This window comes from Lathyrus oleraceus, chromosome 4, assembly GCF_024323335.1.
Source record: "Lathyrus oleraceus cultivar Zhongwan6 chromosome 4, CAAS_Psat_ZW6_1.0, whole genome shotgun sequence".
NCBI classification, from domain to species: domain Eukaryota; kingdom Viridiplantae; phylum Streptophyta; class Magnoliopsida; order Fabales; family Fabaceae; genus Lathyrus; species Lathyrus oleraceus.
The window spans coordinates 444861086-444933174 of record NC_066582.1 but is presented as its reverse complement, the minus strand read 5'-3'; positions in this window follow the sequence as shown (position 1 = coordinate 444933174).

Below are 72089 nucleotides of genomic sequence, written 5' to 3'. Positions count from 1 at the left end.
TGAACCAAGCACCCTACAACACAAACAAATTAGTATACAATGATCAAATGAAACAACTCAATTATGAATCAACCTCCTTAAGGCATTAGCTTTTTAACCTGAAAAGTCAAAGTCAAGCTCAAACATAAGTAACAAGACCACTAGGCCAAGCCTAGGGTCCAAAGGAGGGAAAAATCTTAAAACAGCAAGTAAAACATGATCAAAGTCAAGATAATTCCAATAAGAAGAGATCCCAATTGGTCTCATATCCAAACTATGCACTAATTTTATTTTATGCACAAATTAAAGCAAGGTAAGCAATGTTGAGTCACATATGAACAACCAGAATGATTACATCCAAAAAAATATCAAAACAGCACAATAAATTCCACAAAAATTATATCCTAAACAGAACATGTTCAATGAGCTACATGTCAATTTTCATGCCATTTGGACAAAAGGAACTATGTCAATTAAATCAACATGTTAAGGCATGCAAAAACACAATCAAACCAAGCCACCAAATGAGTATCAACTTCAATCCATTGTAAAACAGTGAAATCAAATTAGAAATGAGTGGGACCAAAGCCAAATCAAGGTTTAATATGTTAGGAAGCACTCCATCAATTTTCACTTCCATAGGATAAGGGATGAGTATTTAACAACACATGTACATTTTGTTACACATAAAACAATCCAAAATTGCTAAACAGCAATCAAAAATCCAAATCAAATGGAAAATGGATCAATTAAATCCACAAAAAATCATGTTGAAAGTTAACATATAAAAGGTATCTCATGCAAAAAATCAGGGCCATAGGCCTAGGGGAAGCATGGAAAAATAATTCATGAACTCAGCATATCATAGTGTGACACATATTGTCACACTCAAAAAGAATTAATCATATCTAACAAACCAGAGGTCCAAAAATTACAAATCATATATCAAAATCTCCAGGAATGTGTCAAGAATCATCATATGAATTTTCAATTAATTTGGAGCTAGCATGATTATTTGGTGATTAAAATGGTAAAACACATGAATATTGCACACATGTCAAAAATCAATAAGCCAATTAAAAATTCTACCAGGCACAACTTACACTACTATGCCTAAAAAATTCTAGAGAAAAAATGGGATCTAACAAAAAAACTCCCACCTAATTTGGATTAATATTGAATTTTCTATGATTTTTTGAAGATTGTTAAATTTATTGAAATATTTATTTAATGTGTTAAACGAATTAATGAATTTAATTATGTCCGGATGGCATTTCCGTAAATACCAAAAGCTAAGCCAAAGCGCACTGTAGCTCATTTATGATGTGTCCGCGTCTGGTTGGCTGGATTAAGTGGGAAACACGTTTTTTGAAAGTGCCATGCCTGGAACGGATTAAACGCGGAAATGCTTCCAGATTTCTCACGTTCTTCGCGAGCTTCAACGTATTCATCATTGTCGGATGCGGTTACGAGATTTTCTTCACCAAACGACACGAGCCTTATACCGTTCTCTCCGTCTCTCAACGTAGATCACAGTTATGGCGACGAAAATATATAAAGATCAATGTACACGAAGATCCAATCGAAAGAAGTTTTACTACACAAACTTTAATCTCAAATATCTTGATGGTTACTCGATGAAATTGCATGGTTCAAGCATCATTACACTCTACATTCAACGCACTACAAGATGCATATAACAATTGCGTGAATTAACGAGTTCGAAATTTCACCTTCTTGGAGTGGCAGTGTGAAATCTTTGTGTGTTTTGATCCAATTCTCGAAAACAGATGGAGTATGTCGAATAGGAAGGTGATTAGTGATGATTTCGCAGCTCAACACGCCTTAGAGATGGAGAAATTTCGAATCGCCATTGAAGCTCAAGGTTTGGACAGCTGCGAATTTGCACGGTTCTTCCTCTAATTACCAAAAACAGAACTCCACAAGTACCTGCAAATGATGAATACAGCAAAAAATTGCACAAAGATTGATGGATTCTTGATGAATTGAGCAAAAAAAGTTTGTGTGAAAAGTGGAGAAAATTGAGAGAATTCTAGAATTTTTTGCTTTGATCTGAAAAAAAGTGATTATCCCCTTGAGTTTCTGTTATAATTAAGTTTATATATGATTGCCTAATCCACCCTTAATCATAATTAAGCAAGATTGGAGATTAGTGAAATATGCACTTGTAATGCAATTTGGCATTTTTGCCCTTGGATGGCTAGAAGCAATGCAACAGTGATTTATCACTTTGAACAAGTCACAAATCTCATTTAGAAGCTATTGGAATTGGTCCCATGCCAAAATTCCATGTACTTTGAGTTTTGGACCATTTTGCCCTTGCATTTTAATTAGTTCACTTCAAAAATGACCTTTTTATGTGAAGGTTTTTGGCAAAATGTGATGATGGATTATGAAAGTACATATCAAATGTGGTTTGCTCAAAGAAGAACCATCCAATTTGGACATTCCATGTGGAAGTTATGCCACTTTGAATTCGGGCATTTTCTGAAAATGATTGGACCATATCTTGCTAACCACACATGGGAATTTCAAGTTCTTGGACTTTTTGGAATGGTGAGATCAAGATCTTCAACTTTCATGTTGGACAAAATTTGATTTGAAGCTTGTATGATGATGTAATTTTGGGGAGAAAAACTTTCCATTTTGGGCAGGTGAGAATTACAGGTCATTTCCATTTTGGGAAACTTTTTGTCTGACTTCAAATCCTTCAACCTTGATCTTTGAAATACCAAATGAGACTTGTATGGACATGAATGAGGTATTTCTAACCATCTCACACCTTCCAATCCCTGATTAAATGCACAGTTGACCACAGTTGACTTTTGTTGACTTTTCTATGGTTTTGGATGACTGGGCCATGTTCTGATGAATTCCAAGCCTCTTTCAATTGAGATCTTGATTCCAAATGATATCACAAGTTATATGAACTCTTGATGAATGATCATGGTGCCCAAATTCTTCAAGAATGGCCACTATCTAGCTCAATGGCTGATTTTAACTGACAGACTGATGATTGCTTCATCTGCAAGCAACAAGGTTAGATGACAATATTTTTGTACATTTGGTTAGTAAACATATGAAAAGCAATGATATACAAATGCAATACATGCTTGGTGATCAAGAACCACACTCACAAGGTATCTCACCCACTAGGAGGGCAGCTAAGGTATGCAATGATCCTTGAGGCCATGATATGAGATGTTAGGGGCCATGAGGGATCTTAGGGCCAAAATTGGGGTCTTACAGATCCCCCTATTTAAGGTCATTCTAGACGGAGAAGTGAAGTTTAGAAATCTTCATTTCGACGCGGTAGAATGGGCTTAAATAATAGTAATGAGACAAATTTTGGTCCCTAAGAGACCTCATGATGCAGATGTATGCATGCAAAAGCAAATTCTGTGGGGAATAAGATTCACACAGAAGAAAAGACGATCCATCGGAGTAATTCACTCACCAGGAACAGAGACTCTAACAAGACTCTTATGGGGATAATAAAGGAAAAAGAATGCGTGAGCAGGAGACGACTTTGAGTTGGGGAAACAAAACTGACACAACGAGCGCGAGACACGACTCTGATTAGGATAACAGAAGTCAGACTGGAGACCTTACTGGGGAAGTAAAGGACTCAAACCGGGGATAGAAGCAATTCCAAAGGAAAACAAACCTCGTTGGAAAGACCCAAGCTGACTCGCAAAATGCATGTACTGGAAAGAATACCAATACAGCAACACAAAAATAGAAACACAGCTCCGCTGGGGAAATCTAGAAAAGACTTTCCGGGGGAAACCAAAGGATGAGATGTTACCGGTATAAGGGTAACAAACTCAGGAGGAATGAATATCTAAGACCGGTATAAGGGTGAGAGATATCAATCAACCAATCATCTGAGGAAGACCTGAAAAAGGTACATAAACTCAGGGGATCTGACTCCACAGGGGACCAAAGTCATAATAGGGAGCAGAAAGGAAGGAGTACCAGGGATACCGAAGTGTATAACAGGTGACCGACCGAAACGTGAATTGGTATATGTGCCAAAACACTCATCATCCGAAAGGAGGGCTTGAAAAAGTAAATCGAACTTATAGGATGGACATTCGAATCCACTACGGGAAAACGAATCGTACTCAAATGGGGACACAAACCCAAAGAGTGCATGAGATATAATATCCATTACCGGCAGACCGTGGATAAGAATACTCACATGAGATATATTATCTATTACCGTCAGAACGTAGATAATAAACTCGCATGGTAAGAAACACCAGGGATACCGAAGTATATAATAGGTGATCTACCGAAAACGTGGATTGATATATATGCCAAAACACACATCATCCAAAACACAAACTGGTTAAAGGATGGATATTCGATCCTACAAAGAATACGAATCTTGCTCAGTTGGGGAAAATCAACAAAGGATTCCAACTAAAGAGCGCATGAGAAATATTATTCATTACCGGCAGACCGTGAATAATATACTCGAAAGGAAGAGACACCAGAGATACCGGGGTATATAATAGGTGACTAACCAAAAAGAGAGACAATCGATACCAAGCATCCGGGTAAACGAAAGACAACTCAAAGGATAAATTGCAAGCATCCGGCAATTATCCAGCAACAAGAATATTCGACTCCGCAAAGGGAAGACGAATCTTACTCGACTAGGGAAACACAAAAGTTTCAACTGAAGAGTGCATGAGATATATTATTCATTACCGGCAGACCGTGAATAATACCCTCGCATGGAAGATTATCCACAACCGGTTACTGGGTTAATAAAGGATAAATTGACCGAAAAGAAAGGCATCGGGATACCAAAACTAGGTATATAAAGATGACCAATCAACAAGCAACAATCATTACCAAGCAAACGGGTAAGTGAAAGATGATCTGCTGGGGGTAAATTGCAAGCATCCGGCAACTGTCCGCAGGGACTGGATGGGGATGTATTGAGAATCAATCAATAATCCGGGGAACAAATCACTAGCAAACGGTGAAAAGACCCACTGGCGACTTCAAAAGGGATAACATTGCAAGCATACGGCAATGATCCAGAAGACTTACTGGGGATACAAGTGCTTACTCAAGAGCAACTACCCAGAAGAAAGGAGGAATATCAACATCGAATATTGAATGAAGATAACCACAAAGAGATTAGGGTTTATATCTACCGAATACGGGGTAGAAGACCGAAAATCTGGCTGAGGAGACAAGAGGTTAACACTACCGACTACTGGGTAGAACCAAAGACTCAGCTGGGATAAAATTGCAAGCAACCGGCAATTATCCACCTGTACCACAAGGTACAAAACTCCGATGGGAGAACAAAACCACAACATGGGATTTACAACTACCGAATACGGGGTAGAAGACCACACACTCAACTGGGGATAAAAATCACCACAGGGAGATACCAACTCTGTTAGGGATGAAACCACAACAACAGAAAATTCACCAACAGCCAGAACGAACCACAAAGGGTTACCTCTGCTAGGGTAAAAGAGGTAGGACTCACAACTACCGAATACGGGGTAGAAGCCATACTCTGGTGGGAATAATCACAAATTAGGGTTTACATCTACCGAATACGGGGTAGAAAACCAAAAACTCTACGTGGAGATAGAATAAATCACGAATCCGCACGAGAAACCAAAATGAGGTTTACAACAAACCAAAAACTCTGTTGGAGAGTAAGAAAATAGGATTTACGACTACCCACTACTAGGCAGAAAGCCAACAACTCTTGCCGAGGAATACAAGGTATATAACCACCAATTCCATCAAAAGGCAAGGAAAATCAGGACTTACAACTACCGGTATCAGGGTAGAGGCCAATCGACTCTTGCTGAGGAATAAAAGGTATATAACCACAAATCCCGCCAAGAGGAAAAGGAACAATAGGACTTACAACTACCGGTATCAGGGTAGAGGCCAGAAAACTCCGCTGGGGAACAACCCACTGGGAAGCACAAAACGGTTGACAAAACGCCAATTCGGGAATATTCTGAAAAGACAGACTGAATCAAGACACGTCCTAAGAGGATATAACTCAATAGGAACGTCCACCCCAATATATATGTTGGGAGGAAACGGAAGAGACCGTCATCCACGAGGAAGTATCTCAGTGGGGAATTGCAGAAGGAAAGACAGACTTTTGCTGCTTATGGGCTGACTCTATATGGAGAGACTACAACCCGACATCCGCTTGGGAAGATCTTTTAGAGAGATCTATGAAACCCATAGCAGGAGACAAACAAACAAGAGATATATGGCAAACTAATGCAACATGAATATCTGAATGTTTCATGAATATGCATGAATATGTGTTTTTTATGTTTGATGAATGCTGACAAAACAGACATATCTAACACAACAGCTCAGGAATCAAACGCCCGGTACTATACTTCCAGGGGAAAAACCAGCTGGAAAGCCAATCTGCGGAGATCTAACATGTTATAAAGCAAAGGTCTGCGGGTACTGCTGAGGAGCAACGGATCGGAGATATCAGGGTACACCAAATCTCTGGGTAATGAATCAGCGAAAGTCCCAATTAGGGCACAGAAAGTCACAACGGGCAGAACTGCCACCAAGACGAATCTGTCGGGAATGAGAGAGAATCTCAAAACATCTGCAGGGGATCTCAGCATCAACTGAGAAACAAAAATTCACTGCAACTCCAAACAAATCTGGGGAACAACCCCCTGCAGGAGGACAACACCATCCAAGTAGAATATAACTGCATAAGCAACTCTACTGGGGAAAACCGCCGGCTACTCACTCGGGGAACAACCCGCTGAAGGAGAAAACACCACACAAGTAGTTTCTACAATAACCACTCTACTTGGGGAGAATATGCATCTGAAGGATCATATCAGTAGATTCTGCAATATAAGCCACTCTACTGAGGGTCAAAACAATCAGGAGATCAATCCAATCTCTGGATGACAGAGCCGTCAACCAACCATACTGGGGATTGGAGGATTCAACAGGCAATATTGCCACAACAACCATTCTGCAGACAATGCTGAGGAGAGATGGATGAAAATACTGGGATATCAACCCAATCAACCACTGAGTAGGAAAATAAATCCTGCTCTGCTGAGGAGAAACAACACTCTGATAGGGAGAAATCAATAACTCTACTGGCAACTGCACCGGAGAGAGTAATAACAATTCTGCTATCGACCACGATGGGGCTATCAATGACTGCTCCACTCACGACTGCGCTGAGGGGATAGGTAAAATACGGGGATAGCAACCCACTGACTGAATCTTCCAACAATAACATCCATGCTGGAGAGAAACTGCTGCTGGAGAAAACTGAGTCTTCAACAACACTCTGCTTGCGATCATGCTGGGGACCAACCAAACCATGGATAAGAACAAAAGTCTTACCTGTTAGGAATCATACCACCCTTGGGAGAGCACTGAGACATCCTCAGGTATCCTTTCAATCTCGTGAATATTCACTTTGTTTAAAACAACAAATTTTGAAAAATTTGATTTGTTTAAAACAATGATATTTTATCAATTAAATCATGCAAAACATTTGTCGAATTGAAACAAATAAGAGTGCAAATAATTGGATAAAAAGCTCAAATTTATTTGATGGAATGGTAGCCTGCAAATGGCAAGACTCCATAGATCTGTACAAATTTGAAATCAGTGATATATATTGGAAGAGGGCTACATTGAACATAATGATCCTTTCTCTACCAATTTGAATCTCGATGTATTCGAAGCTTCAGTTGACGATGAATCGAGAATCCTCTGACGAAAAGACAGCTGGTGACTAGAAAGTCTTGTCAGGATGCAGTTACTTGCTGAATCCCTAATTTTTGCCTAGATTGCCCCAGAGTGAGGTACTCAATCTAGCGGGATGCAAATATACCTTTTTTTCAAGTCTCTAACTTTTGCCTGGATTACCCTTGCGGGTTCTCCACCGAGACGCTCATTTTTTGCCTAAGCCGCCCTTTCGGGTTTTCAACTTAGCGAGCTATTCTGTTTTTCATTTGCATATACTTTTTTTTTAGGCAAAGTATTTCTTGACTGCATCTGAATTCACAGGACGAGTGAAATCCTCCCCATCCATTGTTGTAAGCATCAAAGCACCGCCTGAAAATGCTCTCTTAACAACATATGGACCCTCGTAGTTTGGAGTCCACTTGCCCCTGGAATCGGGCGCGAAAGACAAGACTTTCTTGAGCACGAGGTCACCTTCTCGGAACACACGAGGCTTGACCTTCTTATCGAATGCTTTCTTCATTCTCTGCTGATATAACTGACCATGGCACATGGCAGTTAATCTCTTCTCTTCAATCAAATTCAGTTGGTCATAACGACTCTGAACCCATTCAGCATCAGTCAACTTGGCTTCCATCAAGACTCTCATTGATGGGATCTCCACCTCTACTGGGAGAACAACTTCCATGCCATAAACAAGAGAGAAAGGGGTTGCCCCTGTTGAAGTGCGTACAGACGTACGATATCCATGCAGAGCAAATGGCAGCATCTCATGCCAATCTTTGTACGTAACAATCATCTTCTGGATAATCTTCTTGATATTCTTATTAGCAGCTTCAACAGCCCCATTCATCTTAGGTCTGTAGGGAGAGGAATTATGGTGTGCAATCTTGAATTCAGCGCACAACTCATCCATCATCTTATTATTCAGATTAGATCCATTATCAGTAATGATCCTCTCTGGCACACCATAACGGCAAATCAACTGGTTCTTGATAAACCTCACAACCACCTGTCTGGTCACGTTCGCATACGAAGCGGCTTCAACCCATTTAGTGAAGTAATCAATTGCTACGAGAATGAACCTGTGTCCGTTGGACGCTTTCGGCTCAATCATGCCGATCATGTCGATTCCCCACATAGAGAAAGGCCATGGTGACGAAATCACATTCAGAAGTGTCGGAGGAATATGAATCTTATCCGCATAAATCTGACACTTGTGGCATTTCTTCACATATTTGCAACAGTCAGACTCCATTGTCAGCCAATAGTAGCCCGCTCTCAACATCTTCTTAGCCATGGCATGTCCATTGGAATGAGTACCAAATGAACCCTCATGGACCTCAGTCATCAACAGGTTTGCTTCGTGTCTATCCACGCATCTGAGCAAAACCATATCAAAATTTCTTTTATACAGCACTTCACCACTGAGGTAGAAACTGCCTGACAACCTTCTCAAAGTTTTCCTATCTTTCACAGATGCCCCAGGCGGGTAGACCTGGTTCTGGAGGAAATTCTTGATATCAAAATACCAAGGCTTGTCATCATTCACTTCTTCAATTGCAAATATGTGAGTTGGTCTATCCAAGCGCATCACAGCAATGTTGGGCACTTCATTCCAATATTTCACAACAATCATGGAAGCAAGCGTTGCAAGAGCATCTGCCATCCGATTATCCTCTCGAGGAATATGATGAAAGTCAACTTCTGTGAAGAAAGTTGAAATCCTTCTTGCGTAATCTCTGTATGGAATGAGACTTGGCTGATTCGTCTCCCATTCACCCTTGATCTGATTAACAACCAGGGCCGAATCACCATACACATCAAGGTATTTGATTCTCAAATCAATACATTCTTCAAGTCCCATAATACAGGCTTCATACTCCGCCATATTATTCGTGCATTTGAAAGTTAGCCTTGCTGTAAACGGAATATGAGTACCTTGAGGAGTAACAATCACTGCCCCAATTCCATTTCCATACTGATTCACAGCGCCATCAAACACCATCGTCCATCTGGAACCAGGTTCCGGACCTTCATCAAGTGTAGGCTCATCACAATCTTTCATTTTCAAATACAGAATTTCCTCATCAGGGAAGTCATACTGAACTGACTGATGATCTTCAATCGGCTGGTGCGCTAAATGGTCAGCCAGGATACTACCTTTGATAGCTTTTTGAGCTCGATACTCAATATCATACTCCGACAACAACATCTGCCAACGGGCAATCCTCCCAGTTAAAGCAGGCTTCTCGAAAATATACTTGATTGGATCCATCCTGGATATCAACCAAGTCGTATGATTTATCATGTACTGGCGCAAACGCTTAGCAGCCCAAGCTAAAGCACAGCACGTCTTCTCAAGCATAGAGTACCGAGACTCACAATCAGTAAACTTCTTACTGAGGTAGTAGATAGCAAATTCCTTCTTCCCTGATTCATCTTGTTGACCGAGTACACAACCCATCGAGTCTTCAAGAACTGTCAGATACATAATCAGAGGTCTTCCTTCCACGGGCGGAGACAAAATCGGAGGTTCGGACAGATACTCCTTGATACTATCGAAAGCTTTCTGGCAATCTTCGGTCCAATCATGAGACTGATCTTTCCGAAGGAGCTTGAATATCGGCGCACATGTGGCAGTCATGTGGGATATAAATCTGGAAATATAATTCAAGCGGCCAAGAAAACCTCGGACTTGCTTCTCAGTTTTGGGCGCAGGCATCTCTTGTATTGCTTTGACCTTTGCAGGATCAACTTCAATACCTTTCTCGCTGACAATGAAACCCAATAGCTTTCCGGAACGGACTCCAAAGGTACATTTGTTCGGATTCAGGCGGAGTCTAAACTTCCTCAAACGCTGAAAAAGCTTTAACAAATGCTCAACATGTTCAACTTCCGTTCGGGACTTAGCAATCATATCATCGACATAGACCTCTATCTCCTTGTGCATCATATCATGAAACAAGGTAGTCATAACTCGTTGATACGTGGCTCCGGCGTTCTTCAAACCAAAGGGCATCACTCGATAACAGAATGTTCCCCAAGGTGTGATGAATGTTGTCTTCTCCATATCCTCTGGTGCCATCTTAATTTGATTATATCCGGAAAATCCGTCCATAAAGGAAAAGACTTTGAATTTAGCTGTATTATCTACCAACATATCAATGTGTGGTAGAGGAAAATCATCTTTTGGACTAGCTTTATTCAAATCTCTATAATCAACGCACATACGGACTTTTCCGTCCTTCTTAGGAACAGGCACAATATTGGCCACCCATTGAGGATATACAGAAGTCACCAGAAACCCCGCATCAATTTGCTTCTGAACTTCCTCTTTGATCTTCACTGCCATATCTGGATGAGTTCTTCTGAGCTTCTGCTTCACAGGCACGCACTCAGGCTTCAAAGGCAGGAAATGTTGCACAATATCTGTATCTAAACCCGGCATGTCTTCATAGGACCAAGCGAAGATATCAGAATATTCTCGTAGCAACTCAATCAAATCTTTCTTGACAGACTCTTCAAGAAGTGCCCCAATCTTCACCATACGAACACAATCCTCAGACCCCAAGTTGACTATTTCCAAGTCTTCACGGGGCGGCTGAATGACCTTCTCTTCGTGCTCAAGGAGACGGGTAATCTCATCAGGAATTCCTTCAACATCATCTTCCTCTGCCTCGAATACAGGGGATTCAAAGTTGGGAGATGGCGTTGGATCATTATGTTCAATGGGTTTTAGAATCAACCTGCATAATGATTTTGGTTAATGAAAAACTTTTAGAATTTAAACAAGCAAACCATTATGCAGATGAAAAAGATTGCTTTTATTCTTGTTTTTATGGGTTTTTTTGTGATCATTGATTTCATGCAAAAGCGAAAAGTGAAAACAAAATGGAAAAACAAATGTTTAACAATGCATTAATTGAATGAAAACATCATTGTATATATGAGCCAACAATGTCATCACTTCTCCTTTTGGCATGGGAGAAGGGTTTTAAACAAAGTGAGCATATTTACTCTGATCTATGGATAACTGTTGGAACATCCACAGCGACCCAATTGTGGCAGACACCACCAGGAATAACGAAATTGCTCGCATCCTCTGCATCTTCTTCAATGATAGCAGCAGTTTCCTCTTCATGCTGATCATCATGGATGAATCCTCCACTCGTGAACAGACCTTGCTCATTATATGCCCCAGAACAGTAGCCAATGCCAGCCCGGGATCTATTATCTTCCAATTCAATCACCTTCCCTAATCCAGCGACTGCACCACATTCAATGGCCAGCTTTGCATCGCGGTAGGAAACGAATGAAGGAGACTTCTTCTCAATCGGTTCATCAATAGATAAAGCTTGGAACGGAGTTCCAACTTCATCCTCTGCGTCGATATATGAGAAAGAAGACAGGTGGCTAACCAGGAGAGCCTTTTCTCCCCCTACCACAACCAGTTTCTTATTTTTAACAAACTTCAGCTTCTGGTGTAGGGTGGATGTCACGGCGCCAGCCTCGTGAATCCATGGTCTGCCCAAGAGACAGCTATATGATGGGTGGATATCCATTACTTGGAAAGTAACCTGGAAATCACTTGGTCCTATCTTGATAGGGAGATCAACTTCCCTAATCACGGTCTTGCGCGACCCATCAAAAGCCTTCACAACAACCCCACTCTGCCTCATAGGAGGACCTTGATATGACAATCTGGAGAGTGTGGATTTCGGCAACACATTAAGAGATGATCCTGTGTCCACCAGCACGTTGGACATAGCATCAGATTTGCAGTTCAAAGATATGTGTAAAGCCATGTTGTGGTCTCTTCCCTCCTCAGGGAGATCCGCGTCGCTGAAACTCAAGGTGTTGCAAGCAGTGATGTTTGCAACGATACTGTCAAACTGTTCGATAGTGACGTCGTGATCAACGTACGCCAAATCCAATACCTTTTGCAGAGCCTCTCTATGGGGTTCTGAATGCAACAGCAAGGATAATATGGAGATTTTGGATGGCGTTTGTAGAAGCTGGTCTACAACGTTATACTCGCTTTTCTTGATGAGCCTCAGCATCTCATCAGATTCTTCATTCAATGTGCCACTCGGGCCAGCTGACGAAGTAGGAGTTTTTTGTATGGAGGAGGGTTTGGCGACATCAAGTGCCGGATTCTGACTGTTGACAGCAGTCCCAACTGGGCGCTCAGCAGATTCAGAAGCAACAGCCTTAGGAGGCGCAGAGAATACTCGACCACTCCGGGTCAGGCCGCTCACATCGGCGATATTGGTAACAGCAGTTGAAGGCAGAGGCACCTCTACCCCATCTTTCACGGCGACAGGATTGTACCTGAACGGCACAGCTCTATCAGATGAATACGGCACAGGGCCGGCTGGCTTAATCACAAGGGAAGGAGAAGCTTTCGGCTTGCTGCTATCGTAGCGGATAACAACAGGCTCTGGTAACTTGAACACTGGAGATATGACATTAACTTCAGGTTCGTCTTCATCGACATTGCGATTCTGCAAAATCTCAATGGTACATTCGTCTAATAACTCTTGAAGCTCCCTTCGTACCTAATTGCACCCCAAGCGGTTTACTGAACAGATACGGCACCTATCGTGGTCATGCTCCATATGGCTGTATTGACACAGCAGGCGATGTAGCTCCACCAACGATCGTCGAATATGACTCACATATTTGACTTTATATTTCCCAGAGCATCCCTGGACCATATTCACAGACTTCCCATGCGAAGGCAATGGGTTCTTGGTGACGTTTGGGCCCGAATCTTCGAAGCTCAAAATCCCACATCTCATAAGGTCCTGAACCTTAGTTTTGAGTGGATAGAAATTCTCGACATTATGGCCAGGGGCACCGGAGTGATAAATGCAGTGCTGATCCGGCTTGTACCACCACTGTGGATTTGCAGGAATAGCGGGAGGGTCCCTGGGAGTTACCAATTTCCTCTCCAACAAGGAGGGATAAAGCTCTGCGTATGACATGGGGATAGGATCGAAGCTGATCTTTTTCCGGTCATAACTCAAATTGGCCTGATTGGTTGTGCTCCCACGAGGCTGGTAAGCCTGTTGCTGTGGGCGTTGCTGTTGCTGATACTGAGGTTGCTGATACTGTTGCTGATATTGTTGAGGCTGAGCATTGTCTTTGAAGACAGGCGCAATGTGGGCCACCTGATGCTGATGACCGGCACGGCGTGCTGGTTTCCTCTGAACGGGAGGTTTCCTTGATTTATGGGACTGCACAGCATGTGCTTCCCCATCTTTCTTCTTAGCAAATGAGCCATACCTCTTGCTAGAAGAGCCTTCATCTTTGGCCAAACGTCCTTCACGGACACCCTCTTCAAGTCTCATCCCCATGTTCACCATCTCGGTGAAGTCTGAGGGAGCACTAGCCACCATTCGCTCATAATAAAATGAGCTAAGAGTTTTCAGGAAAATCTTAGTCATTTCTTTCTCCTCGAGCGGTGAAGTGATCTGAGCTGCAAGCTCTCGCCACCTCTGGGCGTACTCTTTGAAAGTTTCTTTATCCTTCTGCGACATAGACCTGAGTTAATCTCTGTCAGGCGCCATATCGACGTTGTATTTATACTGCTTGACGAAAGCCTCGCCAAGGTCGTTGAAGGATCTGATGTTGGCACTGTCCAGACTCATATACCAACGGAGCGCAGCACCAGACAAGCTGTCTTGGAAGTAGTGGATCAATAGCTGATCATTGTCGGTCTGTGTAGACATCTTCCTGGCATACATGACCAGGTGTGCAAGAGAACAGGTATTCCCTTTGTATTTTTCAAAGTCAGGAACTTTGAATTTGATTGGTATTTTTACCCCAGGAACCAAACAGAGCTCGGCAGCAGACTTGCCGAATAGATCTTTACCTCTGAGGGTCTTCAATTCCTTCCTCAGCTCTAGGAATTGATCGTTCATAGCATCCATTTTTTCATTGACGTCCGGGCCCTCAGACGGCTCGGAATGATAGATGGGGTCCTCTGCCCTTGGCATCGTATGCACGACAGGAGGAACAACAGTAATGATCGGGCTAGATGCCGGCATGTGAGCAAACGTTGGAGCTGGGATATCAGGCATGAAACCTGGAGGCATACCCCACGAGAACCCGGCTGGCATAGCATTGGGCATATAAGGAACACTGGCGGCAGGCACAGCGGAAGTAGCAACCTCAGAGATCACAGTCCTCTGGACAGGAGTTGCAGGCGGCAGAGCAGGCTGATTCTGGGCAGCAAGGAGTTGCTCCATCAGAGCGCCAAGTCTGGCGACTTCATCTCTCAGTTCACGGTTCTCTTGTTCTAGCTGATCCATTACTCTTGCAGAATTGGCTCGGGTATAATACCGGTGAGTCATCTTGTCTTCAAAATAAATGAAGAACACAGAGTTAGGACAGGGAGACCAGAAACAAGGGTACCTGCTTATGCAACATGATGCATGAAATGCTTGTGCAGATGCTTTGTTTTATTTTCAAGGAACCCTTAGGGTATTATTTGCAATATTCTGAGTATTTAAGCATTTGGAATTTCACATGGAAAATATCTCATTCAATATATTGGACCAAGAAGTACAACATTTTTGATTATTACAAAGAGAAAAGGAAAACAACATCCTATGGACCCCTATTAGCTCGGGATGCTGGAAGACAAGAAGTGCACAGCTTCTTGATCTCTCTCTCATAAGCCGCTTCCATATCTGCTTTCTCCTTAGCAAGCTGATCATACCTCCTCTTCCAGAACTTAGAGGACTGGGGAAGCAGGGAAGTCCAAGTATCATTCGGATCATCAATCACTCTATGCTCGAGAAACTCAATCAGAGCATCTTTCTCCTTAAGCTGCTGCAATAATTCCTCTCTTTCGCAGATCCAAGCACGCGAAAGATCTTCCTCTCTCAACTCCTCTACACGTTGGATAGGGAGGGGTGAAGGCCCAGCCACATCCAAAGGTGTAGGTCTCAGATGATCGTATGGCATCAGATAAGTGGCAGCTCTCTGTCTGACCCAGGAGGTATAAGGCTCCAAAGCAATACAATTCTTCGGGCCTAACTCGTTTCTACTCTTTCTGCGAATACTGCGCCAAGCGCAGACGAATCTGGCTTTCAGGCCTTGGGGATCTTTACCCTCCAGAAAGAACACACCTTCTAACAGAATGTTATTAGGTTTATCCTTTAGGGGGAACCCGAGCTGACGACGTGCAAGTATGGGATTGTAGCTGATTCCACCGCATGTACCAAGAAGAGGCACATTCGGGAACTCACCACAATAGTCAATGATCTGAATAGTATCATACACGCGATCGTACCAAGAGATATCATCATTAGTGAGAGACATGAGCCTCTGAGACCACCGTAGACATCCCTTGTTCTCCTTGAAGGCAATGGTCTGCGGCAAGTGCGAAATTAACCACTTGTACAGCAAAGGTAGACAGCAGACAATAACTCCACCACCCTTCATATTCCTCAGGTGCAGAGAGAAATAGGCGTCGCCCAACAAAGTCGGAACTGGATTAAGAACTGAGAAGATCCTAATAGCATTCATGTCCACGAACTTGTCAAAGTTGGGAAACAGCACTAATCCATAGATGAGCAATACAAACAGAGCCTCAAAGGCATCCTCACTCCTGGCCTCTCCATAGAAGGTAGCTTGAGCGACAAGGAACTCGGAAGAAAAACCCTGAATTCCACCTTTGGTAATCAGATTAGCCCTAATCAGATCTTCATCTATATGCAACAGATTAGCAATCTCTCGAGCAGATGGGATACCCTCTAGGCCACTGAACGACACTTGATCCAGAATAGGAATCCCAATGATGTGAGAGTACTCTTCCAAAGTAGGCAATAACTGGAAGTCCGGAAAGGAGAAGCAGTGATACAGCGGATCATAGAATTGAGCTAGAGTACTCATCAAACCCTCATCAACCTGAGTAGTGAGCAGAGGTAGAAGCTTCCCATAGCGAGCTTTGAAACCCAAGGGATCTAATACATAAGATGTCAGATTCCTTAACTCCTTTACATCGGGCTGTCTGAAACTGTACTTCTTTGTATGCCTTTTTGGTCTTTCCATGTCTGAAAGTTTTACAAATAAACCCTTTTAAGTTCCTTGGAAATTTTCTCTTTTTTTTTTGATGACATGAAATGTAGATGAATGCATGAATGTATGAATGCAACAATCACACTCAAGGATCAAGCAAAGCACACCAAACAAAGGTCATGGGAAAGCTCATTGTATCCCTAATATCAATCATCCATTTTGGCGAATTTAGGTTTTCACCTTATCGACACCCAAGTTCCATTGATATTAACGGTACATGAACCGGCTCAAACATCCTTAATATCAACCAGCCGCTTTGGTGGATTTTAGGTTTTACACCTGATCCGGGTTCCATTGATATTAACGGTGTCTGAACGACTCAACCATGAATCACGGGTTTGCTGAGAGTCACGAGCATGGGGTCTTGGTTAAGAACCACCCAAAGGGAGTGTACTAGGGTTTAAACCTGCCAGACATGTTCTACCAGAGGTTCCCATAATCATCGTCCCATCTCTCGGATATTATCGGAGGAACGAATACTCGTATTCCAAAAATATTCTCAAGAGAGACTATTATGAGTGTAGTATCGCGTGACAATCGCATCAGAACTGACATCTGAACGACCTCCGCACTACGTCCTAAAAATAGGCCAAGATGGGTTTGGTAAACTAAGGTCCTTGGCTTCTAAGGCACATGATCGAAAGAATAATGCCTAACCACAAATAACTTGTGTGACATTATTAATCCAACATGACCTCCACCAAGTGAATGGACTCGCAAGTCAACTGGCTAAGGAATACTCCACACCAATCGACAAGATTATGCCATTCTCCTATCCTAGAGTGCACTCGAGTTCGGGTATAGAACTCATCTCACAGAGATCACCAAAGCAAATAGCAATTGTATATCAAGCAATTCACACATTACAATCAATACAGTTATCCCAAATTGTACAAAAATATGTCAAATAACAAATAATAATATATCACACAACAATGGTGAAAAGTAGGCAATACCACCAAGGATTTGATTGCTATCCCCAGTGAAGTCGCCACTTTTCTGTAGTGGTGTATTCGTCGCTATATGATCTATTGATTAAATCATAAGCAAAGTATACAATAAACATAGAGTCGCCACCGCACTTTTATTTATCCAAAGGACTGGCTAAAAAGCGAACAAAAGCCTAAGAAGTTTTACACGTAGAAAACTAATGAAAAGATCAGAGATCGGGTAAGGGGTAAATTACGCAATGGGAAGGTGTTAGGCACCCATCACGTCCTAGGTACTCCTAGGGAACCTTTTTCACACTTGTTGTATAAGAAAAATATTTATTTGTTTTTTGACATATTGTGCAAACATGATTGGGATGATGAGAAAAGAATGTACATGTTAATTATTTTTGTGTTCGAACGGATGAACCCGTTGCCTACGTACCTTCCATCAAAGGTAAGGATCAAAACGCCGTAGTTCGGCTAAAAACTTCCAAAAGTTAGTGGATTCAATTTTAAAACACAAGCTCTAAGGTCTTACGTTACCCACGGGAGAAAACTCAACCTTAAGAAACAACAAGTCCACCATGTGGGAAAAGCTTCAACTTGCTAGAGAGGGGTTAACCCTATAATAAGCAAGGAAGACTTATAATTCAATCAACTAAGGACAACTAGGTGAGATTGACATCAACCAACTAGGGTAAATCAAACCTATAGCTAATGTATGAAAACTTAACAAGCATGGACAAAGCCACAAAATCATTTGAATGGATGAAGTTAACTGATTTGGATTATTCACAAAATATGGTCAAGGTATGATTAATGTCAATTCAAAATGAAGTATTTACAAAAATGAAGTTTGGAAAATCATGGACTTAAGGTCCAAGTTTCTAATTTGAAAAGAAGGTGAGAATGTTTGCACAACATGTATATACAAGTTTGAAAAGTCAACAATGTGAAAAGGATTTGTAAACAAAAAGTGGATGGATGGTGGAGTGTAAAACTTCCCAGAGGTTCACCTCTTGAAATCATATAGAAGATGATTCAAGTGTGTCCTTTGGAATGAGGGACAAAGCAAGTTAGTAAAATAAAAAGACGAAGTGATACCGGATGCCACTCAATGGTCTTGCTCCAATCTCACACAAAAGCGGATACCGGATACCAATAAATGGATTTACACCAATCTCCTAAAATGAAGCAATGATACCAGATGCCAATAAATGGTCTTACTCCAATCTCACAAAGCAAAACAAAACAAAACATAGAAGTCAACTGCCAATCTATCTGGACTTAGGTTAACCTCCACATATGATCATAGGAAAACAGATGCCAAGTTACATGGACTTACAATGAATCCTCACATGCAACAACAAGCTCAATCAAAGAGCAAAGAGGATATGAGTGACCAATGAATTGGTCTTACACTCTATCCCTTCCATGTCATAGGAACAAAAGCCAATCAATGTGGACTTACAATTGTCCTCAATGGGAAAACGTCAATGTCACAAGGACAAGAGAAATGATCATGCACTAATGGCAAACAAAGATGATAAATGCACCATGGCAATCAATGATAGTATATGCACAATGGCAAATCGAGTAATCATGTATAAATGAATCAAGTAATCAATCACATAAATTCAAGTAGCACACACTATAACCATTCAATGAGGCTCAAGCAAAAGGGTGAGGCATTAAAGCCAACTGTAATAGGGTTCAAGTTGCTCTTAACCTTGCCATTGAGGGGCTAAGGTGAAGCAGATGAAAGGGTATGAGGGGTGTGCCTCATCACTCTTATCTCTGGTCAGAGAGGGTATTGAATATCAGAAGGTGTGGGAGTTCAGAAAGATGGAACTCTCTCCACATTTATTGACTCGATAGATCTTGGGTTAGGATCTCAATGCTACAACCATGTAATGGGAGCAAGGAGAAGACTCACAGAATAGTGGGAGATAGGCTACATATCTCTTATATCCACCAATTGCCTCAAATGAGGACTTTTCCTGCTTGGGACAAACATAAACAATCACAAACATTGCCTCTTAAGGAGGACTTCAGATAGTTGCCTGGCTAAATAACAAGCCAGGTCTTCCAGACTACATGAAGAAGAAAGTGCTATACCTCAATGCAAATTGCTATTTAAGCAAAGCAATGCAAGTTCTTAAGAGAACTGAGCAACTAAGGGTACCTGAAATCAATCAAATATAATCAGCATCCCAACATAAACAAAACAACAACATAAGAATCAATCAACAATCAAACAATAATGTGCATAGCACCAAGTCCATGTGAACCAAGCACCCTACAACACAAACAAATTAGTATACAATGATCAAATGAAACAACTCAATTATGAATCAACCTCCTTAAGGCATTAGCTTTTTAACCTGAAAAGTCAAAGTCAAGCTCAAACATAAGTAACAAGACCACTAGGCCAAGCCTAGGGTCCAAAGGAGGGAAAAATCTTAAAACAGCAAGTAAAACATGATCAAAGTCAAGATAATTCCAATAAGAAGAGATCCCAATTGGTCTCATATCCAAACTATGCACTAATTTTATTTTATGCACAAATTAAAGCAAGGTAAGCAATGTTGAGTCACATATGAACAACCAGAATGATTACATCAAAAAAATATCAAAACAGCACAATAAATTCCACAAAAATTATATCCTAAACAGAACATGTTCAATGAGCTACATGTCAATTTTCATGCCATTTGGACAAAAGGAACTATGTCAATTAAATCAACATGTTAAGGCATGCAAAAACACAATCAAACCAAGCCACCAAATGAGTATCAACTTCAATCCATTGTAAAACAGTGAAATCAAATTAGAAATGAGTGGGACCAAAGCCAAATCAAGGTTTAATATGTTAGGAAGCACTCCATCAATTTTCACTTCCATAGGATAAGGGATGAGTATTTAACAACACATGTACATTTTGTTACACATAAAACAATCCAAAATTGCTAAACAGCAATCAAAAATCCAAATCAAATGGAAAATGGATCAATTAAATCCACAAAAAATCATGTTGAAAGTTAACATATAAAAGGTATCTCATGCAAAAAATCAGGGCCATAGGCCTAGGGGAAGCATGGAAAAATAATTCATGAACTCAGCATATCATAGTGTGACACATATTGTCACACTCAAAAAGAATTAATCATATCTAACAAACCAGAGATCCAAAAATTACAAATCATATATCAAAATCTCCAGGAATGTGTCAAGAATCATCATATGAATTTTCAATTAATTTGGAGCTAGCATGATTATTTGGTGATTAAAATGGTAAAACACATGAATATTGCACACATGTCAAAAATCAATAAGCCAATTAAAAATTCTACCAGGCACAACTTACACTACTATGCCTAAAAAATTCTAGAGAAAAAATGGGATCTAACAAAAAAACTCCCACCTAATTTGGATTAATATTGAATTTTCTATGATTTTTTGAAGATTGTTAAATTTATTGAAATATTTATTTAATGTGTTAAACGAATTAATGAATTTAATTATGTCCGGATGGCATTTCCGTAAATACCAAAAGCTAAGCCAAAGCGCACTGTAGCTCATTTATGATGTGTCCGCGTCTGGTTGGCTGGATTAAGTGGGAAACACGTTTTTTGAAAGTGCCATGCCTGGAACGGATTAAACGCGGAAATGCTTCCAGATTTCTCACGTTCTTCGCGAGCTTCAACGTATTCATCATTGTCGGATGCGGTTACGAGATTTTCTTCACCAAACGACACGAGCCTTATACCGTTCTCTCCGTCTCTCAACGTAGATCACAGTTATGGCGACGAAAATATATAAAGATCAATGTACACGAAGATCCAATCGAAAGAAGTTTTACTACACAAACTTTAATCTCAAATATCTTGATGGTTACTCGATGAAATTGCATGGTTCAAGCATCATTACACTCTACATTCAACGCACTACAAGATGCATATAACAATTGCGTGAATTAACGAGTTCGAAATTTCACCTTCTTGGAGTGGCAGTGTGAAATCTTTGTGTGTTTTGATCCAATTCTCGAAAACAGATGGAGTATGTCGAATAGGAAGGTGATTAGTGATGATTTCGCAGCTCAACACGCCTTAGAGATGGAGAAATTTCGAATCGCCATTGAAGCTCAAGGTTTGGACAACTGCGAATTTGCACGGTTCTTCCTCTAATTACCAAAAACAGAACTCCACAAGTACCTGCAAATGATGAATACAGCAAAAAAATTGCACAAAGATTGATGGATTCTTGATGAATTGAGCAAAAAAAGTTTGTGTGAAAAGTGGAGAAAATTGAGAGAATTCTAGAATTTTTTGCTTTGATCTGAAAAAAAGTGATTATCCCCTTGAGTTTCTGTTATAATTAAGTTTATATATGATTGCCTAATCCACCCTTAATCATAATTAAGCAAGATTGGAGATTAGTGAAATATGCACTTGTAATGCAATTTGGCATTTTTGCCCTTGGATGGCTAGAAGCAATGCAACAGTGATTTATCACTTTGAACAAGTCACAAATCTCATTTAGAAGCTATTGGAATTGGTCCCATGCCAAAATTCCATGTACTTTGAGTTTTTGACCATTTTGCCCTTGCATTTTAATTAGTTCACTTCAAAAATGACCTTTTTATGTGAAGGTTTTTGGCAAAATGTGATGATGGATTATGAAAGTACATATCAAATTTGGTTTGCTCAAAGAAGAACCATCCAATTTGGACATTCCATGTGGAAGTTATGCCACTTTGAATTCGGGCATTTTCTGAAAATGATTGGACCATATCTTGCTAACCACACATGGGAATTTCAAGTTCTTGGACTTTTTGGAATGGTGAGATCAAGATCTTCAACTTTCATGTTAGACAAAATTTGATTTGAAGCTTGTATGATGATGTAATTTTGGGGAGAAAAACTTTCCATTTTGGGCAGGTGAGAATTACAGGTCATTTCCATTTTGGGAAACTTTTTGTCTGACTTCAAATCCTTCAACCTTGATCTTTGAAATACCAAATGAGACTTGTATGGACATGAATGAGGTCTTTCTAACCATCTCACACCTTCCAATCCCTGATTAAATGCACAGTTGACCACAGTTGACTTTTGTTGACTTTTCTATGGTTTTGGATGACTGGGCCATGTTCTGATGAATTCCAAGCCTCTTTCAATTGAGATCTTGATTCCAAATGATATCACAAGTTATATGAACTCTTGATGAATGATCATGGTGCCCAAATTCTTCAAGAATGGCCACTATCTAGCTCAATGGCTGATTTTAACTGACAGACTGATGATTGCTTCATCTGCAAGCAACAAGGTTAGATGACAATATTTTTGTACATTTGGTTAGTAAACATATGAAAAGAAATGATATACAAATGCAATACATGCTTGGTGATCAAGAACCACACTCACAAGGTATCCCACCCACTAGGAGGGCAGCTAAGGTATGCAATGATCCTTGAGGCCATGATATGAGATGTTAGGGGCCATGAGGGATCTTAGGGCCAAAATTGGGGTCTTACAGTGAGTATTTAAGCCTAGAGTTTGATGACCATCTGAAAGAGTGTGGGATCCTATCCCAACTTACTCCTCCTGGAACACCCCAACAGAATGGTGTATCTGAGAGAAGAAATCAACCCTGTTAGACATGGTCCGATCCATGATGAGTCACGCCGATCTTCCAAACTCCTTTTGGGGACATGCACTATTGACAGCAGCTTAAACACTTAACCGTATTCCATCCAAAAAGGTTGAGAAGACACCATATGAGATTTGGAGTGGTAAGAAACTACATATGTGTTACATGAAGATTTGGGGTTGCGAAGTTTATGTGAAACGACAAATTTCAACTAAGCTTAAGCCCAAATCTGACAAATGCTTATTTGTGGGGTATCCTAAAGAAACAAGAGGGTATTACTTCTACAATCCTTCTGAGGGAAAAGTGTTTGTCGCTCGAACCGGAGTTTTCCTAGAAAAGGATTTTATTTCCAAAGGAATCAGTGGGAGGAAAGTAGAGCTTGAAGAAATTCAAGAATCACAAAGCATTGATACACCTATGGAGGAATTAGAGCAGGAAACACATGTGAGCAAAGTCCTTACCTTGAATAAAGTTTTGAATGATAGCAAATTGTGTGATCATTGACCAATTGTTGGCATGTGCATCAGTTTGCATGATTCATTTGTGTTTTTATCTCATACTAGTGTCTCATATCTATACATAAAGATCCACAGTGATACATCTATTAAAAGAACTCATAAAAACTATTTTGTATCAGTATGGATCAATACATGATCTTATGCATCGATCCATGAAATATATTGTAAACCACAAAACACTTTTGCTTCAGCATGCATCGATCCATACGAGTCATGTATCGATACATGGACAGGCAAATTGCTCTATGGATCGATCCACACGCATCTTGTATCGATACAAGCTTAGTTGAAATGCTTCATGTATCGATACATACGCGCCTTGCATCGATACATGCCTTCATTAATTCTCTAAAAATATTCAATGTTACAGTATGAATCGATACATAACATCATGCATCAATACATAAGTCTGTTTTAACCAACTAACAGCTTCTGTCCTTGTATATAAGAAATATTTTTGACAGCAGTGAAGGCAACGAATTCACAAGAGTAAAAACAGTTGAACACAAGATTAAAGCAGTGTAAGAGCAATTATTTTGGAGCACATAGAAACCTGAAAGATACTTCATCTTCTTCATCTTCTCAATCACTTTTCTTCAAGAACATCAACACATAATCATTCTTGTTCTTCGGATTAAAGGATCAACGAGATAACGTTCAGTGGTACGATCAAGGATCTAGCTGAGGTGTTCAGTGGAACGATCGAGGATCTAGCTGAGTTGAAGATTGAAGGGGGTTTCGAGGAAAAACCAATTGGTTTGTCCTTCAAGAAATGGAGTGTTCTTGAGGGTTTGTCAGTCACGTTTGCAGAACAGATTCAGCCGCAGCATTGCGTTTGGAGATCGGGGGATTTCGCAAACAGGTCGTGGAACCGGTGAATTGTTTGCAATTTCTTGCAGGAAATTCTTGATCGAGCTCAGATCAAGTGGAGGTTTCATACAAGAAGAAGTTCTTGGGATTTAGAATTCTGTCCTTGTATTGTAACCTTGTATCAACGAATTCGGCATTAATTTATAATCACAGTTCTCAATTTCATTTGAAATTGAGAGGGAGACGTACCCACACGCGAGGACGACGTGGGGAACTTCCTTACCAAATCTCTGCGTATCATATTCTCTCCTTATCTCTCTTTACGTTTTCAACAGTTTTGAAATTTCAGTTAGTGTGTTGTGGCTGTGTTCTTTGCGATACAATAGTGGCAAGAAAACTTTGTTAAATAAAGTCCACCATTGTTCATCACAAAGCGCATACACACCAACTGTTTGACAAAACTATTTGCAATATTTCTTCCATTGGAAATAGGATCTAGTAATAAGTGCATTCAATTTAATTAGTTTTTGGTGTTGATTATCTTTGTCAGTCTAATTCAAATCCAGCATTATATTCGCGTGTCCGGTTTTCCAGCAGCGGTTCAGAATAGACAGAAGTCGATTCAGGACCGAATTTTTCCGCTAAGTTTCAATAACTCTGTTAAAACTTTAAATCCGTTAATTTAAAAGAGGTGATCTATTCACCCCCCCCTCTCGATCACTAGCCACACCGTCTAACAAGTGGTATCAGAGCGCCGGTTCGCTGGTGCTCTGTGGCTGCCTGTAACAGTATGGATTCTGAACCAAAGGGGGCGTATAATAGAGCGCCTATTTTCAACGGTGAAAATTACGGCTACTGGAAAGACTGCATGCGAGTTCATATAAATTCTGTGGATAGGCTAGTATGGGCTGCCATTGAAAATGGTCCTTTTCAAATTACAATGACAAATGCGGTTGGCGCCATAGTTCCTAAACCAGAAGCTGATTGGAATGAGAAAGATGAGAAAAAGTGGTCGTGCGATTGGAAAGCTCGAAATATACTAATTTCAGCACTTGGTGTTGATGAGTATTATCAAGTATCCCATTGCACGACAGCTAAAGAAATGTGGGATGCTTTAGAAGTTGCCCATGAGGGTACTACTGAAGTAAAACAGTCCCGCATTAACATTCTAAATCAAGAGTTTGAGCTCTTTCGCATGAAACAAGGAGAAACTATCTCCGACATGCAAAAGAGATTCACTCATCTCACTAATAGGTTGAATGCACTTGGAAAACCTGTTTCCAATGAAATCGCTACTAATAAAATTCTCAGGTGTCTTAATAGGGAATGGCAACCTAAAGTAACAACAATTAAGGAAGCCAACGATCTAACAAGACTTACAATTACAACTCTGTTTGGAAAGCTGGAAGAACATCAGCAAGCATTGGAAAGTATTGAAAAATATGAGAACAAAAGTAAGAAGGAAAAGGAGAAGAAAAGAGACAAAGAGGGAGAGAAGAAGCCAATAGCTCTTGTGGCCTCTAGCTCTAAGTGTAACACCCCGATAATAATAAAATAATTATTTAAAATTGAGTTAATAATTTATTTATTAATTTAATTAAATAATTGGGAATTTTATTATTATTAATATTTTTGGATTGTTATTATTATTGGAAAATATATATATGTGGAAATAAGAGAAAGAATTCCATTTGGTAAAAAGAAAGTTTCACGTGAAAACAGAGAACGATCGTGAAAGTGGAAAAAGGGCAAGAGGCAGAGCAAGAGGAAGAAGGTTGAAGGAGAGAAAAGCTTGGAGCTCAGAGACTGCCGGATTAACTCAGGTAAGGGGGGTTTATCGTCGATTAATGGGTATTATGGGATAATATGTGATGGGTAGTGATAAGCCGTTAATTTGACCCTAATTGGGATTGTTGATGCTGAAGAAATTTGTTGGATAAATTGTATTTAGACTGTAATTGGATTTGTGTTTGGGTTAGTTGTGAAATTCCGAACGTATAGCTTTTTACGGAATCGGAATCAGAGGTCCGGAAGTCCTCCAACGGCGGAAAATGCGGAGAATTCTGCATTCTGCCTTGTGTTAGCGCAGGGACTACTGTTTTGTCTGCGTTAACCGGTTAACCCAGGGTGTTAACCGGTTAACACTGTTATAATTTGTGAAATTGGTGCTGTTTTGCCTGCGTTAACCGGTTAACCCAGGGTGTTAACCGGTTAACACTGTTAAGTTTTGGGCAGTGAGCGTGTTTTGCCTGCGTTAACCGGTTAACCCAGGGCGTTAACCGGTTAACACTGTTGCAGAGTGGAAAAATTGGCTTTTTAATGTTGTGTGCATAATTGAGAGTTGGCCTATGTTGGCGTATGATGTGATAGGGATTATTTCCCGCTGTTTTGAGCAGTATAGGTATTAGTAGAGTGTGCTAATACTGTGTTTAATTGATTGACATGATAATGATGTGTTGATACATGTGTTGATGATGTATGATGATAGGCATAATGCTATGAATGTATATATTATGCATGTATTTGTAAATGGACTGTTGTATGGCTTAGAGTGTGAGCATGTGTCCATTGTGAATTGTTGTTGATGCTGCATTGCGAGATGATTAGCGTGCATAGCATAGCCTTTGGGGCTGTAGCTAATTCCCATGGTGAGGAATTAGTGAGTGAACCATTGTGGGTTTGTTGTTGATGTTTGCATGCTAGATGATTAGTGTGCATAGTCTAGCCTTCGGGGCTGTAGCTAATTCCCATGGTGAGGAATTAGTGAGTGAGTCATTAGATCTCAAATGAGTGGGACTAGTGAGCTTAGTAGCCGTATCTGGATTTGATCGGTGAGCTTGAACTATATGTTCAAGAATAGTCGGTACCGCATGTGTGGAGTCTCATTGCATAATGTATGTAGGGCGTATAATATGAATGGATGTATTCCAATATTATACGTGTGGTTGTGTTGTTATTGAGTATGATTTGAGATTATACTTGTGTCTTATGTTGGTGTTGAATATGATGTTGAGCTGATGTGTTGTTACTGATTGCATGTTGCGATTAGGGTGATTAATGTGTTAAATTGCTTAACATGACATTATATTCTATAATGTTTATTATATTGATTGAGGAACTCACCCTTACAACTATTTTTCAGGTAACGAGAAATGAGTTGAGTAGAAGTGAATGCTTGGAGTCTAGTGTAGTCTCCTTAGTGGGTCGTGCTCTGATAGATGTAACATCGGGATGGGATGTTTTATGTTGTTGAATAATTTACATGTGAATGTTACATGTTTTACATGATTGAGGAGATCTCTATCCGCTGCGTTTTATGCAAATATTTATGTTTTGGATTAATAAAAGAGCATGACTGTTATATTGTTGAATGGTGTGAGTATTATGTGTGACACCCTTGAAGGGCATAATTACTCTGAATTGTTATATGTTTATTATTTTTAATTAAATATTTGGGGTATTTTAGAAGGGTGTTACATTAGTGGTATCAGAGCATAGTCGGTCGAGTCGAGTCGTAATTATTCTGTTTCCCCTGTACGGTATAGGTGTTGTGTAACCTATCAGTACTCATTGTTTTAGTTTGTTTGGGTTTTCAGAATAGAGATGGCTGGAAGAGGTAGAGATGATGCTGCGATTGCTGAGGCTCTGGGTATGCTAGCTGGAGTACTTGGAGGAAATCAGAATGTTATGGGAATGGGAGCTGCTCGTCAACTGAGTGAGTTCCAGAAGAACAATCCTCCAATGTTCAAGGGAGCATACGATCCAGATGGTGCTCAGAAGTGGTTGAAGGAGATAGAGAGGATCTTCCGAGTGACTGAGTGTGCCGATAACCAGAAGGTCAGGTTCGGTACGCATATGCTGTCAGAAGAAGCAGATGATTGGTGGGTTGCTACCCGCACTGAGTTAGAAACTGCTGGTAATGCTGAGATCTCTTGGGCTGTGTTCAGAGAGAGATTTCTGAGGAAGTATTTTCCAGAGGATGTCAGAGGAAAGAAAGAGATAGAGTTTTTGGAATTGAAGCAGGGTAACAAGTCTGTTACTGAGTATGCTGCTAAGTTCACAGAACTGTCGAAGTATTACACTCCCTATAATGAGGCTGCTGGAGAATTTTCGAAATGTGTGAAATTTGAGAACGGGTTACGTCCCGAGATCAAACAGGCTATTGGATATCAGAGGATCAGAGTGTTTTCTGACTTGGTTGACTGTTGCAGGATTTTTGAACAGGATTCCAAAGCCAGAGCAGAGAGCTATCAGCAAAGGGTTGATAGGAAAGGCAAGAATCAGAATGATCGTGGAAAACCGTATGCAGCTGGCAAAGGTTTTCAGAAGCAGAGTGGGATGAAGAGGCCTAGTGGGGGAGACTCTAGTGCCCCTGCTAAGTGTTATAGATGTGGTCGGGCTGGACATCGTGTCCATGAGTGCACCAGTGCTGAGATGAAGTGTTTCAAGTGTGGAAAAGGTGGTCATTTGGCTGCAGAGTGTCGGTTGAAGACTGTAACTTGTTTCAACTGTGGAGAGTTGGGTCATATCAGTCCACAGTGTCCTAAGCCGAAGAAGGAGAATCAGTCAGGAGGCAAGGTCTTTGCCTTATCGGGTTCTGAGACTTTTGCAGATGATCGTTTGATCCGAGGTACGTGTTATATTAATGGCTTTCCTCTTGTAGCTATTATTGACACCGGTGCTACTCATTCCTTTATATCTTTGGATTGTGCTGTGAAACTTAAATTAGAGATATCTGAGATGTATGGTAGTATGGTGATTGATACTCCTGCGAAGGGTTCAGTGACTACTACGTCAGTTTGTTTGAATTGTCCTTTGAGTATTTTTGGTAGAGACTTTGGGATAGACCTTGTGTGTCTTCCACTAGTGCAGATTGATGTTATCTTGGGAATGAACTGGTTGGTGTTCAACCGAGTTTCTATTAACTGTTTTGATAAGACTGTGATATTTCCTGAGATCGAAGAAGGAAAGAGTTTGTTTCTATCAGCCAGACAGGTGAATGAGGAAGTAGTAGATGGGGCGGAGTTGTTTATGCTGTTAGCGACTCTGGAGGTTAAAGATAAACTGGTGATTGGCGATCTGGCTGTGGTGTGTGATTTTCCTGATGTGTTTCCGGAAGAGGTGAATGAATTGCCGCCAGAGCGTGAAGTTGAGTTCTCGATTGATTTGGTACCTGGTACTAGACCGATATCGATGGCTCCGTATCGTATGTCTGCTGTTGAGTTAGCTGAATTGAAGAGTCAGCTGGAAGATCTGTTGGATAAGAAATTTATTCGTCCGAGTGTGTCACCGTGGGGTGCACCAGTGTTGTTGGTTAAGAAGAAAGAAGGTACCATGAGGTTGTGTGTGGACTACAGGCAATTGAATAAAGTGACGATCAAGAATCGGTATCCTTTGCCGAGGATTGATGATTTGATGGATCAGTTGGTTGGTGCGAGTGTGTTCAGCAAAATAGATTTGAGATCTGGGTATCATCAGATACGTGTGAAAACCGAGGATATTCAGAAGACTGCTTTCAGAACAAGGTATGGACATTATGAGTATTTTGTAATGCCTTTTGGTGTGACTAATGCGCCTGGAGTATTTATGGAGTATATGAATAGGATTTTCCATCCGTACCTAGACCAGTTTGTTGTGGTGTTTATTGATGACATTTTGGTGTATTCGAAATCTGAAGAAGAGCATGCTGAGCATTTGAGAGTGGTTCTAGAAGTTCTACGAGAAAAGAAGTTATTTGCTAAACTCTCTAAATGTGAATTTTGGTTAGAAGAGGTTAGTTTTCTTGGTCATGTGATTTCAAGAGGTGGTGTTGCTGTTGATCCTTCTAAGATAGAGGCGGTATCTAAGTGGGAAGCTCCTAAGTCTGTTGCTGAGATTCGAAGTTTCCTTGGTTTGGCTGGTTATTATAGGAAGTTTATTGAGGGATTTTCTAAGTTAGCGTTACCGTTGACGATGTTGACTAGAAAGGGGCAAGCGTTTGTTTGGGACTCAAAATGTGAAGAAGGTTTCCAAGAGTTAAAGAGAAGGTTGACTACTGCTCCTATTCTGATATTACCGAGTCCGTCGGAACTATTTGAGGTTTACTGTGATGCTTCATTGTTGGGTTTGGGTGGTGTGTTGATGCAGAACAAACAGGTTATAGCTTATGCTTCGAGACAATTGAGGGTTCATGAGAGGAACTATCCGACACACGATTTAGAGTTGGCAGCTGTGGTTTTTGTTCTGAAGTTATGGAGGCATTATTTGTACGGGTCAAGATTTGAGGTTTTCAGTGACCATAAAAGTTTGAAGTATTTGTTTGATCAGAAAGAGCTGAATATGAGACAGAGGAGATGGTTAGAATTTCTGAAGGATTATGACTTTGGGTTGAATTACCATCCGGGTAAAGCAAATGTAGTGGCTGATGCGCTGAGTCGGAAATCGTTACATATGTCTATGTTAATGGTTAAGGAATTGGATTTGATTGAGCAGTTTAGAGACTTGAGTTTGGTGTGTGAGAGTACTCACAATAGTGTTAAATTGGGAATGTTGAAGCTAACGAGTGGTATTCTGGATGAGATCAGAGAGGGTCAGAAATCCGATATGCTTTTGGTTGATAAGTTGACTTTAGTGAATCAAGGTCAAGGTGGTGAATTCAGAGTTGATGAGAATGGCGTTTTGAAATTTGGTAGTCGGGTGTGTATTCCGGATGTTACTGAGCTTAAGAAGAGTATCCTTGAGGAAGGACATCGTAGTGGCTTGAGTATTCATCCTGGAGCTACGAAGATGTATCATGATTTGAAAAAGTTGTTTTGGTGGCCAGGAATGAAGAAAGAAATTGCGAGTTTTGTTTATTCCTGTTTGACTTGTCAGAAGTCAAAGATTGAGCATCAGAAGCCGTCTGGGCTAATGCAACCGTTGGCTATTCCAGAGTGGAAGTGGGATAGTATCAGTATGGATTTTGTTTCTGGTTTGCCGAGGACAAATAAGAATTTTGAAGCCATTTGGGTGATTGTTGACAGGTTGACAAAATCGGCTCATTTCATTCCGATCAGAATGGATTATCCGTTAGAGAGATTGGCTGAGTTGTATATTGAGAAGATTGTAAGTTTGCATGGTATTCCATCGAGTATTGTTTCGGACAGAGATCCTAGGTTTACATCGAAGTTCTGGGAAGGTTTGCAGAGAGCTTTGGGAACTAAGCTAAGATTGAGTTCTGCATATCATCCGCAGACTGATGGTCAGACTGAGAGGACGATTCAGTCATTAGAGGATCTTTTGAGAGCTTGTGTTTTGGAAAAAGGAGGTGCTTGGGATTGTTATTTGCCTTTGATTGAGTTTACCTACAACAATAGTTTTCATTCGAGCATTGGTATGGCACCGTTTGAAGCTTTGTATGGTAGGAGATGTCGGACACCGTTATGTTGGTATGAGTCCGGTGAGAGTGCTGTGGTTGGACCGGAGATTGTTCAACAGACTACAAAAAAGATTAAGATGATTCAGGAGAAGATGAGAATTGCTCAGAGTCGTCAGAAGAGTTATCATGATAAGAGGAGGAAGTCACTTGAGTTCCAAGAGGGAGATCATGTGTTTCTTCGTGTTACTCCGATAACTGGTGTTGGTCGAGCTTTGAAGTCGAAGAAGTTGACACCTCGATTTATTGGTCCTTATCAGATTTTGGAGAGGATAGGGGAGGTAGCCTATCGTGTCGCTTTACCGCCGTCGCTTGCGAATTTGCATGAGGTTTTTCATGTGTCTCGGTTGAGGAGGTACATTCATGATCCGTCGCATGTAGTCCAAGTAGATGATGTACAGGTGAGAGATAACCTGACTGTTGAGACATCACCTATGAGGATCGAGGATCGAGAGTTGAAGCAGTTGCGGGGTAAAGAGATTGCCTTGGTGAAGGTAGCTTGGGGAGGACCAGCAGGTGGCAACGTGACTTGGGAACTGGAGAGTAAGATGAAGGAGTCTTACCCAGAGTTGTTCGCTTGAGGTATGTTTTCGAGGACGAAAACTCTTTTAGTGGGGGAGAGTTGTAACACCCCGATAATAATAAAATAATTATTTAAAATTGAGTTAATAATTTATTTATTAATTTGATTAAATAATTGGGAATTTTATTATTATTATTATTTTTGGATTATTATTATTATTGGAAAATATATATATATGTGGAAATAAGAGAAAGAATTCCATTTGGTAAAAAGAAAGTTTCACGTGAAAACAGAGAACGATCGTGAAAGTGGAAAAAGGGCAAGAGGCAGAGCAAGAGGAAGAAGGTTGAAGGAGAGAAAAGCTTGGAGCTCAGAGACTGCCGGATTAACTCAGGTAAGGGGGGTTTATCGTCGATTAATGGGTATTATGGGATAATATGTGATGGGTAGTGATAAGCCGTTAATTTGACCCTAATTGAGATTGTTGATGCTGAAGAAATTTGTTGGATAAATTGTATTTAGACTGTAATTGGATTTGTGTTTGGGTTAGTTGTGAAATTCCGAACGTATAGCTTTTTACGGAATCGGAATCGGAGGTCCGGAAGTCCTCCAACGGCGGAAAATGCGGAGAATTCTGCATTCTGCCTTGTGTTAGCGCAGGGACTACTGTTTTGTCTGCGTTAACCGGTTAACCCAGGGTGTTAACCGGTTAACACTGTTATAATTTGTGAAATTGGTGCTGTTTTGCCTGCGTTAACCGGTTAACCCAGGGTGTTAACCGGTTAACACTGTTAAGTTTTGGGCAGTGAGCGTGTTTTGCCTGCGTTAACCGGTTAACCCAGGGCGTTAACCGGTTAACACTGTTGCAGAGTGGAAAAATTGGCTTTTTAATGTTGTGTGCATAATTGAGAGTTGGCCTATGTTGGCATATGATGTGATAGGGATTATTTCCCGCTGTTTTGAGCAGTATAGGTATTAGTAGAGTGTGCTAATACTGTGTTTAATTGATTGACATGATAATGATGTGTTGATACATGTGTTGATGATGTATGATGATAGGCATAATGCTATGAATGTATATATTATGCCTGTATTTGTAAATGGACTGTTGTATGGCTTAGAGTGTGAGCATGTGTCCATTGTGAATTGTTGTTGATGCTGCATTGCGAGATGATTAGCGTGCATAGCATAGCCTTTGGGGCTGTAGCTAATTCCCATGGTGAGGAATTAGTGAGTGAACCATTGTGGGTTTGTTGTTGATGTTTGCATGCTAGATGATTAGTGTGCATAGTCTAGCCTTCGGGGCTGTAGCTAATTCCCATGGTGAGGAATTAGTGAGTGAGTCATTAGATCTCAAATGAGTGGGACTAGTGAGCTTAGTAGCCGTATCTGGATTTGATCGGTGAGCTTGAACTATATGTTCAAGAATAGTCGGTACCGCATGTGTGGAGTCTCATTGCATAATGTATGTAGGGCGTATAATATGAATGGATGTATTCCAATATTATACGTGTGGTTGTGTTGTTATTGAGTATGATTTGAGATTATACTTGTGTCTTATGTTGGTGTTGAATATGATGTTGAGCTGATGTGTTGTTACTGATTGCATGTTGCGATTAGGGTGATTAATGTGTTAAATTGCTTAACATGACATTATATTCTATAATGTTTATTATATTGATTGAGGAACTCACCCTTACAACTATTTTTCAGGTAACGAGAAATGAGTTGAGTAGAAGCGAATGCTTGGAGTCTAGTGTAGTCTCCTTAGTGGGTCGTGCTCTGATAGATGTAACATCGGGATGGGATGTTTTATGTTGTTGAATAATTTACATGTGAATGTTACATGTTTTACATGATTGAGGAGATCTCTATCCGCTGCGTTTTATGCAAATATTTATGTTTTGGATTAATAAAAGAGCATGACTGTTATATTGTTGAATGGTGTGAGTATTATGTGTGACACCCTTGAAGGGCATAATTACTCTGAATTGTTATATGTTTATTATTTTTAATTAAATATTTGGGGTATTTTAGAAGGGTGTTACACTAAGTCCTCACGAAAAGAGCAAAGTGACAATGATTCTAGTAGTGGCAAAGATTCAGATGATGAAGAAATGGGACTGTTTGTAAGGAGATATAATAGATTCATTCGAAAGAATGGAGTCAAGCATTCCGACAAAAACCTCATGAAGTTTCGAAGACAATCTACAGATACGAAACAGGAAGAGAATAAGAAGAGTAGAGGAAGAGGATCCTGTTTTAATTGTGGTAAATCTGGACATTATAAAACAGACTGTCCTATGAAATATAAGGATCAAAGAAAAGCCTCACCAAAAGGGTACAGCAAACAAAGAAGAGCTTACATTGCATGGGAAAGTGATAGTGACTCATCAAGCACACAAGGCTCAAGTGATAGTGATGAAACCGCAAATCTGTGCCTTATGGCTCACACCAAAAATTTGTCCTACCACAAGAAGAAAAGCAATGACAAAAAGGTAAAACAAGCCTATTACAATAGTTTCTCTTCTATGTCTTTTTCCGAACTGAAAATAGCTTTTGAAAAACTGCATAACGAAGTTGTAGATGCTTTTAAAAGACTATCTTCTGATAAACAAATTTTTTCATTTTTGGAAGGTAAAGTATACAAAGCTAAAAATGACTTAGAAGCTTTAAAAGCTAGTATTGCAGAAAATTCAAAAGATATTGACATTGATGGATGTAGTAAAGTTAGGTACTGTGACGCTTGTCATATTTGGCAAAAAGAGGTAAACACTCTCAAGGTCAAATTAGAAAAAGCGTTACAACCTAAGGTTACTTACGCCGTTGACTCTAGGTTGTTTAAGAAGTCGTTAAATCCACCATATGCAAAATACTCTTTCATTCCAAAGGATTTAATGAACAAGAATAAACAACCACATCATCATGGTTTATGCCATTATTGTTGTCGTGCTGGCCATACCATTGAGAAATGCAAGTTTAGGAGATTTCTTGTCCCTAAAGGTATTTATCAATGGAAGCCAAAAGGCAACCATGTTAACACTTACCCACCTGGACCCAATGAAAATTGGGTACCAACTTCTCTCTTTTGATGTTGTAGGATGAGTGCCTTGCTTCCGTAGATAGAAGATGGTTTCTTGACAGCGGCTGCTCAAGGCACATGACCGGTGACATATCGCTTTTCATAGACTTCAAAGCAAAGAAGAAGGGATATGTTACTTATGGAGACAATAACAAATGAGCTATACTCGACAAAGGTAGTGTAGGTAATCCCTCCACCACTACTATTTCTAATGTCCATCTAGTAGAGGGACTTAAACACAATTTGTTAAGCATAAGTCAATTATGTGACATGGGCTATAAAGTTTCCTTCACAAAAACTTGCTGCATAATTGAACATGCTGAACAGAACGTTGTGTTTAAGGGTGTAAGAGTAAACAACATCTATATGCTTGACCTTTTTGATGTATCTTTAACAAGTACTAAATGTCTAGTTACCTTGAATGATGATTCCTGGCTTTGGCATAGACGTTTAGCACATGTTAATTTCGATTTGCTTAATAAGGTTGTATCTAAGGATCTAGTAGTCGGTCTTCCAAAAATAAAATTTTCAAAAGACCACCTATGTGACGCGTGCCAAATGGGAAAACAAACAAGGGTCTCTTTCAAATCTAAAAATGTAATTTCAACTTCAAGACCCCTTGAGCTTCTCCATATGGATCTCTTTGGACCTTCTAGGACAAAGAGCTTAGGTGGAAATTATTATGGTTTTGTAATTGTTGACGACTACTCTAGATTTACTTGGACTATATTCCTTCATAGCAAAGATGAAACTTTTTCTGCTTTCAAGACTTTTGCAAATCTGTCCCAAAACAAAATGAATTCCAAAATAGTTACAATCCGTAGCGATCATGGTGGTGAATTTCAAAACTACCACTTTGATAAGTACTGTGACAAGTATGGTATTGAGCATAACTTTTCAGCTCCTCGAACTCCACAACAAAATGGCGTTGTGGAGTGTAAAAATCGTGTTTTAGAGGAGTTGGCAAGAACAATGCTAAATGAGGGTGGATTACCAAAATACTTTTGGACTGATGCAGTTAGCACAGCCTGTTATGTTTTAAACAGGATCCTAATCCGTCCTATTTTAAATAAAACCCCTTATGAGCTTTTGAAAGGGAGAAAGCCAAACTTGTCACATCTTCACGTATTCGGTTGTAAGTGTTTTGTTTTGAATAATGGTAAAGAAAATATTGGGAAGTTTGATGCAAAAGCAGATGAAGGTATCTTTCTTGGATACTCACAATCAAGTAAAGCATATAGAGTGTATAATAAGCGTTTACTTACTGTTGAAGAATCTGTCCATGTTTCTTTTGATGAGTCTTATCCGAAAAATGTCGAAAAAGGTATTTCTTTTGATGACGCAGGTGTATCTACAGAAGACATACTCAAGGAAGCTGCTACGGAAACTGATCAGTCTAGAACAGCTGCCCATGAGAAGGATGAAGATACTAGTCATGAAGAAGATGAGGAAGAAAGGACAGCTGAAGTGAACGACCTTCCACCAGCTTGGAAATCCTCAAAAGACCATCCTATCGACAACATCTTGGGAGACATTTCAAAGGGAGTAATGACTCGTTCTAAGATAAGTAACTTTTGTTCTCACTTCGCTTTTGTATCCCAAGTAGAACCTAAAAATGCCAAAGAGGCCTTGATTGATGAATTTTGGCTAATGGCCATGCAAGAAGAGCTTAATCAATTTAAAAGAAATGACGTTGGGAACTTGTCCCTCGTCCGCGAGATCATCATATCATAGGCACTAAATGGGTTTTTAGAAATAAACTTGATGAAAGCGGAGTGATAACTAGGAACAAGGCACGTTTAGTAGCACAAGGGTATAACCAAGAGAAGGGCATAGATTATGAGGAAACTTATGCTCCAGTTGCCCGCCTTGAAGCTATACGTCTCTTTCTTGCCTATGCGTGTTCTAATGATTTTAAGCTTTACCAAATGGACGTAAATAGTGCATTTCTAAATGGTGTCATAAATGAAGAGGTATATGTTTCACAACCTCCTGGTTTTGAGAATGATGAAAATCCAGATCATGTTTACAAATTAAAACGAGCTTTGTATGGTCTTAAACAAGCCCCTCGGGTTTGGTATGAAAGGCTTAGCAAATTTCTAATTGATCATGGATATTCAAGAGGTAAAGTGGATAATACACTCTTCATTAAACACAAAGGAAAGCACATTCTTTTAGTTCAGGTTTATGTAGACGATATAATTTTTGGTTCAACTAACATACACTTGGTCGAAGAATTTTCTAAGGTTATGCAGGGTGAATTTGAGATGAGTCTTATGGGGGAGCTGACCTACTTCCTAGGACTTCAGATAAAGCAACTTGATGAAGGTACAGCAGTATGTCAAACAAAATACTGCAGAGAACTACTCAAACGCTTTGGAATGAATGACTCAAAATCAATTGACACCCCTATGCCTACCAACGGGAACTTAGATAAAGATGGGCATGGTAAGAGTTTAGATGTCAAAAAGTTCAGAGGTATGATTGGATCTCTTCTGTATCTTTCTGCTTCTAGACCTGACATCATGTTTAGTGTTTGTATGTGTGCACGGTATCAATCAAATCCTAAGGAATCGCACCCAAAAGCGGTTAAGCCTATATTTAGATACCTTCATGGCACATCTAAATATGGGCTTTGGTACTCCAAAGTGTAAGACCCCAATTTTGTCCCTAAGATCCCTCATATCATATCATGGCCTCAAGGATCATTGCATGCCCTAGCTTCCCTCCTAGTGGGTGGGTTGTCTTGTGAGTATGGTTCTTGATCACCAAGCATGTTTTGCCTTTGTATATCATTGCTTTTCATATGCTTACTAACCAAAAGTACAAAAATATTGTCATCTAACCATGTTACTTGCAGCTGAAGCAATCAACAGTCAAACAGTCAAATCAGTCATTAAGCAATGGATGGTGGCCATTCTTGCAGAATTTGGGCACCATAATCATTCATCAAGAGTTCATATGAGTTGTGACATCATTTGGAATCAAGGTCTCAAGTGATTAGGGTTTGGAATTCATCAGAACATGGTTCAGTCAAGCAAAACCCTAGAAAAGTCAATTGTTGGTCAACTGTACATCTAATCAGTGATTTGATGGTGGGAATTGGTTTGAGAGGTCTCATTCATGTCCATATAAGCCTCATATATCATGTCAAACATCATCATGGAAGAATTTGAAGTCAAACAAGAAATTTCCAAAAATAGAAAGTTGACCTGTAATTGGAATTTGCCAAAAATGGGAAGTCTTGATCCTCAAAATTACATCATGATACAAGCTTCAAATGAATTTTTTCCCAACATGAAAGTTGAAGATCTTGTTCTCCCATTTTCAAAAAGTCCAAGAACACTCAATTCCCATGTATGGTTGGCAAGTTATGATCAAATCATTCTCAAAATTTTTTGAACTTCAAAAGGCCATATCTTCCAAACCATTTGGCCAAATTGGGTGGGTTTTTTTGCTACAAGGCACATTTGATGCCCTCTTTCCAAATCTTCCATCACAATTTACCAAAAACTCACGAATCAAAATGGCATTTTTGAAGTAGCATGAATTAATTCAAGTGAGGTGAAAAAATGAGTTTTCAAAATAACCAATTCCAACCATTTTTACTACTTGCAAATGATCAGAAAACATGTTTTGGATATGATTGAGGCCCATTTTCGCAGCTGTACACACACACCTTGCCATTTAAGTGAAAATTGATCAATTAGCAAAAACACCTCATTTACAAAATTCCAATTACCACATAAGTTAATCATGCTTAGCTTCATTAAACAACATATATATTCTCCATTTTCTGTTGGAAAACCCTAGCACACAATTCACAAACAGACCAAATTGCATTTTTCTCTCAAATCCTCATTTTTGCACATTTGAACTTTTCTTGAAAAATCTCAAAAGAGCTCGTGATTCTGAGCTTGCTTCCATCATTTGCCAACCTTTTGCAAGCACAAGAACCCAGCTGTAAAGCCTTTCAAGCAACTGTTTCAACAAGAGCTCATCCATGGCAGATCGTGTTTTGAGCTATTTCCAACATTGCTGAGCCAAATTCCCTCCTCCATTCATCTTTTGGAAGCTTGTAGTGCATCTGTTTCAGCCATTCACGACCAAACAACAACTGCAGCACAACTATTCTTCAACTTTGGTAAATTTTCGAATCTCTCTATTCACTAAACCATGCTATGCTTCTTATAGATCTCCTTTCCATGAGCATTTTAAGCTTTGAATCACTGAAAATGGTTGAGTAATCTGAAAGTTATGTTGACATGAAGGTTGATGTTCAAATATGTTTTTGTTTGTTTCTTTCATTTTAGTTTGAATTGTTGAAAATGGATGTTGGATTGTGAATGTGTGTTGCTTGCTGAGTCGAATGATGTATTTGATTTCCATTTCTGGGCAAAATAATTTTTCACGATTTTGAACAAGATGATGATGAACACTGTTGCCATAAACCCTAATTGCAAATGCCCAGAAATTTTGTCTTGAACGCGTTTGGCTGTTTGTCTTGCATGGGCACACTGTTTTATCACCATGAAACCAACCCCTGGCCAACACGTCACTAAGTGAAACGCAGAGTTTCACTTAGTGACCACCAATATTACCAAATTGCCACCGGTTCCTATTAATTTCATTTTAATCATTTTAATTCTCAATATTTATTTCATTTTTGTGACTAATCTTTGAAAAATCATATCACACTCATTTTTGATCCAAAATTCATGGGATTTTTGCAAAATGCTCTGTATGATCTCTAGTTTTTTATCATATTTTTTCCAGATTTTTGGCATGGATGGATTTTGAATGGTGCTAGGGTTTTGTTCATGTGGCCATTTTATGTATGTTTTGCCAAATCAATTGTGAAATGATGATACTTTATCCAATGCCTTTGAAATTTTTTGTGCTTAAACTAGACACATTCATGGTGATTTTGGTGTAGAGTTTGTGCATTTATCATTGCTGGTTTGTGAGTTATGATTTTTTGAATTAGGGTGTGACAATTTGTGTCACACCATTGATGTCCAACTTCATGATTTTCATTACCATGCTTCTTGAACTCAAATTGACTTGAATTTTTGCATGAATGTACTCTTGGATGTCTAGTTTACATGTGATATTTTCTGGAATTATTGATGGCATTTCCTATTTGTGTGGGATTTTCTCCCCTGTTTGATCATATGTTGACTTTTTGTGACACATCATTTCATATTGTTTGTGAAATTCTCATACTTTATTGGATGAACTTGAAATTTGACATGTGATTAGTAGACATCTTAAGATTTGTCATGGTTTTGATCCCATTCATTTCTCATATGTTGTCACTGATTTATGATTTATTGAAGTTGGTGTATGTTTGGTTGACTTCTTTGAGCATGCTTGAATTTGCTTTGACTTTCTGATTTTCATTGACCAACTTCCCTTTATCCAAATGAGCTGAAATTTGGTATGCATATCATGTTATGGTTGATGTTTGATCATGAATTATTTGATGATTTATTGAATTGTTTATGATTGGTTTTGAGTTGAGTCTTGCTGTTGACTTCTATGAGCTTCCATATGCCATGCTTTGACCTAATTTGCTTATGAAATCATGATGATGATTGATATGAACATGAAACCAATTGAGTTTGTTTCTTGATCGTTTGAACTTGATTTTGGTTGGATTTCACTTGCTGTTTTGACTTTCTCATCCCTTTTGACCCTAGGCTTGTCCTAGTGGTCTTGTTGCTCATGTTTGAGTTCATTTTTTCAGGTTAAGCAACAAATACCCAAAGAGATCATTACAAACTGATTGAGCTTGATTGTTTATCATGACTAACTTGTTTGTTTTGTAGGTTGCTTGTCTCACATGCTTTGAGTCTTGTGCATTGCACAACTTAACTGATTGTTTTGACTGTTGATTCCTATCTCATTTTGCTTTAACTTTGAGTTGCGTACTGATTCTGTTTGACTGGTTTCAGGTACCATTAGTTGCTTAGTTCTTTAAGAACTTGATTTGCTTTGCTTTAATAGCAATTTGCATTGAGGTATAATCCCTTTTCTTCATGTAGTCTGGAAGACCTGGCCTGTTACTTGGCCAGGCAACTGTCTGAAGTCCTCCTTAAGAGGCAATGCCTGTGTGTGTTTACATTTGTCCCAAGCAGGAAAAGTCCTTCAAATAAGGCAATTGGTAGAATCCAAGAGATAAGCAACCTATCTCCTACTATTCTGTGAGTCTTCTCCTTGCTCCCATCACATGGTTGTAGCATTGAGATTCAAACCCAAGATCTATAGAGTCTAATCTGTGGGGAGAGTTCCTACTTTCTGAACTCCCACACCTTCTGATATTCAAATGCTCTCCCTGACCAGGGATAAGAGCAATGAGGCACACCCCTCATATCCTTTCATCTGCTTCACCTTAGCCCCCTCAATGGCAAGGTTAAGAGCACCATTAACCCTATTCCAGTTGGCTTCAATGCCTAACCCTTTTGTGTGAGCCTGATTGTTTGGTTATAGTGTGTGCTGAATGACTTCATTGATTGATTGCTTATCATATACACATGTCTGCTTGCATGCTTTGTGCATTTATCATCATCAATTACTCATTAGTGCATGATCATTTCATTTGTCTCTGTGACATATCTTTGTTGTTTACCCATTGAGGACAATTGTAAGACCATCCATTGGCCATTGCTCCTATGATATGGAAGTGAGTATAAGACCATCTCATTGGCCACTCATCTTTTCTTTGCTTGATGCATTTGTTGTATGTGAGGATGCAATTGTAAGTCCCTGCAAGTTGGCATTTGCTTTCCTATGATCATATGTTGGATATTGGTATAAGTCCAGACAGATTGGCATCCGGTATCCAAGTTTCATTTTGTTTTAGGAGATTAGTATAAGTCCATTGAGTGGCCTCTGATATCCATTTCTGTTTTAGGAGATTGGTGTAAATCCATCTATTGGTATCCGGTATCCGCTTTTGTTTGTGAGATTGGAGTAAGACCATTGAGTGGCATCCGGTATCATTTGTTTGCTTATTTTGTTATTGCTCATTGCCTATTCCAAAGGACACACTTGAATCATCTTCTATATGATCTCAAGAGGTGAACCCTCTAAGAAGTTTTACAATCCATTCTCATCCATTCATCACCCATTATGTCCTAAACCTTTTCACACATCACTTTCAAACTTGAGATAGATATTGTGCAAGCATCTTCATGTTTTCAAATCAAAAACCTGGACCCCAAGTCCTTGACTTTTTTCAAACCCCATTTCATAACACTTCTTTTAAATCAATCTTAATCATACTTTGACTCTACTTTCATAATCACAATCAATTAACTTCACCCATTCAATTGTTTTGGCTTTGTCCATTGTTAATCTTTTCATGCATTAGCCATAGGTTTCAATTATCATTGTGGTTGATGTAAACCTCACCCTATCCTTAGTGAGTCGACTATAAGACTTCCGTACTGAAAACAGGGTTAACCCCTCTAGTACGTCGAAGCTATCCTCGCATGGTGGATGTTGGTCTTGGTCGAGTTTTCTCCCATTGATAATGAAAAGCCTCAGTGCTATTGTTTAAAATTGAACTCACAAACCTTTTGGAAATCTTTTAGCCGAACTACGGCGTTTTGATCCTTACCTTTGATGGAAGGTACGTAGGCAACGGGTTCATCCGTTCGAACACAAAAACAATAAAAATTGTACATTCTTTTCTCATCATCCCAATCATGTTCGCACAATACTTATGTCATAACAAATAACAATTTAGTACAACAAGTGTGAAAAGGTCTCCCTAGGAGTACCTAGGACGTAGTGGGTGCCTAACACCTTCCCATTGCGTAATTTACCCCTTACCCAGACTCTCTGATCTTTTTATTAGTTTTCTACATGTAAAACTTCTTAGGCTTTTGTTCGCTTTTTAGCCAGTCCTTTGGACAAATAAAAGTGCGGTGGCGACTCGAATTCATTGTATGCTTTGCTTATGGTTTAATCAATAAATCATATAGCGACGAATACACCGCTACAGAAAAGTGGCGACTCTGCTGGGGACACATCGATCCTTGGTGGTATTGCCTACTTTTCACCCTTGTTGTGCTATATTGTTATCTGTTATATGACATATTTTTGTACAATTTGGGATAACTGTATTGATTGTAATGTTTGAATTGCTTGATATACAATTGTTGTTTGCTTTGGTGATCTGTGAGATGAGTTCTATACCCGAACTCGAGTGCACTCTAGGATAGGAGAATGGCATAGTCTTGTTGACTGGTGTGGAGTATTCCTTAGCCAGTTGACTTGCGAGCCCATTCACTTGGTGGAGGTCATGTTGGACTAATAATGTCACACAAGTTATTTGTGGTTAGGCATTATTCTTTCAATCATGTTCCGCAGAAGCCAAGGACCGTAGTTTACCAAACCCATCTTGGCCTATTTCTTAGGAACGTAGTGCGGAGGTCGTTCAGATGTCAGTTCTGATGCGATTGTCACGCGATACTACACTCGTAAGAGTTTCTCTTGAGAATATTCTTGGAATACGAGTATTCGTTCCTCCGATAATATTCGAAAGATGGAACGATGATTATGGGAACCTCTGATAGAACATGTTTGGCAGGTTTAAACCCTAGTACACTCCCTTTGGGTGGTTCTTAACCGAGACTCCATGCTCGTGACTCTCAACAAACCCGTGATTCGTGGTTGAGTCGTTCAAGCAACCTTAATATCAATGGAACCCGGATCAGGTGTAAAACCTAAAATCCACCAAAGCGGCTGGTTGATATTAAGGATGTTCGAACCGGTTCATGTACCGTTAATATCAATGGAACTTGGGTGTCGATAAGGTGAAAACCTAAATCCACCAAAATGGATGATTGATATTAGGGATACAATGAGCTTTCCCATGACCTTTGTTTGGTGTGACTTGCTTGATCCTTGAGTGTGCTTGTTGCATTCATACATTCATGCATTCATCTGCACTTCATGTCATTAGAAAAAGAAAATTTTCAAGGAACTTAAAAGGGTTTATTTGCAAAATTTTCAGACATGGAAAGACCAAAAAGGCATACAAAGAAGTACAGCTTTAGACAGCCCGATGTAAAAGAGTTAAGGAATCTGACATCGTATGTATTAGATCCCTTGGGTTTCAAAGCTCGTTATGGGAAGCTTCTACCTCTGCTGACTACTCAGGTTGACGAAGGGTTGATGAGTACCTTAGCTCAGTTTTACGATCCGTTGTATCACTGCTTCTTATTTCCGGACTTCCAGCTATTGCCGACTTTGGAGGAGTATTCTCACCTTATTGGGATTCCGATTCTGGATCAAGTGCCGTTCAGTGGCCTATAGGATATTCCATCCGCTCAAGAGATTTCCAGTCTGTTGCACATAGATGAAGATCTGATTAGAGCTAATCTGACTACCAAAGGCGGAATTCAGGGTTTTCCTTCCGAGTTCCTCATTGCCCAAGCTACCTTTTATGGGAAGGCCATGAGTGAGGACACCTTTGAGGCTCTGTTTGTGCTGCTCATCTATGGATTAGTGCTATTTCCCAACTTCGACAAGTTCGTGGACATGAACGCTATTAGGATCTTCTCAGTTCTTAATCCAGTTCCGACTTTGTTGGGCGATGCCTATGTCTCCTTGCACTCCAGGAATGCGAAGGGCGGAGGAGTTATTGTCTGCTGTCTACCCCTGTTATACAAGTGGTTTATTTCGCACTTGCCGCAGACAGTTGCTTTCAAGGAGAACAAGGGATGTCTACGGTGGTCTCAGAGACGTATGTCTCTCACCAATGATGATATCACCTGGTATGATCGCGTGTATGATACCGTTCAGATCATCGACTATTGTGGTGAATTCCCTAATGTGCCTCTTCTTGGCACATGTGGCGGGATCAGCTACAATCCCATTCTCGCACGATGTCAGCTTGGGTTCCCCCTAAAGGATAAACCCCATAACATTCTGTTAGAAGGTGTATTCTTTCTGGAGGGTAAAGATCCCCAAGGCCTGAAAGCCAGATTTGTCCGTGCTTGGCGCAGTATTCGCAAGAAAAGTAGGAACGAGTTGGGTCCAAAGAACTGCATTGCTTTGGAGCCTTACACCTCTTGGGTCAGACAGAGGGCTGCTACTTACTTAATGTCGTACGACCATTCGAGACCTACACCGTTGGATGTGGCTAGGCCTTCAACCCTCCCTACCCAACGTGTAGAGGAGTTGAGAGAAGAAGACCTTTCACGTGCTTGGATCCGTGAAAGAGAAGAATTGCTTCAGCAGCTCAAGGAGAAGGACGCTATGATTGAGTTCCTCGAGCATCGAGTGATCGACGATCCAAATGACACTTGGACCTCTCTGCTTCCTCAGTCTTCCAAATTCTGGAAAAGGAGGTATGATCAACTTGCAAAGGAGAAAGCGGACATGGAAGCGGCCTTTGAGAGAGAGATCAAGAAGTTGTGCACTTCTCGTCTTCCAGCATCCCGAGCTCCTAGGGATCCATAGGATGTTATTTGCCTTTTCTCTTTGTAATAATAAAAAATGTTGTACTTCTTTGTCTCAATACTTTGAATGAAATATTTTCCATGAGTATTTAAAATGCTATAATCATTCAAAATATTGCAAATAATACCCTAAGGGTTCCTTGAAAATAAACAAAGCATCTGCACAAGCATTTCATGCATCATTTTTTGCATAAGCAGGTACCCTTTGTTTCTAGTCTTCTTGTCCTAACCTTTGTTCTTCATTTATTTTGAAGACAAGCTGACTCACCGGTATTATACGCGAGTCAATTCTGCAAGAGTCATGGAGCAACTAGAGCAAGAGAACAGAGAATTGAAGGAAGAGGTCTCCAGACTTGGCGCTTTGATGGAGCAACTCCTCGCTGCTCAGAATCAACCTACTCCGCCTCCCGCAACTCCTACTCAGAGGACAGTCATCTCAGAAGTAGCCACTTCGACTGTGCCAGCCAGCGCTCATGCGCCCAATGCTATGCCGCCCGGGTTCCCTTGGGGGATGCCTCCAGGCTTTATGCCAGATCTGCCAGCTCCAACCTTCGCTCACATGCCGGCATCTAGCCTGGTCCCTGTTCCCGCTCCTCCTGTCGTGCATACCATGCCAAGGGTAGACGACACCATCTATCACTCTGAGCCATCTGAGGGCTCATACGTTCATGAAAAGATGGATGCCATGAACGACCAATTCCTCGAGCTGAGAAAGGAATTGAGGACTCTCCGTGGTAAAGACCTATTCGGCAAGTCTGCAGTCGAGTTGTGTTTAGTTCCCGGTGTGAAAATACCGATCAAATTCAAAGTCCCTGACTTTGAAAAGTACAAGGGGAACACCTGTCCACTTGCTCACCTGGTCATGTACTCCAGGAAGATGTCGACTCAGACTGATAATGATCAACTCCTGATTCATTATTTTCAAGACAGCTTGTCCGGTGCAGCGCTCAGATGGTACATGAGCTTGGACAGTGCCAATATCAGATCCTTCAATGACCTTGGCGAAGCTTTCGTCAAGCAATACAAGTACAACGTCGATATGGCGCCTGACCGAGATCAACTCAGGTCCATGTCACAGAAGGACAAGGAATCTTTCAAAGAGTACGCCCAGAGATGGCGAGAGCTGGCAGCTCAAATCACTCCACCGTTAGAAGAGAAGGAAATGACCAAGATTTTCCTGAAGACTCTTGGCTCATTCTATTATGAGCGGATGGTAGCAAGCGCTCCCTCTGATTTCACCGAGATGGTGAACATGGGGATGCGTCTCGAGGAAGGTGTCCGCGAAGGACGGTTGGCAAAGGATGATAGCTCTTCTTCTAAACGGTATGGGGCGTTTAAGAGGAAAGAAGGCGAAGCCCATGCTGTGCAATCTCAGCCCAAGCATAGAAGACCCTCTGTTCAGAGGAAGCCTGCGCGTCGTGCCGGTCATCAGCACCAGGTGGCTCATATAGCACCTGTCTTCAAAGACAATGCTCAGCAATACCAACATCAACAATATCAACATCAGCAACAATATCAACAGCCGCAGTACCAACAACAACAGTCTCGTCCACAGCAACAGGCTTACCAGCCTCGTGGAAGTACAAGTAATCAAGCAAACATGAGTTATGATAGGAAGAAGATCAGTTTTGATTCGATTCCCATGTCTTACGCAGAGTTGTATCCCTCTCTAATAGAGCGGAAGCTGATTACTCCAAGAGATCCTCCGGCTATACCGGCCAACCCTCAGTGGTGGTATAAGCCTGACCTGCATTGTGTCTATCATTCTGGCGCTCCGGGCCACGATATAGAGAATTGTTTTCAGCTGAAGACCAAGGTTCAGGACCTTGTGAGATGTGGTATTCTGAGTTTTGAGGACTCAAGCCCGAACGTCACCAAGAACCCATTGCCTGCGCATGGGAAGTCTGTCAACATGATTCAGGAATGCCTTGGGAAGTACAAGGTCAGATATGTAAGCCACATCAGGCAGTCTTTGGTTGAATTACACCGTTTGCTGTGTCAGTACAGCTACTTAGAGCATAACCACGACAAGTGCCGCGTCTGTTCGGTTAATCGCTTGGGTTGCGACCAAGTACGCAGAGAACTTCAGAAGCTGTTGAATGAGGGTATCGTTGAGATTTTGCAAAATCGCAATGTTGATGAAGCTGAGCCTGAAGTGAATGTCATCTCACCAGTGTTCAAGCTGCCTGAGCCCGTTGTTATTCGTTACAATAGCAACAAGCCGAAGGCTTCCCCTTCCTTGATCATTAAACCCGCAGGCCCTGTGCCTTACTCCTCAGACCGAGCTGTGCCATTCAGATACAACCCTGTTGCTGTCCAAGATGGGGTAGAAGTGCCTTTACCTTCCACTTCCGTAACCACTGTCGCTGATGTAAGTGGGTTGACCCGAAGTGGTCGTGTATTTTCTGCACCTGCTAAAGCCCCTGTTGTTTCTGAATCTGCTGAACGTCCTGTGGAGACAGCTGTCAAAGTTCAGAATCCGGCACTTGATGTCGCCAAACCATCCTCCTCCGTACAAAAAACTCCCGTTTCTTCAGTTGGCCCGAGTGGCATTGTAGATGAAGAATCTGATGAGATGCTGAGGCTCATCAGAAAGAGTGAGTACAACATTGTAGACCAGCTTCTACAAACACCATCCAAGATTTCCATTCTTTCTTTGCTGCTGAATTCAGAACCCCATAGGGAGGCTCTGCAGAAAGTCTTGGATCTGGCGTATGTGGATCACGACGTCACCATCGAGCAGTTTGATAGTATTATTGCAAACATTACCGCTTGCAACACTTTGAGCTTTTGTGACGCTGATCTCCCTGAGGAGGGAAGAGACCACAACATGGCTTTACATATCTCCGTGAATTGCAAATCAGATGCAATGTCCAATGTGCTGGTGGACACTGGATCTTCTCTAAATGTATTGCCAAAATCCACACTCTCTCGACTGTCATACCAAGGTCCTCCTATGAGGCAGAGTGGGGTTGTTGTGAAAGCATTTGATGGGTCGCGCAAGACTGTGATTGGGGAAGTAGATCTCCCAATCAAAATTGGACCAAGTGATTTCCAGGTTACCTTTCAGGTAATGGATATCCACCCATCGTATAGCTGTCTCTTGGGCAGACCATGGATTCACGAGGCTGGCGCCGTGACATCCACCCTACACCAGAAGCTGAAATTTGTCAAAAACAAGAAACTGGTCGTGGTAGGGGGAGAAAAGGCTCTCCTGGTTAGCCATCTGTCTTCTTTCTCGTACATTGACGCAGAGGATGAAGTTGGAACTCCATTCCAAGCTTTATCTATTGATGAACCAATCGAGAAGAAGTCTCCTTCATTCACTTCCTACCGTGATGCGAAGCTGGCCATCGAATGTGGTGCAGTTGCTGGATTAGGGAAGGTGCTTGAACTTGAAGACAACAGATCCCGGGCTGGCATTGGCTACTGTTCTGGGGCATGTAATGAGCAAGGTTTGTTCACAAGTGGAGGATTCATCCATGCTGATCAACCTGAAGAAGAGGAAGTTGCTGCTATCTTGGAAGAGGATACAGAGGACGTGAACAATTTTGTTATTCCTGGTGGTGTCTGCCACAATTGGGTCGTTGTGGATGTTCCTACAGTTATCCATAGATCAGAGTAAATTGTTCACTTTGTTTAAAACCCTTCTCCCATGCCAAAAGGAGAAGTGATGACATTGTTGGCAAAGCATATATACAATGATGTTTTCATTCAATTAATGCATTGTTTAACATTTGTTTTTCCTTTGTTTTCACTTTTTGCTTTTGCATGAAATCAGTGATCACAAAAAACCCATAAAAACAAGAATAAAAAACAAACATTTTTCATCTGCATAATGATTTGTTTGTTTAAATTCTAAAGCTTTTCATTAACCAAATCATTATGCAGGTTGATCCTAAAACCCATTGAACATAATGATCCAACGCCATCTCCCAACTTTGAATTCCCTGTATTTGAGGCAGAGGAAGATGATGTTGAAGGGATTCCTGATGAGATCACCCATCTCCTTGAGCACGAAGAGAAGATCATTCTTCCGCATCTCGAAGACTTGGAAACAGTCAACTTGGGGTCTGAGGATTGTGTTCGCCTGGTGAAGATTGGGGCACTTCTTGAAGGGTCTGTCAAGGAAGATTTGATCAGCTTGCTACGAGAATATTCAGATATCTTTGCTTGGTCCTATGAAGACATGACGGGTTTGGATACAGACATTGTGCAACATTTCCTGCCTTTGAAGCCTGAGTGCGTGCCTGTGAAGCAGAAGCTCAGAAGAACTCATCCAGATATGGCAGTGAAGATCAAAGAGGAAGTTCATAAGCAAATTGATGCGGGGTTTCTGGTGACTTCTACATATCCTCAATGGGTGGCCAATATTGTGCCTGTTCCTAAGAAGGACGGAAAAGTCCGTATGTGCGTTGATTATAGAGATTTGAATAAAGCTAGCCCAAAAGATGATTTTCCTCTACCACACATCGACATGTTGGTAGACAATACAGCTAAATTCAAAGTCTTTTCCTTTATGGACGGATTTTCCGGATATAATCAAATCAAGATGGCACCAGAGGATATGGAGAAGACAACATTCATCACACCTTGGGGAACATTCTGTTATCGAGTGATGCCCTTCGGTTTGAAGAACGCCGGAGCCACGTATCAACGAGCTATGACTACCTTGTTTCATGACATGATGCACAAGGAGATAGAAGTCTATGTTGATGATATGATTGCTAAGTCCCGAACGGAAGTTGAACATGTTGAGCATTTGTTGAAGCTTTTTCAGCGTCTGAGGAAGTTCAAACTTCGCCTGAATCCAAACAAATGTACATTTGGAGTCCGTTCCGGCAAATTGTTGGGTTTTGTGGTAAGCGAAAGAGGTATTGAGGTTGATCCTGCAAAGGTCAAAGCAATACAAGAGATGCCCGCACCCAAAACTGAGAAGCAAGTCCGAGGTTTTCTTGGCCGCTTGAACTACATTTCCAGATTTATATCCCACATGACTGCCACATGTGCGCCGATATTCAAGCTCCTCCGGAAAGATCAGTCTCATGATTGGACCGAGGATTGCCAGAAAGCTTTCGACAGTATCAAGGAATATCTGTCCAAACCTCCGATCTTGTCTCCGCCTGTGGAAGGAAGACCTCTGATTATGTACTTAACAGTTCTTGAAGACTCAATGGGTTGTGTACTCGGTCAACAAGATGAATCAGGGAAGAAGGAATTTGCTATATACTACCTCAGTAAGAAGTTTACTGATTGTGAGTCTCGGTACTCTATGCTTGAGAAGACGTGTTGTGCTTTGGCTTGGGCTGCTAAGCGTTTGCGCCAGTACATGATAAATCATACAACTTGGCTGATATCCAGAATGGATCCAATTAAGTATATCTTCGAGAAGCCTGCTTTAACTGGGAGGATTGCCCGTTGGCAGATGTTGTTATCTGAGTATGATATTGAGTATCGAGCTCAGAAAGCTATCAAAGGTAGTATCTTGGCTGACCATTTAGCGCACCAGCCGATTGAAGATCATCAGTCTGTTCAGTATGACTTCCCTGACGAGGAAATTTTGTATTTGAAGATGAAAGATTGCGATGAGCCTACACTTGATGAAGGTCCGGAACCTGGTTCCAGATGGACGATGGTGTTTGATGGCGCTGTTAATCAATATGGGAATGGAATTGGGGCAGTGATCATTACTCCTCGAGGTTCGCACATCCCGTTTACAGCAAGGCTAACTTTCAAATGCACGAATAATATGGCGGAGTATGAAGCCTGTATTATGGGACTTGAAGAATGCATTGATTTGAGAATCAAGTATCTTGATGTGTATGGTGATTCGGCTTTGGTTGTCAATCAGATCAAGGGTGAATGGGAAACGAATCAGCCAGGTCTCATTCCGTACAGAGATTACGCAAGGAGAATTTCAACATTCTTCACAGAAGTGGAATTTTATCACATTCCTCGAGAGGACAATCGGATGGCAGATGCTCTTGCTACGCTTGCTTCCATGATTGTGGTCAGGTGGTGGAATGATGTCCCCAATATTACTGTGATGCGCTTGGACAGACCCGCTCACATATTTGCAATTGAAGAAGTGAAAGATGACAAGCCTTGGTACTTTGATATCAAGAATTTCCTCCAGAACCAGGTCTACCCGCCTGGGGCATCTGTGAAAGATAGGAAAACTCTGAGAAGGTTGTCAGGCAGTTTCTACCTCAGTGGTGAAGTGCTGTACAAGAGAAATTTTGATATGGTTTTGCTCAGATGCGTGGATAGACACGAAGCAAACCTATTGATGACTGAGGTCCATGAAGGTTCATTTGGTACTCATTCCAATGGACATGCCATGGCTAAGAAGATGTTGAGAGCAGGCTACTATTGGCTGACAATGGAGTCTGACTGTTGCAAGTATGTGAAGAAATGTCACAAGTGTCAGATTTATGCGGATAAGATTCATATTCCTCCGACACTTCTGAATGTGATTTCGTCACCATGGCCTTTCTCCATGTGGGGAATCGACATGATCGGCATGATTGAGCCGAAAGCGTCCAACGGACATCGGTTTATTCTCGTAGCAATTGATTACTTCACCAAATGGGTCGAAGCCGCTTCGTACGCGAGTGTAACCAGGCAGGTGGTTGTGAAGTTTATCAAGAATCAGCTGATTTGCCGTTATGGTGTGCCAGAGAGGATCATTACTGATAATGGATCCAATCTGAATAACAAGATGATGGATGAGTTGTGCGCTGAATTCAAGATTGCACACCATAATTCCTCTCCCTACAGACCTAAGATGAATGGGGTTGTTGAAGCTGCTAATAAGAATATCAAGAGGATTATCCAGAAGATGACCGTCACGTACAAAGATTGGCATGAGATGCTGCCATTTGCTTTACATGGATATCGTACGTCTGTACGCACTTCAACAGGGGCAACCCCTTTCTCTCTTGTTTACGGCATGGAAGCCGTTCTCCCAGTAGAGGTGGAGATCCCATCAGTGCGAGTCTTGATGGAAGCCAAGTTGACTGATGCTGAATGGATTCAGAGTCGTTATGACCAACTGAATTTGATTGAAGAAAAGAGATTGACTGCCATGTGCCATGGTCAGTTATATCAGCAGAGAATGAAGAAAGCATTCGACAAGAAGGTCAAGCCTCGTGTGTTCCGAGAAGGTGACCTTGTGCTCAAGAAAGTTTTGTCTTTCGCGCCCGATTCCAGGGGCAAGTGGACTCCAAACTACGAGGGTCCATATGTTGTTAAGAGAGCCTTTTCAGGCGGTGCTTTGATGCTTACAACAATGGATGGAGAGGATTTCACTCGTCCTGTGAATTCAGATGCAGTCAAGAAATACTTTGCCTAAAAAAAAAGAGAAGTATATGCAAATGAAAAACAGAATAGCTCGCTAAGTTGAAAACCCGAAAGGGCGGCTTAGGCAAAAATGAGCGTCTCGGTGGAGAACCCGCAAGGGTAATCCAGGCAAAAATTAGAGACTTGAAAAAAAGAGAATATTTGCATCCCGCTAGATTGAATACCTCACCCTGGGGCAATCTAGGCAAAAATTAGGGATTTGGCAAGTAACTGCATCCTGACAAGACTTTCTGTTCCAGTCGTCATTTCGTCAGAAGATTCTCGATTCGTCGTCAAACTGAAGCTTCGAATACATCGAGATTCAAATTGGTAGAGAAAGGATCATTATGTTCAATGTAGCCCTCTTCCAATATATATCACTGATTTCAAATTTGTACAGATCTATGGAGTCTTGCCATTTGCAGGCTACCATTCCATCAAATCAATTTGAGATTTTTATCCAATTATTTGCACTCTTATTTGTTTCAATTCAACAAATGTTTTGCATGTTTTAAATTGATAAAATGTCATTGTTTTAAACAAATAAATTTTTCAAAAATATTGTTTCAAACAAAGTGAACATTCACAATATTGAAAGGATACTCAAGAATATCTCAGTGCTCTCCCGAGGGTGGCATGATCTCCAACAGGTAAGACATTTGTTCATATTCCTGGTTTGGTTGTATCTTCTTTCTTCAGATCTTTGTTGGGGTTGTTCCTCAAACAGATTTGTTGGTGGGGTTGTTCCCCAAGCAGAGCGTTGTTGAAGACTTCGTTTTATCCAGCAGCAATTTTCCCTAGCATGGATGTCTCCTTATAGAGGTTTCGGCGGTTGATAGTTTGTCATCTTGGTGCCCCGTCACTTTCTCCAGTGGGTCGACATTCCCAGACCTTATTTGTCTCCTCAGCACAGTCACGAGTAGAGCTGTTGTTGATATCCCCATCGGAGTCGCGAGCAGAGTTGTTGTCACTCTTCCCAGTGCAGTTGCCAGCGGAATTGCCCGTTTCCTCAGCACGGTCGCTTTCTTTTTAAAAGATTTGGTAAGTCAGTGGTTTGATACCCGGTACTTTACCTTTTCCCCGGCGAAGTCGTCTGTAGAGTTGTTGCTTTCTCTCCATCAGAGTTTTTCTCTTCAGCAGAGCAGGATTTATTTTCCTACTCGGTGGTTGATTTGGGTTGACATCCCAGTATTGCATTCACCTCTTCCTCAGCTTAGTCTGCAGAGCGTTTGTTGAGGCAGTTTTGCCTGTTGAATACTCCTTCAATCCCCAGTATGGTCGGATAACGGCACTAGCATCCAGAGAATGGATTGATTTCCTGATTGTTTGTGATCCCCAATAGAGTGGTTTGTTGCAGAATCTACTTGTTTGATCTGTCCTCCCTCAGTGGTTTGTTCCCCAAGAGAGTAGCCGACAGTTTTCCCCAGTAGAGTTGCTTATGCAGTTAGATTCTATTTGGATGATATCATTCTCCCTCAGTGGGTTGTTCCCCAGCGGAATTTTTAGGGCCTCTACCCTCATACCGGTAGTTATAAGTCCTATTTTTCCTGGCTTTCTTGGCAGAATTTGTGGTTATACACCTTTCATTCCCCAACCAGAATTGTTGGTTTTCTACCTAACAGTCGGTAGTTGTAAATCCTATTTTCCTGCTCTCCAGCTGTTTGTGGTTTGTTATAAGCCCTATTTTGGTTTCCCGTGCGGATTTGCGATTTGTTCTATCCCCACGCGGAGTGGTTGGTCTTCTACCCCGTATTCGGTAGATGTAAACCCTAATTTTGTGGTTATCACCACCAAAGTTTGGCCTTCTGCCTACAAACCAGCAGTCGTAAGTCCTATCTTTGCGGTTTTTCTACCTACAAACCGGTAGTTATAAACCCCGTTTTCTCCACTAGCAGAGTTAACTTTGTTGTTCATCCCAACCGATGACAATTCCCTCTTTGTGGTTATCTCCATCTAGTTCTGGATGTTGATTTTCCTTTGCTTGGATAAGTTGCTCAGATCAGCACTTATATCCCCAGCAAGTCTTTTGTGGATAATTGCCGTATGCTAGCAATTTTATCCCCAGCGGGTCCTTTCACCTTTTGTCAGTGATTGTGTTCCCCGGATCATTGATTTTCATCAATGCATTCCCAGCGAGTCTTCTTTCATTTACCCTCTTGTTGGTAATGTCTGTTGCTCCCTTTGATTGGTCATCATTATATACCTAGTTTGGTATCCCGATGCCTTTCTTTTCGGATTTTATCCTATAAACAACCTACAACCCGGTTCAGGATAATCTTCCATGCGAGGTTATTATTCACGTTTTGACGGCTATGAGTAATATATCTCATGCACTATTCAGTCGAAGCATTTCGTGTTTCCCTGGTCGAGTAAGATTCGTTACTTCCCTTTGCGGAATCGAATATTTCTTTGTTGTCGGATAATTGTCGGATGCTTGCAATTTATCCTTTGAGTTGTCTTTCGTTTACCCGTATGCTTGGTATCGATTGTATCTCTTTTTGGTTAGTCACCTATTACATACTTCGGTATCTCTGGTGTCTTTTCCTTTCGAGTATATTATTCACGTTTTGACGGCTATGAATAATATGTCTCATGCGCTCTTTGGTCGGAGTCCTTTGTTGACCTTCCCCCAGTCGAGTAAGATTCGTATTCCTTGTGGAATCGAATGTCCATCCTATAAACAAGTCTGCTGTTCTAGCTTTCTTCAGGATGATGAGTGTCTTGGAACACAAACCAATTCACGATTTCGGATCTTATCCTATAAACAACCTACAACCCGGTTCAGGATAACTTTCCATGCGAGTACATTATCTACGTTTTGACGGCTATAGATGATATATCTCATGCACTCTCTTGTCGAACACTTTGTTTGTCTCCCCAATTGAGTAAGATTTGCATTCTTTACATAATCAAATATCCATCCTATAAACAAGTTTGCTTTCGCTCTCTTCAGAATGATGAGTGTTTTGGAACACACACCAACTCACGCTTTGGTCGGTCACCTTTTACATACCTACAACCCGGTATCTTTGGTGTTCCTTCCTTTCTGCTCCCTATTATGACCTCGGTCCCTTGTGGAGTCAGATTTTCCTGAGTTTGTTGTCCTTATACCAGTAACACCTCATTCTTTGGTGCTTCCTCAGTGGAATTTCCTTTTGCTTCTCCCCAGGAGTCAGCTTGTGTCTTTCCAATGGATTTATTTTCCTTTGGAGTTCTTTTCCCCAGTATGAGTCTTTCACTCCCTAGTGAAGTCTCCAGTCTGTTTTCTGTTTCCCTAATCAGAGTCGTGTCTTGTTCACGCTATGTCAGTTGTTTATCCCCAACAAGAGTCTTGTTAGAGTCTCTGTTCCTGGTGAGTGTATTACTCCGATGGATCGGCTTTTCTTCTGTGTGAATCATATCCCCCACAGAGTTTGTGTCTTTTGCATGCATACATTTGCATCATGAGGTCTCTTAGGGACCAAAATTTGTCTCATTACTGTTATTTAAGCCCATTCTACCGCGTCAAGATGAAGATTTCTAAACTTCACTTCTCCGGCTAGAATGACCTTAAATAGGGGCATCTGTAAGACCCCAATTTTGTCCCTAAGATCCCTCATATCATATCATGGCCTCAAGGATCATTGCATGCCCTAGCTTCCCTCCTAGTGGGTGGGTTGTCTTGTGAGTATGGTTCTTGATCACCAAGCATGTTTTGCCTTTGTATATCATTGCTTTTCATATGCTTACTAACCAAAAGTACAAAAATATTGTCATCTAACCATGTTACTTGCAGCTGAAGCAATCAACAGTCAAACAGTCAAATCAGTCATTAAGCAATGGATGGTGGCCGTTCTTGCAGAATTTAGGCACCATGATCATTCATCAAGAGTTCATATGAGTTGTGACATCATTTGGAATCAAGGTCTCAAGTGATTAGGGTTTGGAATTCATCAGAACATGGTTCAGTCAAGCAAAACCCTAGAAAAGTCAATTGTTGGTCAACTGTACATCTAATCAGTGATTTGATGGTGGGAATTGGTTTGAGAGGTCTCATTCATGTCCATATAAGCCTCATCATCAAGAAATTTCCAAAAATAGAAAGTTGACCTGTAATTGGAATTTGCCAAAAATGGGAAGTCTTGATCCTCAAAATTACATCATGATACAAGCTTCAAATGAATTTTTGCCCAACATGAAAGTTGAAGATCTTGTTCTCCCATTTTCAAAAAGTCCAAGAACACTCAATTCCCATGTATGGTTGGCAAGTTATGATCAAATCATTCTCAAAATTTTTTGAACTTCAAAAGGCCATATCTTCCAAACCATTTGGCCAAATTGGATGGGTTTTTTTGCTACAAGGCACATTTGATGCCCTCTTTCCAAATCTTCCATCACAATTTACCAAAAACTCACCAATCAAAATGACATTTTTGAAGTAGCATGAATTAATTCAAGTGAGGTGAAAAAATGAGTTTTCAAAATAACCAATTCCAACCATTTTTACTACTTGCAAATTATCAGAAAACATGTTTTGGATATGATTGAGGCCCATTTTCGCAGTTGTACACACACACCTTGCCATTTAAGTGAAAATTGATCAATTAGCAAAAACACCTCATTTACAAAATTCCAATTACCACATAAGTTAATCATGCTTAGCTTCATTAAACAACATATATATTCTCCATTTTCTGTTGGAAAACCCTAGCACACAATTCACAAACAGACCAAATTGCATTTTTCTCTCAAATCCTCATTTTTGCACATTTGAACTTTTCTTGAAAAATCTCAAAAGAGCTCGTGATTCTGAGCTTGCTTCCATCATTTGCCAACCTTTGTCAACCTTTTGCAAGCACAAGAACCCAGCTGTAAAGCCTTTCAAGCAACTGTTTCAACAAGAGCTCATCCATGGCAGATCGTGTTTTGAGCTATTTCCAACATTGCTAAGCCAAATTCCCTCCTCCATTCATCTTTTGGAAGCTTGTAGTGCATCTGTTTCAGCCATTCACGACCAAACAACAACTGCAGCACAACTATTCTTCAACTTTGGTAAATTTTCGAATCTCTCTATTCACTAAACCATGCTATGCTTCTTATAGATCTCCTTTCCATGAGCATTTTAAGCTTTGAATCACTGAAAATGGTTGAGTAATCTGAAAGTTATGTTGACATGAAGGTTGATGTTCAAATATGTTTTTGTTTGTTTCTTTCATTTTAGTTTGAATTGTTGAAAATGGATGTTGGATTGTGAATGTGTGTTGCTTGCTGAGTCGAATGATGTATTTGATTTCCATTTCTGGGCAAAATAATTTTTCACGATTTTGAACAAGATGATGATGAACACTGTTGCCATAAACCCTAATTGCAAATGCCCAGAAATTTTGTCTTGAACGCGTTTGGCTGTTTGTCTTGCATGGGCGCACTGTTTTATCACCATGAAACCAACCCCTGGCCAACACGTCACTAAGTGAAACGCAGAGTTTCACTTAGTGACCACCAATATTACCAAATTGCCACCGGTTCCTATTAATTTCATTTTAATCATTTTAATTCTCAATATTTATTTCATTTTTGTGACCAATCTTTGAAAAATCATATCACACTCATTTTTGATCCAAAATTCATGGGACTTTTTGCAAAATGCTCTGTATGATCTCTAGTTTTTTATCATATTTTTTCCAGATTTTTGGCATGGATGGATTTTGAATGGTGCTAAGGTTTTGTTCATGTGGCCATTTTATGTATGTTTTGCCAAATCAATTGTGAAATGATGATACTTTATCCAATGCTTTTGAAATTTTTTGTGCTTAAACTAGACACATTCATGGTGATTTTGGTGTAGAGTTTGTGCATTTATCATTGCTGGTTTGTGAGTTATGATTTTTTGAATTAGGGTGTGACAATTTGTGTCACACCATTGATGTCCAAATTCATGATTTTCATTACCATGCTTCTTGAACTCAAATTGACTTGAATTTTTGCATGAATGTACTCTTGGATGTCTAGTTTACATGTGATTTTTTCTGGAATTATTGATGGCATTTCCTATTTGTGTGGGATTTTCTCCCCTGTTTGATCATATGTTGACTTTTTGTGACACATCATTTCATATTGTTTGTGAAATTCTCATACTTTATTGGATGAACTTGAAATTTGACATGTGATTAGTAGACATCTTAAGCTTTGTCATGGTTTTAATCCCATTCATTTCTCATATGTTGTCACTGATTTATGATTTATTGAAGTTGGTGTATGTTTGGTTGACTTCTTTGAGCATGCTTGAATTTGCTTTGACTTTCTGATTTTCATTGACCAACTTCCCTTTATCCAAATGAGCTGAAATTTGGTATGCATATCATGTTATGGTTGATGTTTGATCATGAATTATTTGATGATTTATTGAATTGTTTATGATTGGTTTTGAGTTGAGTCTTGCTGTTGACTTCTATGAGCTTCCATATGCCATGCTTTGACCTAATTTGCTTATGAAATCATGATGATGATTGATATGAACATGAAACCAATTGAGTTTGTTTCTTGATCGTTTGAACTTGATTTTGGTTGGATTTCACTTGCTGTTTTGACTTTCTCATCCCTTTTGACCCTAGGCTTGTCCTAGTGGTCTTGTTGCTCATGTTTGAGTTCATTTTTTCAGGTTAAGCAACAAATACCCAAAGAGATCATTACAAACTGATTGAGCTTGATTGTTTATCATGACTAACTTGTTTGTTTTGTAGGTTGCTTGTCTCACATGCTTTGAGTCTTGTGCATTGCACAACTTAACTGATTGTTTTGACTGTTGATTCCTATCTCATTTTGCTTTAACTTTGAGTTGCGTACTGATTCTGTTTGACTGGTTTCAGGTACCATTAGTTGCTTAGTTCTTTAAGAACTTAATTTGCTTTGCTTTAATAGCAATTTGCATTGAGGTATAATCCCTTTTCTTCATGTAGTCTGGAAGACCTGGCCTGTTACTTGGCCAGGCAACTGTCTGAAGTCCTCCTTAAGAGGCAATGCCTGTGTGTGTTTACATTTGTCCCAAGCAGGAAAAGTCCTTCAAATAAGGCAATTGGTAGAATCCAAGAGATAAGCAACCTATCTCCTACTATTCTGTGAGTCTTCTCCTTGCTCCCATCACATGGTTGTAGCATTGAGATTCAAACCCAAGATCTATAGAGTCTAATCTGTGGGGAGAGTTCCTACTTTCTGAACTCCCACACCTTCTGATATTCAAATGCTCTCCCTGACCAGGGATAAGAGCAATGAGGCACACCCCTCATATCCTTTCATCTGCTTCACCTTAGCCCCCTCAATGGCAAGGTTAAGAGCACCATTAACCCTATTCCAGTTGGCTTCAATGCCTAACCCTTTTGTGTGAGCCTGATTGTTTGGTTATAGTGTGTGCTGAATGACTTCATTGATTGATTGCTTATCATATACACATGTCTGCTTGCATGCTTTGTGCATTTATCATCATCAATTACTCATTAGTGCATGATCATTTCATTTGTCTCTGTGACATATCTTTGTTGTTTACCCATTGAGGACAATTGTAAGACCATCCATTGGCCATTGCTCCTATGATATGGAAGTGAGTATAAGACCATCTCATTGGCCACTCATCTTTTCTTTGCTTGATGCATTTGTTGTATGTGAGGATGCAATTGTAAGTCCCTGCAAGTTGGCATTTGCTTTCCTATGATCATATGTTGGATATTGGTATAAGTCCAGACAGATTGGCATCCGGTATCCAAGTTTCATTTTGTTTTAGGAGATTAGTATAAGTCCATTGAGTGGCCTCTGATATCCATTTCTGTTTTAGGAGATTGGTGTAAATCCATCTATTGGTATCCGGTATCCGCTTTTGTTTGTGAGATTGGAGTAAGACCATTGAGTGGCATCCGGTATCATTTGTTTGCTTATTTTGTTATTGCTCATTGCCTATTCCAAAGGACACACTTGAATCATCTTCTATATGATCTCAAGAGGTGAACCCTCTAAGAAGTTTTACAATCCATTCTCATCCATTCATCACCCATTATGTCCTAAACCTTTTCACACATCACTTTCAAACTTGAGATAGATATTGTGCAAGCATCTTCATGTTTTCAAATCAAAAACCTGGACCCCAAGTCCTTGACTTTTTTCAAACCCCATTTCATAACACTTCTTTTAAATCAATCTTAATCATACTTTGACTCTACTTTCATAATCACAATCAATTAACTTCACCCATTCAATTGTTTTGGCTTTGTCCATTGTTAATCTTTTCATGCATTAGCCATAGGTTTCAATTATCATTGTGGTTGATGTAAACCTCACCCTATCCTTAGTGAGTCGACTATAAGACTTCCGTACTGAAAACAGGGTTAACCCCTCTAGTACGTCGAAGCTATCCTCGCATGGTGGATGTTGGTCTTGGTCGAGTTTTCTCCCATTGATAATGAAAAGCCTCAGTGCTATTGTTTAAAATTGAACTCACAAACCTTTTGGAAATCTTTTAGCCGAACTACGGCGTTTTGATCCTTACCTTTGATGGAAGGTACGTAGGCAACGGGTTCATCCGTTCGAACACAAAAACAATAAAAATTGTACATTCTTTTCTCGTCATCCCAATCATGTTCGCACAATACTTATGTCATAACAAATAACAATTTAGTACAACAAGTGTGAAAAGGGCTCCCTAGGAGTACCTAGGACGTAGTGGGTGCCTAACACCTTCCCATTGCGTAATTTACCCCTTACCCGGACTCTCTGATCTTTTTATTAGTTTTCTACGTGTAAAACTTCTTAGGCTTTTGTTCGCTTTTTAGCCAGTCCTTTGGACAAATAAAAGTGCGGTGGCGACTCGAATTCATTGTATGCTTTGCTTATGGTTTAATCAATAAATCATATAGCGACGAATACACCGCTACACAAAGGAAGTGATTGTAGTTTAGTAGGTTACTCCGATTCTGATTTTGCTGGCTGCAAATCAGATAGGAAAAGCACAAGTGGTACGTGTCACCTGTTTTCAAACTCCTTGGTAAGTTGGCATAGCAAAAAGCAAGTATTTGTGGCTTTGTCAACTGCAAAGGCTGAATACGTTGCAGCCGGTAGTTGTTGCGCTCAGATTTTGTGGCTAAAACAACAACTACAAGACTTCAACATTCAACTCAAACGTATTCCAATAAAATGTGACAACACGAGTGCCATAAACCTTACTAAAAACCCTGTTTTACACTCTCGCACTAAACATATAGAGATTAGACATCACTTTCTTCGCGATCATGTTGAAAAAGAAGACGTTGTATTTGAGCATGTTGATTCTAAAAATCAGCTTGCTGATATTTTCACTAAACCCTTGGCAACGGAACCATTCTTCAACATTCGTCGCGAATTAGGGATATTAGATCTATCTCCACTGGTGTCTTAAGCTTGGTTGAATTTATTTATATTATGCTTCACCTTGGTTTATGAGACTTGCTTTAGATTCTACCTATTCCTCTCAAGTTTACACCAACAGAGGTAATATCACTCCTCTCTATATCTCATTTCAAACTATGTAATTATGTATGTTACAACAAAATTCTTACTATCGTTTATGTAAATATCTTTGCATATACTGTTTGAACATTCAAATCTGATTTGTGAATCATAATTGAGCATATTGCATAAAACTTAGTTAAAATGTGGTTTAGCATCAGTATGCATCGATCTAAAACATGTATGCATCGATTCATGTCCTCAGGATTACAAATATTTTAAAATGGGTTCAGTATGCATCGATACATACTGTCTGCTACTTGGATTAAATGCATTTTTCTCTCTCTCATGGATCGACACATCAGCCACTTTATCACATCCTGTCACAAAACTTCATCTCAACCGTCACCACTCCTCCCAAAACCAGCACTCCTGGCACACAGACTTGGTGAAATGGCACCAAGTCTTATATAATGAAATGTCTGGTTTTATGGATGACTGCCGTGCAAATCTGGGTATTATGGACACATTCCGAAGTGTTAAAGTTCAGAACCGATTCCGACACTACACATTCATGGGCCATAATCCAGATGAAATGCCTCCTCCTCCTCCTCCGCCTAGCTTCAGAGACCCTGATAGAGATGACGAGGAGTCATGTGGTGGATATAATCCACATTGAACCATCCCCATTTCATCTCATTACATTTCATTGCATATTGCTCTAGTTTTGTTTCTCTATCGATTTGGTTGTACTTTATATGTTTTGGTTTCTGTGTATCTTAAAACATCTTCTTCTAGTAAAATGCCTATTACTTTCTGTTTACTTTCCGCCTTCGGTGTCTTTACCCCTATTTGTCATTCTTTGTGAGTGACTCGTTACTTTTAAGCTTCCTTCTTTGTGATTGTTAGCTTTATTATCAATTTTGCTATGTCTTGCTACTTACATATTGCCTTGATGAAACTGGTTCTTCTTTTTGATGTTGCCAAAGGGGGAGAAAGCAGATGTTGACACAGCTGACAAAAATGCACAAACTCAGGGGGAGTATCACACATCTTGCCAAAAATTTGCCATCATCAAAAAGGGGGAGTTTGTGAGCAAAGTCCTTACCTTGAATAAAGTTTTCAATGATAGCAAATTGTATGATCATTGACCAATTGTTGGCATGTGCATCAGTTTGCATGATTCATTTGTGTTTTTATCTCATACTAGTGTCTCATATCTATACATAAAGATCCACAGTGATACATCTATTAAAAGAACTCATAAAAACTATTTTGTATCAGTATGGATCAATACATGATCTTATGCATCGATCCATGAAATATATTGTAAACCACAAAACACTTTTGCTTCAGCATGCATCGATCCATACGAGTCATGTATCGATACATGGACAGGCAAATTGCTCTATGGATCGATCCACACGCAACTTGTATCGATACAAGCTTAGTTGAAATGCTTCATGTATCGATACATACGCGCCTTGCATCGATACATGCCTTCATTAATTCTCTAAAAATATTCAATGTTACAGTATGAATCGATACATAACATCATGCATCAATACATAAGTCTGTTTTAACCAACTAACAGCTTCTGTCCTTGTATATAAGAAATATTTTTGACAGCAGTGAAGGCAACGAATTCACAAGAGTAAAAACAGTTGAACACAAGATTAAAGCAGTGTAAGAGCAATTGTTTTGGAGCACATAGAAACCTGAAAGATACTTCATCTTCTTCATCTTCTCAATCACTTTTCTTCAAGAACATCAACACATAATCATTCTTGTTCTTCGGATTAAAGGATCAACGAGATAACGTTCAGTGGTACGATCAAGGATCTAGCTGAGGTGTTCAGTGGAACGATCGAGGATCTAGCTGAGTTGAAGATTGAAGGGGGTTTCGAGGAAAAACCAATTGGTTTGTCCTTCAAGAAATGGAGTGTTCTTGAGGGTTTGTCAGTCACGTTTGCAGAACAGATTCAGCCGCAGCGTTGCGTTTGGAGATCGGGGGATTTTGCAAACAGGTCGTGGAACCGGTGAATTGTTTGCAATTTCTTGCAGGAAATTCTTGATCGAGCTCAGATCAAGTGGAGTTTTCATACAAGAAGAAGTTCTTGGGATTTAGAATTCTGTCCTTGTATTGTAACCTTGTATCAACGAATTCGGCATTAATTGATAATCACAGTTCTCAATTTCATTTGAAATTGAGAGGGAGACGTACCCACACGCGAGGACGACGTGGGGAACTTCCTTACCAAATCTCTGCGTATCATATTCTCTCCTTATCTCTCTTTACGTTTTCAACAGTTTTGAAATTTCAGTTAGTGTGTTGTGGCTGTGTTCTTCGCGATACAATAGTGGCAAGAAAACTTTGTTAAATAAAGTCCACCATTGTTCATCACAAAGCGCATACACACCAACTGTTTGACAAAACTATTTGCAGTGTTTCTTCCATTGGAAATAGGATCTAGTAATAAGTGCATTCAATTTAATTAGTTTCTGGTGTTGATTATCTTTGTCAGTCTAATTCAAATCCAGCATTATATTCGCGTGTCCGGTTTTCCAGCAGCGGTTCAGAATAGACGGAAGTCGATTCAGGACCGAATTTTTCCGCTAAGTTTCAATAACTCTGTTAAAACTTTAAATCCGTTAATTTTAAAGAGGTGATCTATTCACCCCCCCCCCCCTTTCGATCACTAGCCACACCGTCTAACAACATAAGTACTTGTGGAAGAGCAACCTGCTCAAGTAGAACAAGACCAGCGTAGGTCAAGCAGGATACGTCACCTACCTGAGAGATATGGATATCTCATAACTGATCAAGGTGATGTATTATTCATGGATCAAGATGAGCCTGTGACCTACCAAGAGACCATAACTGGTCCCGAGTCTGAGAAGTGGCTAGAAGCCATGAAATCTGAAATGGATTCCATGTACACAAACCAGGTTTGGACCTTGGTAGAGCCTCCTATAGGAGTTAACCCTATAGGATGCAAGTGGGTCTTCAAAAAGAAGACTGACATGGATGGTAAGGTACATACCTATAAGGCAAGACTGGTTGCAAAAGGATATAAACAAATTCATGGGGTTGACTATGATGAAACCTTTTCACCAGTTGCAATGCTTAAATTTGTTCAGATTTTACTTGCTATCGCTGCATATCATGATTATGAAATATGGCAGATGGATGTCAAAACTGCTTTCCTTAATGGGAATCTTCTTGAGGATGTTACATGACACAACCTGAAGGATTTGACATGCCAGAAAAAGCCCAAAAGATATGTAAGTTACAAAGATCAATCTATGGATTGAAGCAAGCTTCCAGAAGCTGGAATCTTCATTTTGATGAAACAGTAAAATAATATGGATTCATCAAGAACGAAGATGAGCCTTGTGTCTACAATAAGGTTAGTGAGAGCGTGATCGTTTTCCTGGTATTATATGTAGATGACATATTACTCATTAGAAACGATGTCCCTACCCTACAACAAGTAAAGTCTTGGTTGGGGAAATGATTTTCTATGAAGGACCTAGGTGAAGCAGCCTATATATTAGGAATCAGAATCTATAGAGATAGATAACAAAAACTGCTTGGCCTAAGTCAGAGTACATACATAGACAAAGTGTTGAGACGCTTTAATATGCATGATTCCAAGAAAGGATTCATACCTATGCAACATGGCCCGTGTCTATAAAAAACACAATACCCTTCAACTAAGGAAGAAAAGGATCGCATGAATAAGATTCCATATGCATCTACAATAGGATCTATCATGTATGCCATGTTATGTACTCAACCAAATGTCTCGCATTCTTTAAGTGCAACGAGTAGGTACCAATCTGATCCTGATGATGCTCATTGGGTAGCTGTCAAGAATATCCTAAAGTATTTGAGAAGGACTAAGGACTCATTCTTGATATATGGAGGTCAGGAAGAGCTGGCTGTAATTGGATACACCGATGCTAGCTTCCATACAGATAAGGATGAGTTTAGATCACAATCTAGTTATGTGTTTTGCTTAAACAGTGGCCCTGTGAGCTGGAAAAGTTCAAAGCAAGATACAGTTGCTGATTCTACAACCGAGATCGAGTATATTGTTGCCTCAAGTGCAACAAAGGAAGTTGTTTGGATCAAAAAGTTCATTAGTGAACTTGGCATAGTTCCTAGCATTGTGGATCCCATTGGTCTCTATTGTGATAACAATGGTGCTATCGCACAAGCTAAGGAGCCTAGATCTCACCAACGATCCAAACACATACTTAGGAGTTATCACCTCATTCGAGAGGTAATAGACAGAGGAGATGTGAAAATATGCAGAGTACCTACACTTGACAATATTGTTGACCCACTAAGAAAGCCTCTTGCGCAACAGAAGCATGATGACCATAATAGATCTATGGGCATTATGGATATGCCTGATTGGCTCTAGTGCTAGTGGGAGATTGTTGGTGTAAGCCCTAGAGGCCAATACTTTTGGTACTTGTATCGAATTATTTATTAATAATAAAAGGCTTTTTCTTTATTATGTTTGTTTAATAAAGTCCCTAGAATAGCTATCCGTTTAATGTATCAAGTGTGACTTAATCATGAGATCACATTAAACATAAGGACATTATTCTTAAAGTATCTGTAGTCGAGCTTTATTGTGAAGTGGGATAACATTAAAGTATTAAGACTATTATGTATATAGACTGATGATCACATCTCATGAATCATGGATAAGGAGTTATCAAGTCTTAAACATAGGTATGAATATTAAGAGTAATATTTATACTGGATTGACCCGCTATGTGAATACTATATAGAATGTTATGCAAAGTGTCGTAAGTTATTCTCATGGTGATAATGGTGTATACCACCCTTCGACCTGAAACCACTATGGACCTGTCGCATCCGCGAAAAAACAATCGGCGGGCTGAAACAAAAAACAACACAGAGCCGCCACTGCGCGTTATTTATCCCAAGATAGGGAAAGGAAACGCTCAGAGAAACCTGGAAAAAGCATGGTCTCGCGACCAAAGAGAAAGGGTAAGGGAGTCGGTTACGCAAGGGGAAGGTATTAGCACCCCTCACGTCCGTCGTACTCGACGGGATCCACGCTCTAAGAAAAGAAAAGGTTGCTAAACATCACACACACACACAGGGAACGCAGGTGGGGTTAAGAGAAGGGAGCTCGATAGGACATCGCGTCCTATGCCTACATATCTCGTCTGGAACGAGAATCAGAGCTGCTGTAGTTCGGCTTACGCACGCCAAACAACACAAAACACACAAACAGATGGCAAACATGGAGCCCGACAGCCAATCACTGGACTTACGTCAGCATCCGAACCAAAACACACACTGGAACCCAGATGCCACTTGATGGACTTACACCGGCTTCCAAGCACACAACAAGCACGATTAAACATCAACAATCAGGATACAGACAGCCAATCACTGGGCTTACATCCATATCCTGACACACAAGCTTAACAAGCAAACACACACAAAAAGAAAAAAAGTGCCCGGAGAGACCTCGCACGGTCTCCTGCCTACATACCTCGTCTGGAACAAGGATCAGGGCGATGTAGTTCCCCCTAAAGGGAAAGAAATTCTAGCCAGAAACCAAGGGAAGACACACTACCAGGGAGCTGTACTCGAGCCTAGTGTTGTCATGCATCATTGCCCTACGTTGAGGTTTCTACCTACTTGCACAACTGCAAGCTAATCCTATCCAGGAAAGAAGCAAGCATACAAGCATCATCAGAACAAAACAAGCATTTCAAACAAATATTCACAAAGCACACGCTATAACCAATCAAGTGGGCTCAAACAATGGGCTTGACTGCCGAAGCAAGTCATTTGTACGTGGGTATGATTCGCTCTTAACCTTGCCATTGAGAGGCTAAGGTGAAGCAGATGAAAGGTGAAGTGAGGATGAGACCTCACAGCTCTTATCCCCGGCCAGGGGGAGCTTCAGACAAAGGAGCGTGGGTTCAGAAAGATGGAACCCTTCTACGCTCAAAGACTCTGACACAACTGTACAAAGTACAAGATCTTGGGCTTGTGCCCCAATGCATCAACACACAGCAGTGTGAGCAGAGGGACGACTCAACAGAATAGTGGGGGATAGATTGCATATCCCTTAGCTTCCACCAATTGCCTTAATCAAGGACTTCACCTGCTTGGGCACAAAAAGTAAACAACCACAAACATTGCCTCTTAAGGAGGACTTCAGACATTTGCCCGGCCAAGTAACAGGCCGGGTCTCCCAGACTACATGAAGTCAAGAGATTCTACCTCAAGTGGTTTATACAACCAAGCAGCAGCAAGCAAGTTCTTAAAGAACTGTAAGCAACTAAATGTACCTGAAATCAATCAAGTATCATCAGTACTCAGACAGACAAACAATAAACAGCAAATGTTAATCAGTTAATCTGTACAAACAAGACAGGTTAATGCACATAAGTGCAAGCTATAAGCTCAAGCTCAAGCTTCACAACCTACAAAACAAAGTCACATTAGTTCTCAACATCAAACAATCTCAATTTAATTGATTTGAAGCAATCTCCTTAAGCATTGTGCATTTCATCCTGAAAAGTCAAACCAAATGTGAGAAACTAGACCACTAGGCCAAGCCTAGGGTCCAAAAGGGAGGAAAAAATCTAAACAGCAAGCCAAACCAATCCAAAATCAAATTAAAACAATTCAAAAGCAAATGCAATTGGTCCCATGCTCATATCATTCTCCATCATCATTTCATGCACAATTTGGTACAAACTAGGTCAAATACAACATCAAATGTCCAAACAGAACTATTTCACTCAAAAGCATACCAAAACAATTCCAAAAATCCTCAAATAATTCACACCTAAACAGGACACAATCAACAAGTAGCATGTCAATCTTCAGCTTAATTGGACAAAAGGAACTAGGTCAATGAAAATCAAGAAATCCAGACACAATTATTCAAGCCAATTCATAGCATCAACACAAGCATTCACTTCAAAAATTCATAAAACAGTGAAAACAATTAAGAAATGAATGGGACCAAAAGCATGATGTCCTACAATGTGTCTATAACCAGCATACCAAATTTCACATTCATCCAAAACCATATGAGAATTTCACAAAAGATATACCAACATGTGTCACACAAGCTTGTAAAATGAGCATACAGTGAAGAAAATTATCAATCAAATGGAAAATGCCATAGAAAAATCCAGAACAATTCACATGTTATCTTGACACATCAATGATCATCCATGCAAAATTTCAACTCAATCAAACAATCATAGGTCATGCAAATAAATTCATGAAGTTGACCTAGCTAGGTGTGACACAAATTGTCACACCTTACTTCAAAAAATCATATCTAATTAACCAGGTATCCAAAATTCACAAACTCTACATGAAAATCACCATCAACATGTCCAGAATAAGCACAAAAATTTTCATCCATTTCTTCAAAGGTATGAGCATTTCATGATAGATATGGCAAAACATGCAAAAATTGTACACAAGTCAAAGATCAATAGGCCAGGTCAACATTTCTCCATGCACAACTTATGTTACCATGCCTATAAAAAACTAGAGAGAATTTGGGATCTATCAAAAAAAGTCTCACTATTTTTGGATTAATAATTAATTTTCTATGATTTTCTAAAGTTTTGTTAAATTATTGAATAATTATTTAAAATGAATTATGATATAATTAAATAACAGTGGCAGAACCGTAATTCCATGCCAGCCGGTCCAAACTCACGTGCCTCATTTACTGCGTGTCAGCGTGCTATTGGACTGATTTGGAGGCAAACAGAAATTCGAATTTGCCAGGCAGTGAAATGAATCAAACGCAAAAAAATTTCCAGAACTTCATCTTCAATCGCGCGCTTATGTTCGTCGTCATCTCCAGCTCCGGCTTCGATCAAATCTCAATGAAAATGGACAAATGAAGTACCGTTGGAACCGTCCTCCAACCTAGGTCACAAATATGCTAACGATTTTGCCTAACTCTCACTATATCTCACGGATCGAGCGGTTAAAGGTTTGACATCAAAGCTTTGAATCGAAATAACTTTCTCTACAGTTCATCATTTTGAAAACCAAACATATCATGATCATCTACGTTGAACGAACTACAATAAGCATGTCTCAATTCAAAGAATAACGATGTTCGAATTTTGGTACCTTGAATGGAGCAGTGATGAATTAGCGTGTTTCTTGATGCCAAAGTCCAAAACAGATCAAGGAGAAGCTTCAGGAAGGTAATTGCAATGCTTAGCTTGGCTCGAAGTTGCTTCTATTGGAAGAAATTTCAATTCACCATTGATGAGCCAAAGATGAACAGTGGTGATTCTTGATGATTATGGTGATGATTCTTCAAAACAGTCCAAGAGGAAGATGATTGGAGCACGAAGCAAAAAGAATTTTTGATTTTGGTGGAGAATTGAAGGAGTTTTGTTGAATTTGGTTCTTGAATGTTCTTGATGAATTTGGAGAATTGGAGGGAAAAACAGTTGGAAAATCTTGAGACTTGTGATTGTGTGCAATTCAGTTATGATTAGGATTAAATACTCCAGCTCTAATCACCTTGTTAATCACTAATTAACCAAAAATGCATTGGATTAGCTTAATGTCATTTTACAAAGCAAGGGCAAAAATGCCATTTCACAATAGGCCTTGTGACAGCTGTATGACAGCTCACACACTCTCCAAATACCAGTTGTGATGTGTTGGCACTTGTCTCATGGCAATTGGCTTTGTAATTTCCATTTTCAACATGCTATGCCAAAATATGCAATTTCAAGTGAAGTTTAAAAATGACTTGGCCAAATATTGAACTTTGAGCACTTGTGACAGTTGAAACAATTTCTAATTTGCATTTGTGAGGTGTTGCAAAAACTCCCATGCCAAAATTCCAATTATTTCTCAACTTGGACCATTTTGCCCTTGACTTTTTAATTATACACTTGAAATTTGACCTTTTGCATTGACCACTTTTGATGAATTCCAATTATGCACCATGAAAGTACATGTCAAATGGAGTTTTCTCATAAAAAGATCACTCAATTTGGACACTCCATGTGGAAGT